The sequence below is a fragment of the Antennarius striatus genome, chromosome 16 (genome assembly GCF_040054535.1).
Source record: "Antennarius striatus isolate MH-2024 chromosome 16, ASM4005453v1, whole genome shotgun sequence".
NCBI lineage: Eukaryota > Metazoa > Chordata > Actinopteri > Lophiiformes > Antennariidae > Antennarius > Antennarius striatus.
In genome coordinates this window covers 5,327,472-5,380,860 of record NC_090791.1, presented here as the reverse complement: position 1 = coordinate 5,380,860, position 53,389 = coordinate 5,327,472, and the positions used below count along the sequence as shown (strand labels likewise).

Sequence of the window (53,389 nt, the reverse complement as noted above, 5' to 3'; positions counted from 1 at the left end):
AAATCGTCACTCTTCCTGATTTTGATCAGAGGTTTCTGAACAGTGAGTTGATTTTAATATAGATGCGCCCACACGGGCGTCAAATCACAGCGATGTTATGGCACCTCACAGATTCTTCTTCTCCCATTAAAGTAACACATTTATTTGGAATTACAGGTATGTGTTTAAACACTGATGGTTGTCTGTTTAGGTCATGCTCCACTGAGGAGTGTGTTTTGTGTATTTTATGAGTGTGTGTGGTGAAGGTCGTGGGAAGTTACAAGAAAATAGTTTTTGATTTTATCGTTCAATGAAGTAAATATTATTTTACATCTGAAAATAGCTGCATATAAAATTAAGCAATTGATTTTCCTTGTGTTTTGCATACAACCACTGGTTTCTGACCTTTGACAGTAATAGCATATAGAATTTATGAGTAGTTCTGCTGTTCTGTTCGAGGATCAGATCCAGGAGGGATGTCATCACTCTTTGATTCCTGCCTTCACTTTGCTTCATTTGATGACATGTGATTCTGCTTCAGGCCTCATTTCCATCAAGGCGAGATAAAATGTGTGACCCGATCAGTGAGCAGGTCCATACCTGAGCGTCAGTGTGTGCATGTGCTCTAGTCTATAGAATACCAATACAACATTATGTCTGTGAACCTGCGTCTGTGTGCTGTTGTGTTGATAAGTATGGGTATTTACGTGATGGGTCACACGCTCACTGCAGGAAGTCACATGGTAGCCATACAGGATATCATGGCTTTGTTTAAAGCTAATCCAAACCAGTGTTTAAAGAACATTTCAGACCGTACCTAAAGCAATTATAAAAATCTCGTCAATCATTTGTGATCATAACAAGAGAGCAGTATGACTTCGTGTCCTGGGACGGATACAGAACCAAATTACTGGAGTGCGTGGATGACTCTGACACCCCCCCCCCCCCAGGTAGCAGAACCCAAAGCTATCAGGATTCAAGCACGTTGGTGTCTCATGGAAGTCCGAGACTCACAGAACGTAGCGCACTTCCGAATACCATCAGCCAATAGAATGAGCGTACGGTATCATGTGACTGCCTTCTGAAAATCCGCAATGAGGTGAAGTTGTAAGCGTCGATGCGTGATAGCACGAGGGCGCACTGTAAATAAGTTGACCTAGTCTTCTCAAGGTCAAGGTCATCATCTCATTTTCATCCTCTGTGCTTTTTGTTTCATCTTTCCATCTGCAACGGTTGTGAAGATACTGGGTGGACGGACGAACACACAAACACTGGCAACTGCAATACATCACCGCTTCACAGGATGTAAAAAAAAAGACACGTAATTTTAACTTTATTTTCTGTTTTTCTATACCAACAGAATCCTTGAAGGAACCATATTCAGCCCTCATGAATCCTCTTTATCATGATACATGGTTTTCTGAGTACAACAGCTAATATGAATATAAAGCCAGATGCCCCATAAGCTGTTTCACCATTATTTATTTATGTATGAATATTTTCCAACTGCACTATTATGTCCTTGGGCTTGGGGAAATGGTGTATTTGTTAAGCTTGGCCTGGCATTCTTTATTACCTGTCAAATCTCTAAAAGTAACACTTTATCATGTGGTTTTATTTCCTTTTCTCTCCACCACCCATACAATAAGTGAGGTCATGCTCAATGTGTGACAACCACAATCTGACAGAATCTGATTGCAAAGGCACTAACGTCCATGGAGACATTTTTATGATTATTACCTGCATTAAAACAACTGAAAACGGGTTTTCATTAAGAGAAAAAGAGCAAATTCCTTTAATAATAATGTGGCACTGAGACATGAGAGCATCTTCTTCTCTTAATGTCCCTCCTGTAGATGCTGCAACGCTACTCTGGCACCACAAAACTATCTAGAGCATGAGAGCAAATTGGTATCTTCATCCAGGGATTTGTCTTTTATTTCCTAACACAGTATTTTTCTCTCTTGAAAAGACTGAAACTGTTGACAGCAAGACATTTAAAATGGCTTTATTTTACATTATGATCCCTAGAGGATTCTTCTTTGTTGGTTGTATGAAGACATATACAGGAACAAAGTGCCTCCTGTGCAAAGAGATGTGCCCACTTTTGCTTCCATAGTGAATCTGTGCATCTGAAAAACCCCTCGATTTAACATAAACATGAATGCGCAGTAAGGGAAATAAATGGAGCTCCAACCGCCACTTTTCCCCATTTATGTGCTATACTGCCTTGGTGAAAGCAGCATAAAATTGATGTGAACCACATATTGTGTTTCACTGATATTGCAATCAGTCAATTTCCCAGTCACCTAATAACCTCGTGTCATGTCACTGATGAAATTTGAAAAATAAATAAATAAATAAAAAACATTTTTTCCAATCTTGCTAATTAACAACAAAAATACCCTATGCTATTCCCCAGACCCCACTTCTCACCGATGAGAATAACAATGAATCCAGCTGAATGAATTACAGATTGTCCCATATGCTGAAGAATCACGAGTACTTTAACGCAGTAAATTTTGGTGACCATTTAAAGACACTCTTGAGCAGTTTTCAGGGCCCACAGAAACCGACTAATGAGCGTACCCACGGCGCTTTAATGAGTCAGTCAAGCTTTTGCTTCACCCACAGCAGCACCCAAACCCCAAGCCCTGCTGCTGTGTGTCAAGCTCCGTCCTTCAACCCCCTCCAGGCTCTGACTGGCCTTCCACACAGTGTGTCTTCAGTGAATTCGTATTTTTAAAATGCCCCACACAATGTCGATCCTAAGAAGGAAATACACAGTTAAACTGTTTCTCAATAGATGACATGAAACAGAATTTCATAGTGGAGCTTTTTTTTTTTTTTTTTTATTCAAGGAAAATTTGAATCTCTGGTGACATGCAAAGTGTTGCCTCTTGTTCTGCAGATTTATGACCTGGAAATTACAGCTTTTATTGTCTGTTCGGTGTCGCAGTGTCCGAAAAGAGTTGATTTTGCTGTTGTTGTAAAAGAAAAAAATGAAGCCCCCCAGAGCTGGGGAACTCTGACTTGCACTTAACTGCCTCATAAAGGCAGAAATGTCAGTTGTGACTTTGAGGCGACCGATTTACGTCTGACGCTGATTATTAATCTGTAAGGAAACACACTAATGAATAAAATATCAAAGTTGAGAGTGTAAACTTGAAAACCCAGTGGTGTCTTGTGAGGATCTTAAAACTCTTATTTTCATGCATTTTTAATCTATAGTAAAATAAAGGAAAGAGGGAAAGAAAACAGCCCAAAATGAACTCCACAAAAAGTCTTTACATGTTATGCAGAGGCAATTTACAAAAATTTAGTATGGCTGAAATCCAGCAGCCTCCTCAGGCACCTCTTTTATTCTCATAGAAGTTCCAGTGATGGTAATGAATCATAGTTAAGACCATACTGCAATGTAAGCTCGCAGTTTATCAAATAGTCAGCAACTCATTGCTTTTGATCCTTGGGATCGTCATTGTAATAGATTACAGTCCACCACATTGATAGTCCTGCGACCAATCCTTCCCTGGCATTCTTCTCCCCTCCTGCATTCCAGACCTCATATTTCTTTGCAGGGAGCTCGGAGGAAAAACAACAACAAGCAAACAGACCCGAGGAGCCTTGCTTCAGAATGCGAATGCAGTGACCTTGACTCATGTTATCCTCCTGAGTGTTGAGTTTCTGTGGCTGAAGGCATGAATTTAATCATCACATTCTTTTGTCACTGAAACAGGTTCACTCTGACATTCCAGCGAAGGACAAGATATGTTTGGAGAGAGTTATCAGCTCTTACACAGAAGCAGGAGTCTTTCAGTTTCCCTCAACTGCATAGTTTATCATCCAATGATTGATCCTCATATCTGGCGCTGACATGGGGTCATTCTTCCTAATCCCGCTCAAAATACATTGTTAACACCTGAGGAGAGAGTAAGGATGGGGTGATTGATTAGTGTCGTTCATCTGGATCAGTGAGATTCAGGACATTGGCAGAGGTTGGACAGACCTGGAAATATTGATGGTGAAGTACGGAAATATTGGAGATATAACACTGGAGATCTAATAACGTCTAATTCCATCAGGAGTCTTGCTGAATGGCATTTTGAGTAGATGAAAAAAAAAGTAAATAAGGAAAGAGGTGCACTTCAGTTGTAGTTACAAAAGAATTTAGGAGTGAAGTTTCAGTTTGATTATCTGTCTCTGTTGCTTGGTGACAAACTGGTGACTTGTCCAGGTTGTACTCTGCCTCCTGACCAATGGGATTGGTTCTAGCACCACTATGACCCAAGACAGGATAAGTAATTGCAGAAAATGGAAATCGGAAAAAGAACTGCAATTCCCTTGTACACATTCACAGGATTGGATATGATAGGATAGGACAGAACAGGACAGGATTTTTGAATGCCTCTCTGACAAAGGTTTGCCCCGATGAGTGCTAGGATAAAACGTACAAAAAACATGAAGAACCATTCTTCAAAAAAAAAAAAAAAAAAGTTTAGATTTTATCAGATTTTGGCAGGTCTGAAATAGTTTCTTTGTTCAGAAGGACGCTGCAGCAGCCAGCTACCCATCATCTATCCTCTGTCGGAGAATCAAACCCAGTCATAATGCTCCACAGACAGCAAATCACAACACAGAGAGCTGCGTGATGAACATTGTGGTACTTACATTACATAACATGGCAGGTGCTACTCCTTCCCTCTGCCCTCCCTCCAGTTTCTCAGCATGAATTTTGTCCTGTGAAGTAAGCAATGGGAGATTTGGCTGCTGAGCCGGTCCATGCCACTGAAAGATTTCCCCACATGAGGCCTCTGATGCTGTTATTGTATTGGCAGCAAAAGAAAAAGTCAGTAGTGAATGTTTTACAGTGTGTTGAGTTCAACTGTGAGGACAAGTAAACATTTGTTTCTTCTGTCAGTGGTTATATCTCAGTTCTGCTAAGTGGCAGACTATGCAGTGACACAAAACTGTTGATGCCAAGCAGTTCTGGTGCAGAATGGTATGATGAACATCCCTGACTTGTTTTGTATCAGTCTGAACAAAAAAAAAAAAAAAAAAAGGGCATGTGAACCTTCAAGAAGAGACATGCAATAATCATTTGAAATATAATGCAAGAAATAAAACGTTTGCATGTTAAACTCAAACCCTTAGAAATCTAATAAAATAGCCAAAATAACACTGAATTATGAGTACAATTTTTTTTTTGTCATGGAAGTCGTGTTGAAATAAATATATCATGAAATGATGAAATAAATAAATAAATAAATACATAGAGTATATAGACACAGAGCAAGCCTATAAACAAACAAACAAACAAAAACAAACAAACAAACATAAAAGACAGACAAACACATAGATGAATAAATTTTGTCTAATTTTATATATAAAGAATTGTCAAATTGTAAAAATAATTTCAATAATATTTTTGCTGTATTTTACTCCCCAATTAAAAATACATACTGTATATTTAAGTGACACTGACTGCAGGGGATAATGTGCATATACTGTATTGCAACGGACCTCTGTGTATCATCACATGAAGTTATGCATGTACATTTTCACACTTTGCGTGACAACTAATTAGAAAGATAATAGGAAGTCTAACCCATCTGAGAGACTTCTGAGAGACCCCCACCACCCCTCCAGGTATTATCATGCCCACTGAATTCCAGATAGTCAATCCTACACCTGCTGGGCTCAGCATTAGGATATGTGAGTGCAATCTAAAAGCTCTTCCACTAACTGAGACAGAGCAACTATAGAGCGCTTTTCCTCTGAGCATATCATTTCCCATTTCAGCATATTGACCTGTTGTGTAATTAATCTTAATTTAGGGGCAGGGGATGGTGCTTTATACAAGCGTCAAAGGCTGCTCTGCTGTCAGGTTGTTCCTGCTTAATAAAGAAGAAAGTGGAGAATTGAATACAGTTGTCATCAAGGAAAACTGAAGAGGCCATAGGAATGATCTATCCTTTACGATCACGGTGAATTCAAAAGTGGAAGTAAGGTAGTTAAAGATATTCTACTTGCCTGTTGTTCTGATATCTATCCCACTCCATCAGTAATAATAATAAATTGTGTACTGTTTTCACAGTAGTTTATTGTGTCATAACTCACTTCTGCTTTCATTATATTGTGTCTCCAAACAAAAAAATGGAAGTGTAATTTAAAGATAGGTGTACGCCCACCTCTTTTCTTGACAGAGAGGCACTAGAACCAATTGTTTTCAGTATTACACATAAGCACAAAAATGATCCTGAAATGAAAGGAGCATGGCTTTAAGGAATAATTTACTGCTTCTGCAATGCATGTGTATTCCTTATAAGAAAAGCATATATTTGCATTAATTTATTGATTTATGAGACATTTAATATCTCAACTGACAGCAGGATATGTTTGAAATACAAACCCTCTTAGTAAAATGAGGTCAGTGTGGGATTCCAAGGCCAATACGGCCGTAGAAGGAAATAGGTACCTTCTCTGTGTTAACACAATAGGCGAGTATGCAAATGTAAATATAACGTAGCGTGAAATATGGTTCAGAGCTTGTGGGCTTAAGTCAAAAGGCTGTTTATGTTTAATTGGATCCATTTATTTATTTGAATCTGTTACAAGAACAAATCGTGCTGCAGGATTTACCGTCAGGTGTTTTAATGCCCTGCAGCTCAGAGAGGGCTAAAGAATGCTAATGAGGAGAGGGGCAGAAAACACAACGAAGCTGCCGAGCAGTTTTCAAAACCGTTTTCACACATTAGAAAAGACTGCAGGGACTCTTTTTTCCTTTTTATTCTGACTGCCTCACCGCTCTGTGGAATGAATGCATTTTTAATATGACAGAGATTATTAGGCTGATGCACTCAGGAGACGGCGGCTGGTTTTTCGGAGACATTTACCACAGTCCCAGGTTAAACCTGAAAATCCCCTTGACATGTTTCAAATATCAAATAGCTCAGTATTTGCTGTAATTGTGTATACAGGTAGTCCTCAATCTACAAACACAATTGGTTCCCAGAGGTTTCTAGTAAGCTTAATTGTTCGTAAATTTTTATTTATTAGATTTCAATCTATAATCGCCATTTGAGGACATTTCAATTCCATTATTATGAAAGCACAATTCCTTAAGACTTAATAAAAACAATTACAGGTCATAAAACCAACACATAATAAAATTGAACATGGGTACAGGTAGCTCTGTGTTAAGTCGTTCTGAATTATACATTTGTTTGAAAAGAACACACAGATTACAATATCCTTCGCTTATTTGCGCTTCAAAATGCACGGCTTCACTACATCACGTATTTTTAGAAGGTAGTCATGTGACACTGTACGCGCATGCTATTGGCTGACAGCATTTGTGTGTGGAAAAAGAGTGTGGAAAAGGTAATACAGATATAATGTGGTTTAATATCGCTATATCGTGGAATTTTGTTTTTCCCGGGTGGTCCTGGAATGCATTAACCACGAGTAACAAGGGATCAAAATAAAAGTTTACGTCACTTTGGTGGGAGTTAGGGCAGAAAGGGGAACTGCAATAGTTGTATATGGAGGAGCGCGGTTCTTCATACCTCCAAATGTTTGTAAGTCAAATGTTTGTATCTTGAGGAGTACCTGTATTTGCATCGATGGACCTAACCTTTCTGAAAGACAAGTAATGTGGGACATATTAACTTCTCAGTGCAGTCTATCTCTTTGTGTCCTCCCTCTCTTCTCTCCATCCTTTCGTACATCTCTCATCTGCAGTTCTTGGCTGATCTGCCACCATCTTTCAGTTTACCAGAGTTTTCCTTGCTCAGCAGCTATGGAGGAACTTATCCTGTACTCTGCTGCTGCATGCGGGACAAAAGAGCCCACCGTCTCATACAAACTTTCTCTCTTCTCGTTATGTGACAAACTCATAAAATGGCTCACCTCAGCAGAAAAATAAAGGAGCCCCAAATAAGAAAAAAGTGTTTCTTCTATCAGCATGGTTTGGTTAGGAAAACCTTTCTTTTCTTCCTGAAAAGATGGAGAGACTTTATTTCAGTTACCACCGACTGTGAGACTACTTGTCGGCTTTTATTTGTCCAAACACTGGGAACACAAAAGCCTGAGTACTCACAGATCTGATCTGAGAAGAGGTTGCACAAGGCAACGCAAACAAGATGGCACCTCTCGTCTAATCAGCGACTTGATTGTTATTGATCTCCTCCCTTCTCTGCAAACACAAGTTTGAGAGTGTGGTTATAATTTCACAGTGAGAGAGTTTCTATCCTCCAACCGTCCTGGATCAGCAGAAGCTATTTGATAGCTTTCTGCGGGCAGCAGTTTACCCTCTGATTGATTTGTCTGTATAATATAAGCAGGAAGAAATACAAGTTTACACAGCTTTGGATTCATTAAAGTGATGCACATCATCATACCCGATATTGGATGGAGGACAGCAGCCAGTTTGGATGAAGTTGTGGTGTAAATTAGAAGCTTTTTTTTTTTTTTCAATTGTCAGTCTGGCAGGAGTTAGCTGCATTAGGAAAGTTTTACAGCTCATTGACACTTGATGCATCAGCTTCTATTGTTTGAAATATGTCTTTGTTAAAGTTATTTTCCTGCAAGGTGATGCATGAGCCAGAGTGCAGCAATGTTTTTCAAATCTGACATCTTCCGGGTGTGTGCAATGTAATGAAATCCCATATTTTTTTTTACAGAGTAGTTGGATGACGCGTTGAGATGTGATCCATATTGTTGTAAAAAAGGAAATGACAGAATATCTATCACTTATTTCCAATCGTAGGAGTTTTTGTAAGGCAAGAACTTTTGAAGCAAAATGATGAAAAGAAAGTCTTCCCTCGTATATAAAGCTGTTTGCCTCGGTATCTTGATTCATGTTTGTTTTCAGTTTCCTGCTGACAGGATACACTCCGGTGTCGCCGAGGGCAGTGGCCCATCCGCCTTTGCTTCTGCGTCCCTTGAACAAACAGCGTGTCACTTGGACAGGTTATTTACCAGAGTACTGCTGGTCTTTAACGCTACACTGGAGCGAGACGTCCGAGGAAGAAAGGGTGTTTACTCATCTTCTTCACTCCTAAGGAGAGACGTAAGGCCTGTCAGGGATCTGAGCGAATACTAATATCATTGCACAAATAAAACACTTCCTGCTCATGTTTCAGCTTTTAATTATAGATGAGGTTTTATTTTTGTCCCTGTCACAGCCACACAGGTTTGTGCAATAATTGGTGTAACTCTGCAGCAAAGCTAAATATGGTGCTTTTTCTGACTGCCACAGAGTGAGTCAGCCCCATCGGTTCCATTAAGGCCTCTTTAGAGTAGATGATGAAACACTAGAGGCAACGTGGCCCTTGATTAGTTTATAGCTGGATTCCAAATGCCACAGTTCATGATATTGTGTTAATTATTACTTTTTATTATAGTTTCTAATTAATTGATATCATGTATGTTTAGTATGACAATTATATCTGCAAGAATGTTATTTGTTATTTTACAGGTATTTTAAATTTTCGTTTACTTGAGGAGTAGCCTTTTATATAGAATACCATAGAATTGAATAGATAAAATAGTAAATAATTATGATGGTAGAATACCACCTGATCAATCATTTTAAAAAATGCATCCATTGCTAACTCACAACAGTGTGCCATATTTGACTCTAAGGTGAAGATCATCTCCACTCTACTCTGAAGACTAAATATTTCAGGGTCCATTTGTTGTATAGTAATTTGAAAAGACTGAATGAATGGGATGATGCTAACTGGGGAATTGAAAATCTTGCTTGAATCCAAAGCCAGAAGTGCTTCAGTGTTGGCCACTTTTCTGCAACATTAAGCTCAATCATGACCATTAGCTTCTGGAAATCACAGATTTAAACAATGACTAATGAATTTTGATAGTGGATGCAATAGTTGTAATATGTATCATCATTAGTAGCAACGGCTTTTTTTACTCAACGGATGGAAAAAGATGCTTACTGGACTTTTTTACGGAGAGTTATTTCCCATTAGATTCCTGTGACTCATTTTACTTACACGAGTGATGGATACAAAGAAGATGTGAGAAGTAGACAGTGTAAAGATGAAAAGATAATTTTATTATGGTTGCAACTTACAACCCTTTAAGTCCTGCGTGGATATGATTGCCTAGAGGTTAAGTACAGGAAAGTGGCCACATTCAAAACTCTGTTAATGCTTTTCCTCCCTGTGTAGGAAAAGGCAACAGTATCCTCTCAGCAGGATGCCAGTAATGTTGGTGAGAAAAAAGTGATTGGAGAAAAAAAAAAATCATCATACACACTGCAAATCACACCACTAGTGCAATCAGACGTGCGAAGGCAGTGCAAATGAGCAGCTTTTGTGTTGCTGATTTGCTGTGATAGAGCTGCTAAACGAATGCTACAGCAGAGCCGTTTGATTGTTCCTACTGGCTACTTGGTGCGATGCATAAATATTCATTTGTCCTCAAATAATCATTGTTTTCACTTGCATTAATGTAAATTTTTTATTATAAATGAAAAACTGGTTGACTCTTTCTCCCTGTTTCAAAAATCAAGTATATTCTTCCTGTTTAAAAATGTCAGAATTAATTTTCTGCCACTCTAATAAAAAACAAATACTTTTGATGACAAATAGTTTTGATATAATTTCCAGATATTGTGCTAATATGGACATATTAGAGTTTGTGCTGTTTTTAAGAGTAATATTTATGAATAGATCAAAGATTTTTTTTCCCTAGAAGCAAAACCTCAATAATGTTCAATCTGATCATTTCATATCTGAACAGGTGATGAGGAGGGTGAATAAGTTGTGCGAGTTCACGCAAGTTCTGATAGACAGAGCTGATTGTTGGTGGTATCTCCCAAAAATCTGACCTGAGTCTACTAAAACACCACAAATAGAAGTTGCCCAAACTGGAATTGGAAAAAAAAATCTGATTCCATGTGGTTTATATTGTTCACACTGCCATGAAACAGTCACTCATTGTCATCTAGTAAGTAAACTCTTCTCTCATTGTCCACTTCAGTTTGCATTTCCCTTTGTCTTGCACCATTTCCCAGTTCTACATCTTGTCAAGTCAGAGTTTGTCTTATTTTCATTGTTGGTCAGTGTTCTTCATGGTCACACTTTCTTTTCCTACAAAGACTGATGTTTTTGCTACATATTGTTATTTTATTTATTAATTTATTGATGTATTTATTTTTTGTTATTTGACTGTTGGATATTTTCCTCTGTGACAGATTTTTCTTTGGACTTTAATAAAAGTTTGTTTAGTTGGATTTTGTTTTCTGAATGTTGCTTTTGGGTTCAGATCCTATTTCAGTTTTGACATTTGCGACAAAAATAATCTAACATATGCAAAATTTTTCTTGCAATGTGATCCCTGCAAGGGAAACCACAAGTAGGTTGAAACATTTGATATACTGAATATTTGCTTTTTGATTTTAAAAGTATATTTGACAGTGATGTAGTTATGAAGCAACTTACAGTCACGTAGGTGTGTTTTCTAATGTATTTTGTTTCAAATAGTTGTGTATTGTTGAGTATCTGTCATGGCCAGGAACATTCCTGGCATCTTTTTAACAATTTCCACCTTGGGCTCCGTAAAGATTGCTACAAAATGAAATGAAAATAAGACATTTGAGATTGATTACCCCTCAACCACCATAAAATTGCCTCTCTGTTCTTCGGCTCCCTTTATTCTGTAAAGAAAATTTCCATTTCCTTATGGACTCTATTTGTGCAGTCAGTGTTAGAGCACTTTCCTTTTTTAAGTTCTGTTTTCACGGCATTCAAGCTGAACGTTTACGCTGCCACTTGTTGATGCAACTGCAATCAGTGCACACATATGAAATCAATGGGCATTTAAATCTCAGTCACATTATTTTTATCTTGACCATGATTTGGAATATTTCACCATAGCTGCACAGCGTAGCAAATCTGTTAGCAGATTACTATGTAAAATTCATTCTTTTTGTACTACGGGTGAAAGGATGCTTCAAATGCTGCCTCGTCTCGAAGGACAAGGCCATTGATGTTGCCTTCTTCAAAGTTTGTGAGTGTTCGCTGAATGAATATGTCAGCATTTCAGTTTGTAACAGATTATAGTGCTGAGTTTAAAGTTTAACACACACTGTGTTGTATATGACTGAGTAAGGAGGTCAGCTCAAGGTCATAAAATTGTGAAAACTAATTTTTTTAACAAGGTTAAGTAGTATAGTATAGTCAGTCAGTCATCTTCAGATTACCACTGCTATATCCGCCGCAGCGGGTCACGGGGAGCCGGAGCCTATCTCGGCGGCATAGGGCGTGAGGCGGGGGACACTCCGGGCATGACGTGGGTTCTCTGGAGAACCCGGAGAGAACCCACACAGACACGAGGAGAGCATGCAAACTCTGCACAGAGCGGACTCGAACCTGGGTCCGCCGTGTTGTGAGGTGGCAGCGCTAACCACTGCGCCACCGTGCCGTCCAATTGTATATTGAAAATGTAAAATGATTTTTAATTAGATTACAATGGGTGCTAAGCTTTTGTCTTAACACTCTGTCAAAGTATTGAATTGAAACTCCTATCTTCTTCAATGTTGCTGCTCTCTCTGAATGCTCATCAGACCCTCTGTGCAAAAAAAATGCATGACCTTTACTTGATGAACCATGTGGGGCACAGTTCTGACACATCATTTTGTCTCAGGAGTCTTTGGTAAAGATGCTCAACTCTTCGGAACAACAATTCAAGACAGAGTTCTAGGATTTTTGAAATACCACGATCCATTTTCAGCCAGGACGGACTCTACTTACTGGACCCCATGAATCAGACAAGATGGCCACGTCAACCCCCAGTTTTTTTTTTCTTGAATGTATCTTAGATAGGTAAAAAAATTTTAAAAAAATTATTTCATGATTTATTCCAGTGTCTAATGTATTTTGTCAGTACTTTTTATGTATTTTGTCAAAGCACCATTAACTCCACCTTAATATTTCTTATTTTCTTAGATGATGATGATGATGATGATGATGATGATGATGATGATGATGATGATGATGATGATGATGATGATGATGATCTTTCTGTGCTGGTACTTGAATGATGATCTTTCTGTGCTGGTACTTGAATGATGATCTTTCTGTGCTGGTACTTAAACTGATATTGGACATATTTTTGGTATAAACTTTTAAAATGAACAATAAAACTTCAGAAACTCGTCACAAAAACAGGCATTATGGAAGACAACACCAAACAAGTGCCACACAATGTATCCAAAAGACTCAGCTGCCCTGATGACTTCATTTTTTACTGAAGTATCCAGCAACAGAGGAAAGCCACAGGGACAAAAAGGTGTTTAAAACAATTATTTTAACCTCTTTGACACATGTTGAAGACAGACTAAGACATAAACAAGAACCGCCAACCTAAAATCATACCGCACATTTTTAAGGTGAGGCTGCAAGACCTTAGATGCTTAGAATGATTTTGAAAACAGACGACAGTAATAACAAATATGAGACCTGTACTTCATGACCTGAAATAAGCGAGAAAAACCCAGCACAGTCCTTGAAATTTTGAAGTGCTATCAAAACATTCTTCTGTTCTGATTCTGGCTGCCAGTTGCTGCACTTAAGTAATTTATTTTGCGTGAGAGAAAAACACATTCAGAAAACTTCAGCTTTAACTCCTGGAAGAGGCATGGAAGCGTTGGCATGCCTAAAAGAAAAAAAAAACGTATTTGAAAGGTGACTGATGATCTCGGTCTGGTGCTAGTGCTTTGACACAAAAAACAGAGAAAAATCAGTAACAAACAGAATAGAACATTCTTGACATGTCAGCGGTAATCACTCAAAACTGAAAAGCCACACAACTGCTGATGATTTAGGATATTTTATTTCTCAAGTTAAAAAAAATTCCTATGACTTTCTTGCCCTTTGTGTATAGCGTAAAGTTTTGCTAAATCGGATTGAACACCAGTGACAGAAGAGGAGGACTCTAGTCACATAAGCAAAATTCTTTTGCAAATTATGTGCTCGAGGAATTTATAACTTTAGATATTATTATATGATTTGAAGTTTAATGTGTGCAGACCTGACAATATACAAGAATGCTGCAGGTTGGCATGTGGCAGCTCATATGGAGAAGTCTCGTCGACAAATAAAATTTGATTATTAATATCATTATTATTTTCATTGGTTGACATTAGCTATAGAATAAAGTTTAAACTATGTTAAAGTTGGGTTTGAATACATTCACTTCATTGCAAAGAAGGCAAAGGTAATCAGTGTGTCTGTATCTGTTGATTTCAGCTTGCTGTACACTTATGACATACATATTTACATGAATAATGGCATTCTTGTCTTGACTGTCTTAAGAACAAATCCTTTACTGCTTGTGTAGTTGAAGTTGATAAGTAAGTTGATAAGTAACAAGTTTCTATTGTGATCTACTTTTCTACTGAAGTTTGTAAAAATGATGGCAGCCATTTCTGTTGTTTTGATTTTCAATTTGATTTTCATTGATGCAAGCTGGTTAGCTAGTGTAACACAAAAGGTTAATGTACTTCGACAAGAACACTTTTCTCTTTAAATTGTGATATTTATGCGCAACAAAAACTCTGTATGGATATGTTGGGAACATGCTGCTGAAATGCCCTAGAAACATCTGAAATTTTCAAATGTGTTCAGTCTGAATTGTTTGACGCATCTACACAGAAGTAAACTGGGTGTGGCATAAAAAATAAAAAAAAAGAATTCCACATATTTTATGTCTTCTAATTAAGAATGCTAAAAAAGAAAAAAGATGCTTGAGCCCTGAACAAAAAAGCTATGTGGACATAACTGCTGTCTCCCACCTCTGCTTAATGGATTGTTAAACAACTCTGATGCTGCAGCACACAAAGGCTGACAGATCCATTGGAGCTCACTGTAAGTCCCAGTTATGTCAGCAAACGTTAATAATCCTCTCATGCTTTGAACCCATGTAGTGCAACTTGTCATGCATTTCATTCTTTTGTTGTCTTCTTATAGCTTCAGAGTGTTTTTGCCAACCACAAGCCATTAAGCTGTGCCCATTGTACAGACTAAATTGCTGCAGTTTCACAAGTGGAGAAGCGTTCAGTGTTCTGTAAACGTTCCGTGAGTAATTTTCTCCAATTAAAAAAAACGAGATGTCAGGCTGGAGCATTGTTTTAGAGGTGCATTAATATGCCATTTTCAGCTGCTGTCTCTCCTCACTGATGTAAATGATGTGGTGTGAGGGTTTCATCATCCAAACCATACCACAGAAATGTGTTTATATGTAATTATATCTCCTGGGAGCATTAGCTTTCACTGCTGTTTGTATGGAAATATGTCATATATTTTTAAACATAGAACACACTGTTCATGTTTTATTATAGATTCAAGAAAACTAATGTGCCATTTACAATCTTTATGCTCAGAAAGATTGGTAAAACATTTTTCTTGTGGTCTGCAAATAAAACACATATTACCTTAAATATATTGGTTCCATGAATACACTGGTTGGATTTGGAGCAACTAGTGCAATGATGTGCCTCAACGCATGACAGTTCCCTCAGATCCGACAGCAATCAGCAAAAGCAATGGCTCATTTACAAATTTATGTATAGAAAAGGATAAGTCCGTATCAAAAGCTGTGACAGTGAATTGTCAAAGGATTCCATTAGTGCAGTGTGATGATAGTGGTTTCAAAGTGGTGGAGTATAGTTTGCTGGACAAACAAAAATTCAGTCAATATAAAATTATTTTTGCTTTATGAATACAAATATGTTTAATCAAATTCAATAAAGGGAGGAATAAAACAATCATAATCCTATATTCTTCATCTAAACAATTAGACAGCCAATCAGTAACAGAGGGGTAATCAGAGTAGAGAGTGGAGTAAGCAGCAGACGTGTTAAAATATTTAATATGCAGGGTGAAGGCTGTGAGGGAAGACAAGTAGAGACAAGTGAGGGAGTCGGACTGATAGCAATGGAATGAGTACATTTTCTCTGAAAGCATGAAACTAATGACACAATGGAAATGCTTTGATAAGTCGCATTACACTAAACCAGAGTGAGTGTGATTGCAAAGAGCTTCGCTACAATCTATGCTAATTTCCCTCAGAGAATCCATCCTGGGCAGACAGAAGCAATCTCTGTGTTTTTTTCCCCTGATTATCGGCTCCTGTTCTCCAAAGTAAGGCCATTAGTCCCACAATTACAGAGAGTTATATGCAAGAATGATGCACCATTTTTCCAAAATGCATACACATTAAGGATCAATGAGGCATTATATTAACGGAGCACAGCCTCCGTCCATGTTTACGACACGGATGGCTTTTTACTCACCCTGAAAACAATCATGACAGCTTTATGGTTCCATTTCATTAGAGATGCCTTCATAAATCTCGACCTTATATTAATAATTACATCTGAACAAGCAATGCAAACATGCAACATCAATCAAAAAGCTGAACAGAAGCATTAGTCTGGATGCAAGATAGTTCATGTCCCTGCAAACCTTTTTAAAAAAAAAATTATTAGAGAGAGGTGCACTGGGTAGCAACTAGCCCTTATGGATTTTTTATGTTCTCCCTGTGTCCAGAATTCCTCCTGTAGTCCCAAAATTTGCTGTATGAATGAAGTAGTGACTCAAAGTATTTGTGAATGTGATCATGAATGTTTGTGATAAATTGGGGACCAGACAATCAGCTGGGATAAGCTCCAGCTATCCCCGAGTCCATGCAAAGGATAAGTACCTGAGAATAACAACAACAGAATTAGAACAACAATTACTGTCTAAAATCTGTCTACTCAGCCAGAAAACAGGAAAAAGCATCTTTACCTGAGTGATTGCTTCTGATGGTGTTCAAATCACCTGCGTACATTCTTTGCTCTCGCCCATTTATAGTTAAGTGAAGTCTCACTGTGTCGTTCAGACCGAAGCACTGTTCATTTTCACCACCTGCTGGGATTTTTAAAGTTTCAGGATCTGCGTGCTGACTGATGAGGTACTCTCAGCTGAAGCTGGTGGGGTCGTCATCAATGACAAAAAAGTGGTGGAAGTCTGAGTAAGCAGTGGTCATTTGGCAGAGCTCCTTATTATGTTGCACTTCCCTGAACATGCCAGCGGGCATATTTCCTCTGTTGAATGAGAACTTAATTATCTAAGTTACAGAGTCAGACTGGCTGCATTTATCAGTTGTCCTGGAGAGGGTGTCTGTTATCGCCACGTGTCCCTTCTTTCCTCTGGGGGTCCCTTGGGTGCAATCCTGTACTCTGAATTGAGTGTCTCCTTGATCCCAAATTAAAATGTAGACAGAGTGCACTGCTCTACCAACACTGAACCTTTGGGTTATATCAAAAATGTTTGAAACATAAATGAGTGTATATATATATATATATATATATATATATATATATATATATATATATATATATATATATATATATATATATATATATATATATATATATATATACACATACATACATACATACATACATACATACATATATATATATATATATATATATACACACACATACATACATACATACATACATACATATATATATATATATATATATATATATATATATATATATATATATATATTTATTTATTTATTTTATTTATTAATTTTTTACGGCTGCCTAAACTTAGCTTAGCACAGTTTTCAGGGGAAGAAACAGAAAACACTATCATTTTCTTTAAAATAAATAGTTCTTCACTGGAACTAGTAGATTTCTAGAATCTCCACTGGTTAAAATTTAAAAAAAAAAAAAAAGAGTCGACTGGCTGGAGACCTGTTCTTCATGAGACTTTCTGAAGGCAAGGCAAAGAGCACACTTCAACAGACATTACATGGAGGGAGAAGAAAGATTTAAATCGGTTGCTGGGATATTTCACTGTTACTATTCGAGATGAATTACTACATTTTGAGTTAACTTAAAAGTTTGTGCTTCAAGTGTTGGATTCTTAAACCAAGTTAACTGTTTGGTTGGTATTTTTTGATAACTTTGAATGAAATTGAAATTTATGAATCCTTTTTTTTTTGGCATAAACCATGTTGCTATAATTTAGCTTTGTCATAGACAGCTCCAGCCTGGTGCTTTTTTGATTTACCTAGATTAACTAGTAGCTTTGCTTACAAGAATTTCCATTTAGCTTGCCCAGCATTGTTTGCGCATGTAAACTATGGTTGTTTTATACCATTTTCCTCAAGAATGCTGTACTTTCTGAGTGGAAAACTAATGAAATCATTAGTTTGAGATAAATGCATCACCTCTGTCAAATGAAGCATGAAGCAGCTTGTAGCGACGTTGAAACATGCTGTGGAAATACAACATGCATATAAGCTTTTTGTGGTGCGGCTTTAATTTAAGAGTTTTAAGTATGACATGTTCCTGGAGGAACCTTTGGGACTAATTCAAAAGATTCAATGAGATTCTTTCCTGGGGTCGGGAGGGGCGTGTGTGTGTGTTTGTGTGTGTGTGTGTGTGTGTGTGTGTGTGTCTCACTCTAAACTGGTGAAAAATCCTCATTATCCTGCATAGCTTTGGCTCATTATGATAACTTGATATTCATACTTCAGCACGTTATCACAAATGGAAGAAATCCTCTTTTGGAAACTGTGAGAAACAAGCTGAGTATCTCCTTTCATTATGTTTGGACACTCTCTGTGATATCTCTTAAACAAAAACCGCTTGTATAATTTGTTTTGGAATACAATAATTTTTATGCACAGGGTTTTCCTTATCCTTGTCAAAGACAGTTCACACATGCTTTTCAGGGGACGTGGCCTTGAATATAAACAACAATGATTGGTTTCTTTAATGATTTTTATATAGGCACATTTGGCAGCATGGTGGGTCAGTGGGTAGTGCTGTTGTCTCACATCAAGAAGGTTCCGAGTCCAATTCCTTTCTGTCTTTTGAGCTGGTGTCTCATCCGGGTGCACCCCAACTCCCAGCTGTAGTCAGCTGAGATTGGCTCCAGCAGTCCTGTGAGCCGCAAGGTGGATAAGTGGCTACAAAAAGATGGATGGATGGGTGTTTGAACTTTGGCAATGTATACGTTGTTTTTTTTAAATGTCATTCTCCTATTCTTTTGCTATAATAAAGGTTATGATCCATCTACTTCAACATTAAATGAACTTTCCGAAAGCAAGGGCATTTATGTCCTTGAAGATTTACTATTTTGTAATTGCATTTGAGCATTTGTTCATGTTTTTCTGATGTACTTGCATTTGGTGTTTTTGAAGCAGCATGAAGTTATGGTAGCTGCAGGACACAGCGCTTTTGCAACGGTGATATTTTTTGTGTTGTCTGTACAATTCAGAGATCACAGAAACAAGCTTGTTAAATATATTTCACGTTTGGAATTTCAACAGGTTTCCAAGGCAGGAGTGTACATTGTCGGAGTTTAAAGGAGCCAAATACATATTTCAATGCTCGCTCATTATTTATCTATATTTAACAAGGACAGGAAAAATAGACTTCACAGTAATTGACTTTATTGTGTACTGTGATGAGAGGAAGAGGTGTGTTTCACCTCTCAGTCTTTCAAAGTTCATGACATTTACAACAGCATCTTTGGTATTTACTCTGAAGGTTAGAATGGTCAATCAGGTTTTAGTTACCAGCATACTTAACACATAAAGCCGAGTCCTTGCATTACACATATAAATGGGCACTGTGCTTTCATTGACATGGTTGCAGACGTGACATGGCAGGTGAACATGTGGTAAACCCTGCAAGGAAAGACTGAAATTAAAGAAGCACATTCAACAAACAGATGTGCAGAACTTTGAAAGACGCTGTTTTCTTTTCTGATGTTATGAGGCGTGAACATTTCTGAAAAGTTCACCTAAAATTTAAAACAGAAAGTCACACTGGATGCTACCATATGTAGCATCATGACACATTGTGAATATATTGAGTTTCTATGATGACTTGTTTTTTTGTAAAGATCTTTAAACAAGTATTATCACGTTGTCACATTATTATATGTGTCTAGATAAGGCTGCCAACTCATAACCCTGCAGCTGGGGATTTAATGGAGGAAGTGTAACACTGATAAAATGAATTTTCTATCACCCAGATATTGTGTCTTCATCAGAACACCAGTTTAATGTGGTTGTTTCAGCCTTGGTTCTTTTCACCCACAATTGTCCCTTGCTATAACATGGTTCACCTGTTGCATCCTTGCAGTTTTGCAGATTTTTTAATAAATTTGCATTTATAGGATTTAAATAAGAGAGAAACGTGTGAAAATGTCGATACTCGTCTGAGGAAAGTGTATAAAGTGTGTAGTTAGGGGTTTTCCAGCCTTAAAACATCATAAAAATGGTCAAAAATAAAGCTGACTATTTTGAGTGTACACAATTGAAAAGCCTCTTGAATGTTTAAGGTACATCATCTAGATTGTTTGTACCATTTTTTTTAGCTTAATAGTGGTAGCCTAAACTATACTAGTAGATTTGTTATAGCAGCACCAATGAACAGAAACACTACATGAAGCATGGCTCATATAGTTATCAGATTTTCCACTGTGTGCTCAATTATGGGCTTAGTCATGTTAAGATGTCCTTCTACAGTATTAACATTTTGGCCCAAAGAGAAAACAAAACAACCCCCCCCCAACATTCCCTGATTTGAAGTTTGATTCAAATAAATATTTGCTATAAATATTTGCCATTAGCAACAAATTATAAAGTATCATCCCGTAATGACAGAAGAGTTGAAGGGACTGATATAAAATGACTGTTGCCTTCACAGACTTAGGGTAAATGATAAACCAAGATACAGCATGACAGACTTGCAGTGTTGGAAGGTCATTTTGTAGTCAGTTCACAATAAAAGATAAAAATAAATCCCTTGTCATGTAGGATATATCACCTGGGGCCTACCTCTGAAATAATTGCAGAGGTCGTCTGTGCTTTTAATCCTGTGCTTGTCTGACATCTGTAATCTGTGCAGTAAGAAGTCCATCATAGTCCACAGAACTCAGACATACCCAGCATAAATCTACATATGATTACTGTGGGCTTTCGTTGAATTGTTATTACTTTATGTATGGATTCATTGATTTTCTTCTCTTTTCTTGCTCTCTTGGGTAATATTCTGCAGAATTTAGTAAAATTGCTAATGACAGTTACGACTGGCTTCAGGGTGCAAGTTCAATAATAATCTAGCTGGGTAGCATGCAGGCCATTCAGAGAGAGTGTGAACAAATTCATCAGAGACGGAATCTTGGTGTTTAATAAGATCAATGAAATGCATGGTGGCATTTGGCAAAGTTTAAATTAATATTAGAGGAATAAGTGGAATGTCTAGCATATATGTATAACTTTAGTCCTGTAGGTAAGAAGGATTTATATGTCAAGTTTGTATTTTGATTACTTTAAAATTAATCATCTGGTTTTCTATTAAGTGCTAGTTGTTTTAAAAAAACTGGCATCAGGTTCCACTTGAATGTTTGCACTGATAAAAATTTGTGTGCTGCACTTGCAAATATTAGCCACAAAAACGTCACAAATGTAGAAAATGCAGTACATATAATCACAGAGTGTTACTAATAGTAAAGATAATTCTCACTTTTACTCATGGCTGGGAAAGATAAACAGAAAATTAATAAAATAACTCAGACTGAGAATTTGGAATTTTATTTCAATAATCAAAAAATACGACACAAAAAAGCTGACTTGGATCCAAACTTTTAATCTGAGTTATAGCTTTTGTCTTAATATAGCTGTGTTTTCTTCAGTTGCATTACATTGATTAAGCAAATCATTTTTACTTGTGAACTTGTTTCAACAAAGAGATAAAATTCTTTACAGAAGAACCAACAGCCTAATTTTATTGTTAATTTGATATTATCGTCCAAATTAATGTTGTGAAATCTTCTTGATACTTTAAAATGATAGGCATAAACAATTTATCGACAGGGAAGCAGCAATTCCTGGTACTGGTTGACCAATAATGAATTTATATGTCTTATAAATAAACTTTTTTGTCGTGTTCTTTTAAAGAAATGGCACTTATATGAATGACCCAAACCCCATGTGAAACTATTTCATTTTAAATATATTTGAAATATTTTTATATATTTTTCTAAACGCATACATCAGTCAGTTTAAATAGGTCAAAATTTGTCATTTCAACATTTTGCAGACAACACCTTTCTTTACATTTATCTCCAGAGGCAGCCATCATTGTTTCTCTGTGCCACTCTCAATCCCACTTGAAGTCTTGACCTACAGTTTCGTAGAACTTAATATTAAATGGCCTATAAAACTCCTGCAGTTGTTCTATAACCTCCTCTTCAATTTGTACATGAGTCCTGCCCTTGGATTTGCCAAGGCAGCGGGGTTGGCTGCTGCTCTCTGGTTTCTTCAGACAGGGGAAGCCTTTGGTTCGGTTAAAGTAGAAGTGCTTGTCTGTAATTATACGCTTCAGTCCTAAAAAGTCCTGAACCCGGCCCATTTCCCCCGCTGGATCTGTGATTAGCCGCTCCCCACTCACAAAGTGCATTTGTGAGGGGCGAAAGTATTGCAGCCAGTTCTCCAGGTGTAGAATGTACATCCCGATCCGAATGGCATTCCAGGAGGAGTCGACAAGACCCAGGCTTTTGTTCTTAAAGGCCAGCTCTTCAAAGGTGGGAATGTCAGGCTTCTTGGAAAGAGTCTGTGTGTAGTCAGAGATCGCTCTCGTGACTGGGTTACGCACCACAACAATGAGTTTGGTCTCATGAGACATGCTGGCGATGCGTCTGGGGGCCTCTCTGGTGACAAAATAGCTGGGAGTCTTCTCCAGTGTGATCTGGCTGTCTAGTGTCCGTGGCATTAGTCCCCTGGGGGAACACAGAAAAGAGTAAAACACGCAGATGATGAGCAAAAGTTATTCTCCTGTTTTGAAATGTTTAAAAATGCCTGTTTTGGTTTTTCTGTTTGTCCATGAACACATTGGTTTTATATTTACAACGCACAGTGTGACATTTAGGGTCCAGATAAATATGAGAAAACAATAAAGACAAAAACAATTCAAAATGTTGGCTAGGTGTAAAACCTGTCAATAGATTGGAATTATTCAAGAAATGGATTTTATAAAGTAAAATAACAAATGTACATGGTAAGTATTAAAAGTAATGACGGTGCAGCGGATTAGCTCTGTCTCAATTACCTCCAGGTATGTTATGTTTATGTTTACCAGCATCTGTTAGCACGATTACTGAAAATTCTATTGGTTTTAGGTTAAATGTTATAGCCCAAAGATCCAGATTAGTGTGCAAGAAACCTTCAATATGAGTCTCGTACTCACTGCAGATTTGGAGTGAGCTCAATTCTAGATTTTTTTTTTTTGGAAAAGGATGGTGAACCACAGGTAGACTGAAGTGTGATCAGTCATTTCATTATGAAGTGAGCTTCTCAGGGGACATTTCATCGGAACAATGAAATGCCTTGGGGTGCTCTCCCTTCTTGCTTACTTATCTGTGTTTGCCTCTTATAAACTGCTGGGAAGTTTTCATCTACTTAATGAAAAAATATTTTTATTCAATTATATTTTTTAGATTAGCAAAGCCATGAATAGCCATAGCTGTATGAATGGATTTCTTCGAAGAAACAACATTCAGTAGCAATTATAGAAAATATTTAAAGTTAATAGCTCAGAACTGTCCATTAAATTTATGTTATCAGTAATTAATTTACACTGCTGGCAAAAAAGGAAGGAAAAGAACTTGTTACCTAACACAAAGTTATCACGGTATTTGGAAAGGTACATGGAAAGTTTTACGATGTTAAAAAAAAAAGCAAACTGCAGATGTACAGCATTATTTCAAACTTCCTGCCAACACAATGTCAAATAATGGCAGACAACACCAAAATAAACACAGTCTTAATGTAGTGGCTGGATAATCGTTGGTGCAAGGGCAGCTTGCACAATAAAATCATGCATCAAAATTATCATCACCATCCTGCCAAAATAATGGCTCTGTAAACTACGAGCAAATGTTTCTATGCGTTTCTCATATTTGTCATGTTAATTTTCCTTCTCTGTGTAATACATTATTCTGCTTCAGCCTTTTGGTTCAATAAAAGCAGATTAACGAGCGTTGGATGTTGGCTATTCAGACAACAAATGCCTGGCCAAATTCAGAGATCATCCATACCGGCACCCAGCTGAATAAGAATATGACTATGATGTAGCATCTACACAGTAACATTGGTAAATGAATGAATAATACAATATTTTACTATCTACTACTTTTTACTTATACAGTATATATGTATTTCCTGGATTGATATATCTCACTAAATGTGAAAAACTTTCTACATTTCAGGTAGGTTGCCACACACAGATGATTGAACACTACACTGGACCTTGATTAAAACCTAACCTTTCTCAGTGCTTTCTCTATCAAGGTAAAAGAAGCCATGGGTTACCTCTGAAGTATAAATATTGATCCTTTTAGCTTTATTCATGAATGCCAAGTTGTTGGCTTGGGTGCCTCGGGGCCACTAGGCATCTATTAATCTTTTATGAGAACAGCACCTTTTCAGGCAAAAGGCTTGCTTCACACTAAAAAAAACTTGCAGCCATTTTCCAGGTGAAGCATAATCTGAACAAATCTTGGGTTGTGTACTGAGGAAACTCTGTTCCTTATCAGCTTGTGAGTTCCACACATTTTTACTACCCTCATAAGTGAACAATGCGTAGATGAGACGATCCCATGCGAGATAGGTTAATACTGCAGAAACAATGTGAACTCATAAAGAGGACTAAAAATACTATATTTAAATTAACAATATGTTGACAATATGTTCATAAATACACAGTTGCATGTGCTAATTGGATTAAGGTGTCCATAAATGATTAATTATTTTAAATCGAGTGATGATTTGCTGTCAGTGTTTTATGCTCATGTTGGTTATTTTTTAGATGCAGAAAATAAAAATATGTTAATCCTGAGTGAGTTCATCTCAGCAATGGTGTAGGCAACACTGGTATATACTCTATAGCCAGCAGCAATAATGCCCAGATTGATAATAAAACTTAAAATATAGATTAAAAAAAATCTATAACTGACATTCTTGGACTGCTTGAGCATGTTTCTGTCCAGTTTCTCTCTGTCCTACTTTTGCTTTGAATGTTACAGCCTTTTTGTTACAGCCTTTTTGTGAGATGTTCACTGTGTGAACATCTCACAATGACACGTGAGTACACACACACACACACGCACACACACATACACACACACACACACACTCACACGCATACGCACACACACACGCAAGCACACGCGCACACACCTTGATAAACTGACATTTGGAGAATACATCCATACCACGATGTCTTGGTCAAAATAAATGGGACATGGATATAAAACGACTACACTGCCATCGCCGTTGTCCTAAGTTAGGCATAAAATATGTATAATTCTGAATTAAAAAAAATATCAATCTGCTTAACACTGACTAAATTGAACATGTTATTGTATTACAATAAGATGCCATGCTGAGGGGCGACCTTGTTGGTGTTACCTATTCACAATATATAATCAGTTAGTAATCAAAACACAATCTAAGCTGACAAACTCTGTTAAATCAAATGAGCTATTAGTTTTAAAGCTAATAGAGACACAGCGAAGCCACACACTACAAAGGAAATCAATCCTACTCTGCCCAACCTCCATGATGGGACACGTCTTGTCCGTGACAGCCTGACCACAGTTTGAGTGAATTCTTGAGGAAAAAGCTGCATACAGCTAGTTAAAAGATATTTCTCATTTCTCAAGCTGCCTTGCAATAAAATCTATTGTGTCAGCTTTTCTGTAATAGAAAAATAAGTGGTGTATTGAACCAAAAAAAAAAAAAAACTGCCCACAAAAGCATTTTCCAGATTGTCAAATGGAATTTGAGATTCATTGTTTAAGAGATTTTGAAATGATCAATGATAATATCAATAACTTTAAAAGTATAGCAGAAGCTGAGTGATTGGGGCTGTGGATCTTTTCCCTGACATCTAATATTCAATTAGGTGGCCTGTCTCCCTACACGGCAGCTGCTGGGAACATGTGCCATGAAGCAGGCTCTGGTTGCCAGGTTGTGGTGACAGGTGGTTTAAAATTATGTCTATTTTTTTTTTCACACATGATCAGTCATGTCAGTCATCTTCAGATTACCACCGCTATATCCGCCGCAGCGGGTCACGGGTACCCGGAGCCTATCTCGGCGGCAGAGGGCGTGAGGTGGGGGACAATCCGGGCACGACGCCAGTGCACCACGGAGCCACACACAAAGACACACAACCATGCACACACACACTCACTCCTACTGGCAATTTGGAACGGCCAATCAACCTTTAACCCATAACCGACGGTTGTCAAAGCTTGCACTATATAACATTCTTGCACCATAGATCACTTTGGCCAATTAGCAAGGTTACCAACAAGTCTACATATATTAAAAAAAAAAAAAGTGATGAAAGAGAAAAAGTGTTGACATACTTAGAATCTGAAATTCTTATATGCAGATATGATAATTACCCCCCCCCCCCAAGAAAAACATACTCTACAAAACACTGACACACTGACAGGGAGTTGAAATTGAAATGAGAAAACACAACATGAAAGAAATGACACAAAGACATCACTAAGAGGCTATCATTAAAATTCAAAAGATGTCATAAGACAATGAAAGAAATGTTAAATATATCTATATTTGAACTTTCAATGGAATATTAAATTCAGAAGCTATGCAACTGTTTCAACTACGCATGTTTGAATATCCATGCGAATATTAAAAAGTTTTTGCAACCAAAATTCATTAGCATATACTACCCAAGTGATACACTATGGCCAGCATGTTGTTTGTAGGATGGTTAAAAAAATCAAACACTATCTGGCTAATGAGGTGATGAACTGGTGACATATGCAAGGGTTCGCAACTCTCCACTCAAGTCAGCTGGTATGGGCTCCAGTACCCCTGAACCAAACAACAGATATCTGGTCAAATGAAACACATACACATATTTTAGCCTGCTATGCTCTGTGCATTGAAAAATCTAAAAGGCAGTCTCTCTGATCATTAAATTAAATTAAAGATTACAAACATATCAATGCAGTACACAGTAAAGAAAACACTTGGAAAACTTGCTCTGCTCAGCAAAAAAATTTAAAAAGCAAGGTAGCTCGCAGGGACCAGTAGGGGTGGACGGACACACCCTTGAATTACTATGCATTGACTTTAGAGCAGGCAATTGTTGTTCAATGCTGCAATCAGCTCTTCTGGCTTATAGTAGCAACAGAGTGATAATGTGACCAAACACACATCCATTTCACCCCAATAACCCGTTTCCTGTGTGGAAAAATTGACAACTCCATTAGTCAGAAATGAGTAAAGATACTTGCATTAGAGCTGTGGGTAACAGACCAGAGGGGAAACCTGTGGAACAGACTGAGTGTGGAGGTTCAACTCAGTCCAAACGTCAACCAGTTTAAGGGGTCATACAAAAAGATTATATTTGGGAGGTATTTGAAAGAGGAAGGCCTGTTGTTGCAGCCCACTTAGAAGTTAAGACATTTTCAGTTGAAGGTCGACTCTTTGTCTTTAATGATTATGTTCCTCATTTGATCACTACATTGTTTGTTTTTTTCTCCTTCTGTTTTACTTACTTTGTTTATTTATTTATTTTATTTTAATATTTCTATGACTGCAGTTTAAATGATAGATTTACTTCTTCTAAATATTATCAGCTAGTATTTTGTAATTTTTTTTTTTTTGGAGAATAAGGGGGTAGGAGTTTAATAAGTTTTAATAAGTGAACACTACTCCTTTTCGGGTAGTGTTCACACCATTCTGGTGTATTTATTATTGTTTGTTATCGTTAATTTGTTTTTTTTGTTATTTGAAATAAATGAACTCATTTATTCATTCATTCATTCATTCATTCATTCATAACACAATCATCAGGCTTCCTCTCTTCCAAAGCCCCCACCAAGTCAATCCTAACACGTCACACAGCATCAGAAATTAGAAGATAAAATTTAGGGGCTTTTTGGAGTGCTTTTTGTAAAAGCTGTTCAAACCTTGCTCGGCAGCGATTATCAGCAGTTAAAAAATCAACATGATTGCAACTCCACTGGAATTGCTTCGGGTTATAATCATTAATGTTTCTGAAACCCTAGCACTTTATCAGTATGCAAAAATAAAATTTAAATGCACTTAAGGTGAACATCTCACAGTGACACGTGAATACATGCACGCACGCACGCACACACACACACACACACACACACACACACACACACACACACACACACACACACACACACACACACACACACAGAGGCACACACAGCTTGATTAACTGACATTTGAGTGAAGTGCTGTGATTGATTACCACATTCTCTGTCAGTCAACACTAAATTCTTGGGTGTAATTCACAGACTTTTCTCCATTTCTTTGTGAAACTTAAAGTCTAGTTGAATTACACGCTTGGCTGTGACATTTTAATCACTTTGTGAAAGTGAACTCAGGTGTGGAAGATCTGTGCTTTGCTGCCAAAGAGACCTGTTCAAACAGAACAACATGTTTAAAAGCTCATTTGCTTTGGATGCTTTAGGTTTTGCATTTGATGCTGTCAGTACACAACCTCTGAGGACAATTTCTGTAAATTTAATATTTTTTGGTATGACAGAATTTATGTATACTTTTACTACAAATATATGATTATTACATGTTTTTAAGACATTATTTTTATGTACAGGTACTTGTACATAAAACATTGAGTGACGTAAACTTTAACAATGATTTGATCAGCAAGGATTTGATAAAATGTTTTATGTTGACTTTGTCACGTAGTCTGTAAGAGAGAAGAATAAAAAATCCATTTGAAACAGTTATGTTCAGGCGTATGAGATTAACAACTGAGTTTGGTCGTCATTGCTGATCATTAATGAGCTGCAATGTTCTGAGACTCGGTCTGCAAGTTGCAGTTACCCTGGAAGAATCTAATGGTTATTTCGCTGCAAATGTATCTCGCTGGATGCAGGAGGTTCACACTTATCTCCCTCCGGATGCTGCTTTATCATCACGGTAGAATAGGCTGCAAACATAGTAGATGTCTTTATTTCAAAAGGACCAAGAACTCCCCCTTAAATCCAGATAAACAATTTTCTTGCAAGGTGCTGCTCCACTGGGAGCACATGCATTACATTATGGTTTTTACAAAAACCCAACAGATTCCCCAAGAAATAAAATTGTGTTTACAACATTTATACATAAAGAAATTCATCAGCAATTTCTAGCCAAGAATATAAAAAAAATATTATTGATTATATCTATGAATTTTACATTCACTCCAAATGATCTGCTGCTATATGGGTTTAATCCTTCATCTGCGGTAATAAACAAATCATTTAACATGAACACATCTCTAAAATTTGCTGCATGACCGACAAAGACAAAGCAGTGTGTTTTTTACAGTGATCTGGCTGTGTGACATTACTAGTAACCTTTGCAGTACTTTTGTCAGTAGCTGCACCAACAGTGAAGAAATAGAACAATGACTGTGTAGTTTGTCTTTGAAATCATTCAATCACTTTTCAATAAAAGCTAGCAGACAAAGCTGAACATGCATAGGTCTACCTCCTGTCTCACATTAGGCTGCAGACGCCCAACCAAAGTAAAAAATATTTATTGCAAATGAAAAGGCTGCATCACGTCTGTTATGTGTAGGATTTCCAAGAAGAGAAATACCTGTTCAGTTCCAGACGAGTGTGTCTAGTCTAACTATTCAAATACCAAATGTAACTCAGGCTCATCAGGGATGCAGACCATCAGAACAAGTAAAGGTCAGCTTTGAAACGTCTCAGGAACAATCAATGAACTCAGAATTTATTACTGTCCTGTAGTTTGAATCTACAACAGAATATTGCCTGTTGTCGGTCATTACTATCTTGTAGTCAACAGTTAAGTTAGTTAAGTCAACAGCTGGTGTGCTAACAGAACAATGTCACACAAGAAAGCTGTAATGTAAGACACTTACAATTGTAGACGTCAAATGTGACTCACCATCCACCCTATCACTAGCTAATCAGGACATATCGGAGCAACAGAACGCCACTAAGAAAATAATCTAATTAGGATTTCAGTGAAACAATGATCTGTTTGGAATTTAACTTTAAAAAACATTGATGTCAAAACTTCAATGTGAAACGTCCCTGCAGGGGCAGAGATATTCACAGAGCGGCTTTTACCTCCTGGTGGACAACGAATAATTGTTCTTACATAGACCATTAATGACCGCTACCCCCGGGCTGACCACAGAGAAGCCTGGATCAAAAAGAGCATCACATGTTGTGTTTGTTCAGTCCCTTATCATTTAACAAAACAGTAAATAAGAAGCCTTCTGTTTTGAAACGGTTACTAGTATATGCAAAGTCATGCCGGCCACATTCACACTGAGAGCTTTTATTTTGGAAGATGCACGATGTTTTTCAGAAGTTTAATGCCTTCATCTTATAAAAATAATAAAATCCAGAATATTTATAATTAGAGCTTGAAGTTCACATCATTATCAGTTCAAACTGACTTTTAACTACACTGAGACACGCAACAGGTTTAGTAACAATAGGAAACTGAGAAGTGATACTGAACAAATGAAAATAAAGTAAGACAATAAAAGTGGCACCGAAGTTTGTTTGTTTTTTCTGTCTAAACTTCGAAAACTTTGTTTTTTCAACATGAATTAAGATGTTTTACCAGTGCAGGATGGGAATAATTAAATTAAGATTTTTGCTTGTATTTCATGGATGATGCATATTCCAGATTTGTTGACCCAAAATTTCTTAATTTATAGGGGTCATAAAAAAAAATTGCTACTGTAAAGTAACAAATGGAGATCAAACACTCTTTCACTAAAGTCAAATAATAGGAGAAACTTTTTGAGATTCTGTTTGGTTTAAAAATTTTCAAAGGTTAGCAATTTAGATCTGAAATGTCCTACGATTTAATTCTAGTGGTCCATACATCAAATGTGAGCTAAACTTTCACAGAAATACAATATATGAAGGTTTTCAGGTGACAAAGTTTGTTTCCCTTCTTTCACAAACTGGCTTACTTAAATTGTCTCTTGCACAAACCATTTGTCCCAAAATGTCCTGAAAAGCCAATACCAGACACAGACGAGCTTCCCCACTGTCAAAACCCATTAACAGTTTGTATTGCTCAGGTAGACCGTGCACGTCTGAATGCTGCGTGAGTCTCATAATGTCTTCCTAAAAATGTCTTCCTCCTCTTTCTTGATATGACAGCAGAGATCCAGTCTCCATCGGTAAGAGGTTACCCCATTATTAAAGTATCACTCACGTAGATTACAGCCGCAGTGACATTTGATCATTAATCACCAGCAACAGAGGCTGGCTGCCTCGAAAAAGTCTATTAAGAGTTAACAAAGAGCAGTCCATGCGAAGCAACGATCCAGTGGCCAATTCAGAGAGATGAGGAACAGAGGTGAATAGCAATTTGGTGCTCTTGGAAACAGGCATCTATTTTTTTTAATTAAATTTAATTTAATTTTTCTAATTTAATTAGAGAACAGTTGGTTGGAAATAGCACATGGACTAAGGTTGACCGTATTGCAGTGAAGGGTCTTCTTTAGATCGGGTATCAATCCCATTATGGAATCAAAACAGGGCCAATACCTTCCTGCAATAATGGAAAAAAAATACCATAATGTATTTGACCTCAAACCAAAACCTATTTAATCGCTGTCATTTCAGCCCCAGCCTCTTGTTTTCTTTGAGATAATAATTATTCATGGTTTGGTCTGCAGATGAAAATGACTGACACTTGCACTCCTTCAACAATAACACATTGAAATGAGCTGAGGAACGAGCTGTCACATTAACATGTGGTATGAGAAAGTGTCCAGGGACACTGAAATGAAGACGCTCAGGCTGGAAAGCCTCTGCAATCCCTCTGAACTACACACTGTCATATGAGGCTTACGGCTTATGGTTTCTATTCTGCTTTATATTATGGTGCATTTGCAGCACCTGAGGTGCTGATTTCACCTGATGGATGCTTTGAGGTGGCTGAAAAAATGTTTTCTAGTCGCATAAATGCAACATGACGTGTCCTTCACAATAACAATGTGAGTGTCTTGAATGAATTCCTGCCCCCTCACACTTCCTTCCTATTAATCACCAGTTTCTAAAATTGTCGTTAACACTGAAATTCTTAGAAGTTCTTTCTGCATTTACAGAATAGCCTGTGGCAAAGTGACAGTCAAGGGTACTTAAAAATGGAGAGCAGATACCTTTCTCTTCGCTTAGATGTTGGGAAAATAGAAGGACATAGAAAAGGGGAGACAAAGAAGGAAACCTCAGACAGGATTTGATCATTGTTCAAAAGGGAGGGTGGTGGAGGTGGGGCAGTTAAGAAGTTGACTATATGTAAGTCAGAGAGGAGGACTGGTGGCTGTTTTGATCGCGTTATTTTAATTTCACTATTTAATTTTATACTGTTACATTTTTAATTTTATACTGCTTATATTTTTTATTTTATACTGTTTATACTTTAATTTTATACTGTTTATAGTTTTAGTTATAGTTTAGTATATAAGTCCTGTTAGTGCTGCATGTGTCTGTTAGTGTAGTGTATGTGTTGTGGTATGTCCTGTGATGTCACTGTTTCTTTTTCTCCTGGTGTTTATCCAGTATTTGTTCGTTATGTAATGCCTGAGCAGTGGATATCTATCTATCTATCTATCTATCTATCTATCTATCTATCTATCTATCTATCTATCTATCTATCTATCTATCTATCTATCTATCTATCTATCTATCTATCTATCTATCTATCTATCTATCTATCTATCTATCTATCTATCTATCTATCTATCTAATATGCTAGCTAAAATGTGACATTTACTTAACACAGCCATTTTATGGAGATACAGTATGTTTTGATAGGAATGAGTTTCAAAACTTGCTAAAAAACTAATTCCTAAACATTAGATTACTTTTTGTTTTTTTTTGCCTTATGATCGTCTAGCGCCGAAGCATTGCAATGCAATCGACATAATTTTTCAAGTTAGTCTGGGTGCTCAAATTCCCACCTTGCAAGTTTTACAAGCTAAAATTTGTCAGAATTTAAAAGTTACAATTTGGAAGTGTGGAAAGTTGAGTTGTTGACACAACTTTAGGAAATGTTTAGAGATCAACAATATTTGCAACTAATCTAGAGTGTAATGGGAATTTTTTTGCATCACATTTTATGGCAATGTACCCCACATAATTTACATTTCTGTCAAACCACAAATATTAAGCCTGAGGATAATTGAGAGAACTTTTTACAGCTACACATGGTCTGAATGAAAATTTGATGCAAGTCATCTAATATTTGATATTCTGTTTGGACAAAACTGTAGGTTGGATTAGATAGAGAGATAGATACTATCTGTCATTTGACTTTTTAAAAAAAAATAATGCGTGCATAATTATAAGTTCCCAACTTATTCTATGCAAGGGGAAAGAGCACCATCTCTCTGCATGTCAAATCAGTCTCACTGGAGAAATGACTCCAAAAGAGTCATTTTGTAACTAATGTTAACCGCTGAATGTTTCTGAGCTGCACTAAAATGAAGACAACTCATCAATAATGCAAAGTTGGGCCTTATCATCCCTTACTGTATAAAATGAAGTTTTTTTTTAAATTTTAAATGAGAACCATCTAACTTTCTGTCCTCATCAACCTTTCTGATGATGCTGTTCCAGAGCTCTCTGTCTCCCAGAGCCAATTAATGTGGACCCGGAGAATATATGTAGCTGCAGCCTCTCATACAATTTCAGAGCCTCTCAAGGAATCTGCTGGAAGTGCTGAATACTCCTGTGAAATCAATAGAGCTGCGATGCCCTTTAAGTCTTGACGGTGTATGGCAATGTGTTTTTGTCTAATCTTTATGATTCTATGGAGGATGGGAAAGTGGTTGGAGGAGTGCAAGGGAATCGGTGGTGGTAAAGCATCAGTTTTATCAGGTGCTGTATGGTCACAAGAAAACTCTCATATGAAATAAATGAGGTTGCGTGTGTGTTCTCCTCAGGAGGCACGATAATGAACACTATAACAGTCTTCTTCGTGGACCAAATGGTCTGTCACATGCTCAGTGTAACAAGATAGAGTGTGCGGAAGCGACACTCTAATTTCAATGTCACACGTTGCAAGGTCCAGCATGTGCAGCGCATATTATCTACCGAGAATGAGCAGAAGATGAAAAGTTGAAATGATTGTTACTTTTATTTTACAGGATGACCGTTGTTCTCTTGGGATAACACCAGAACCGTGAAAGGACCGCGAGATGTCCCTTGAAGAAGCTTGTACTGTAGCTGAATCTTCTGTTGAGATGGTTTTATCCCACATGCTGATCTAAAACTTTATTTTATAGTAACGTATTATCTGCTGTAAAGTTGAGCTGCTTCATTATTGCTGGCATCCTGCAAGAAAGGTAACCTCATTGTAAAGGTGGAATGAAGTCTTAAGTTTTACAGAGAAATTATTAAAATGGCCAGGGTTCATCCTCTGGGGACCATAAATATAGGAATGGACCAACATTGACTTCCAGAGGCCACAAACTCATTAAATTACTAAAGTTACTGTAGTTCAAATGGTAATGTCTGTTTTCACTGTTATATCAATAGAATTATTATTATGATGAATGCTTCTATATAAAGTACATTACATTTTCTTTTCCCTTCTTTCAATGATTTATGGACAATATAAAGGAAGGTTTTTACATTAAATTTCTATTCAGTTCCATCAGTACCCGCATTTAATTTTTCATTACTCCATCTGAGAAGATTTTGTGTTGTGTCTCTCAATCGACCAACCAACCAACCAACCAACCAATCGACCAACCAACCAACCAACCAACCAACCGACCAACCAACCAACCAACCAACCGACCAACCAACCAACCAACCAACCAACCAACCAACCAACCAACCAACCAACCAACCAACCAACCACTTTAACTTTCCCAACACTTCCAAAACATAACTTGTAAATGCTGTTAAAATTTATTTTAAAATAGCCTGAATTGAATTAAATAGACTGAATTAACAAGGGCGGCACGGTGGCGCAGTGGTTAGCTGCTGCCTCACAACATGGCGGACCCGGGTTCGAGTCCCGCTCTGTGCGGAGTTCGCATGCTCTCCCCGTGTCTGCGTGGGTTCTCTCCGGGTTCTCCGGCTTCCTCCCACCTCCAAAAGCATGCACTTCAGGTTGATTGGCCGGTCCCAAATTGACCATAGGAGTGAGTGTGTGTGTGAATGATTGTTTGTTTCTATGTGGCTACGCGGTACACTGGCGTCGTGCCCGGAGTGTCCCCCGCCTCACACCCTGAGACTGCCAGGATAGGCACTGGCTACCCCGCGACCTGCGTTAGCGGATTAAGCGGGTTGGAAGATGAATGAATGAATGAATGAATTAACATTTGACCCTGGAGTTGGTTTGAATTCTATTGGATGACATTTAAATTTACACATGTACCGTATTTAAAAGATGATTGGAAAATGTGTTGGATTGACAGCGGAATAGCATTTGGCATTTGATTTCATTTAATTATTGTTTTTCTGATTGACTCACTCAAAATTAAATGAAAATAAAAAAAAAGACAAACGTATTAATTCAGAACAAATACTTTTGTTTGCACCTGGTTGATAAGCAAACTCATATTCCAGTTGATAACACTTTGCGCCCAAAGCAGAACAGCACAACTTGCTCCTGAGAAAAAAAAAGTGACAGTGAATTGAAAGGAAAGTTTGTATGACATTCTGCTAACAACTCAAACACTGTGACAGACAATTACTGAGATCCAGTCTGATGCAATTAGCATCAGTCAGTCAAGTTGAAAAACACTTGCTTCAGCCTGAATTACACCAGTCTTCGTGTCCGTGGAATTGTCAAATTATTTGCGTAGTCTATGGACTATTGGCTTGTGACAAGAATGCAGTGTTCCATTTATGTGATTTCCGACAAGTGAACCACATGAACATAGGACCTCGTTTGACCTTATTTGATATTTGTTTGAATGTTGAGTTTGCCATTCCTAACTTGAGAATGTTTCCAATAATATTGCCCCTGTTGGAGTTTTGAGTTGTCACGATTTCTGATGTGTCATGAATGCACCATTTCTCACAGCGTTACTCAACTCAAATGATGCTAATTTGAGTGTTAAGTGTGTTTGTGTCTGTGTTGCTTTATTCATTGTGATGTCAATTTGACTCATGTCTGATTAAGATCTCTGAGGTTCAACGGCTTCTTCGTTGCAATTAAAGGCACCTTGAAGGCATGTCATTTATCAGGTAGGTGTTTGCTTTTAAACTTTTTTTTTTTTACCTTTCATTGATGTGTTTTTGTGTGTTTACTGATTACTTTGCAAATTAAAATGATTAATTCTCTTTTCAGGAGTGTAGCCTTTATGATAACTCTTCTGTACAATCAGTGGATGTGTCATTTCATAGTGACATTACCTTTGACGCATTTTCATTTTATGTATGAATACCTGAAAAGAATTAAACCGGTTCTGATCTTTATTACTTTCTGCAGTTTTTTATTCACAGCATCGTTGGGACAAAAGATTAATTTATCAAAAGACAAATCCTCAAGGATGAAAAGCATGAAATAGAAGTTGGTAAAGCGAAACTCCTCCACAAAGCTGGAGATAGTGTATTTTGTGTTGTTATTTGAGTAATAGAGCTTAAACAATTTACCCTGAACATAAAAAAATAATTAGAGCATACTAATTCAGCCATTAACATTTATGGCAAAGACAAAAATTGAAGCCGTTTAAAGCTGATCTTAAGCAAAAAGAAAAAAAATATGCAAAGGCCTAAAGGAGATGTGAGCAAACTACCAGCAGAGACATGACGGGCAGATATTCATACATGATAATTCATTCCTGCAGTACAGCCTGAGAACAGACTTCATTGCTTGTTCCATTTTCTTGGACACACTGCTCCATCATTTCCTGCCAAGCCAGTACTACTTTGGAAATGTGACCAGAAAGCTGCAGGAAGCTCTTGCAATAAGACACGACCTAACAGACACCGTCTAACCTTTTAGGGAAACATTTGTGTAATTGGGTGAATCATTTTCAATCACTGCATGCTTATTTATGCCTATTTCTTCAGTTGAGATGAACCATGGAATCTATGCTTACTAAGTATTAGGTTAGCATGTAATCCCAGTCATCTAAACAGAAGATTTAAAGTAAAATAAAAGACAGATGTGGGTGGTTGGGTGGGTGGGAGTTCATGGCTCACTGTGCCTTGTGAGAGCTCTTGTGCTTTTATCAGCTACAGCAGGATCATTTGTGCGTTTGGTGTGACTGGTTTAAAGCCAGCTGGTAGCATGAGGGATGTGTGTGTCTTGTGCGCTGGTGGCTGTTATTGCTAGAGTCACTGATCTTATATCCATCTGAAGGAGCTGTCAGTTCAGCACCAACAAGCAGTGAACATCTGCAGTGCTGGGGGGTAACAACACACTAATAAGGAGTACATAAAAACTGTGATATGAGTGATGTGCTGCATGTAGCTCTATGTGGATCATTACGAGTTTTGTGGTTGCCCTGCCAACATACATGATGCCTTGGTGTGGCCATGGTGCAGCCAGCATATACTCTTTACAGAGATATTATAATTTAGATAGAGAAATTCCTCATAGTATAATCCATGCACTCAGGCTTGATAGGAAATTAATATTTTAACACACAACAGGCTCCATCTGGACCTCAACAGAGCAGATCTGGCTACGCTGTCTGATAAAGAGGCATCTGTGCATGAATACAACACATTAAAAAATCTTTAAAAAAAATGTTAAATTGATCACTGTGATTTATAGATTAAGAACTCAATCCTGTGCCATTTCTCTCTCACCTGTACCAGTCAAGCCCTCTGTCATAGTTTCTGTCGAAAAAGTGCGGCTCCGTTCCCAAAGCGCGCACATCTGGATGTATCCGGATGAACTCCAGCACCGCCCTGGTGCCTCCTTTCTTTACACCCACTATTAACGCATTAGGCAGCTTCTTGTTTCCATATTTTTGCGCAACGCTCGTATTTTTCAACTTGACATCAGACCAGTGACTCCCAGACGAGGCAGGGTCTTTACTTTGCCCGCGGGGATCGTCCGATCCTCGCTGGACAGCAGACTCATCCAGCGCGGACCTGACTTCCAAAGAAGCGCAAATGTCCAATTTCCCAAGAAGTTTCTTCCCTCCTGTGTTCTTGCTCGGCGGGCATTTTTTCCCCTCGTAGCCCTGGTTTGTCATGACTGTGCTGCGACCAAAAAGGACATTATAGCACAAATAGGTGCAGGACAGTGACACCGTGAACATGAAGGCGAATCTGGCGCTGAATCTGCTCGTAGATGAGAGGAACCTATGTGCCATGTCTCCATGGGTTCAAAGCGCTGCATGGTTTTCCATCAGGGTCCTCCTCCTTTTTGGGTCTGCGGTCGGGATCTGGTTGTAATGTAGGTTTTAAAGTCAGACAAAGAGGCATATGAGGATAGGGGTGGCTTCTCCTAGGCATCTACTGCGCATAAGTCGCGTTATTTCTTTTCATAGGCTGCTGAACTGTGCGAGAAAACTTGGGAGCGGAATGTGCTTAGCGCAGCTTCGGAGGGACAAAAATGGGCCAGTCCTCCTTTAAATAAGTTTCTCTTAAGTAGCTCGAAGTAAGTCTGGCATTAAAAATGCCTTTAAACGAATCCCCGAGGAGTTAAAGCCCACCTTTATCCTCCCTCCTCTCCCTGTACGTGTCGTGTGAGAAGGAAAATAGAAAAGTCCAACGCGTCTCCAAAACTCTCACCACCACGATTGTTCTGCTCCGAGGGGGATTTTGACGCTCAGTCCACCTTTTCCCTTTCATACTGATGTTGTGAAGATATATACACTCAGGCTACTGGCTATAAATATTTAATTGGCTCTCTGACGTCACGCACACAATCATAATTCTATATGCATCTTTTAAAGGAACACCCTGAATATTTAAAGTGACATCATATTTAGAGATATATTTGCAACACTTGACTTCCTGAGTGTCAGTAATTTATGCGGAGCGTGTTCTCAGGTTGTGTTTCTTGACTTCAAAGTGTCAAAGTTGCAGTTTCACCATCTTATTATGTTCAATCAATCGATATCATGTCTAATTTCAAAGGAATCCACCAATCAGCAAGGTTTTTTAACGCAGCAGCAGGTTTGTAAATCAATTGTCTGCTGTGCTTCAACATGTTTTTTCTTCTTCTCTTTTTTTATTCTTTTTTTTTTTTTACCTTGAAACAGAATGTTTCATCAAGGCTGAGCTTCCTGTACGTGTTCAGTATTTTCTTTATTCACGCCTGACCTGGGAATTAACAGCCTCTAAAAGTCAAGATCACTCCTAATTCGCTGCGTTGCTATGATGCAAGATGGATGCAGGAATGCAAAGTGCTTTTTCAATGTCACAGTAAAAGTTTCTTTCATTATGGAGGAGTGTAGTGCGCATCTACATGAAAAGCATCTTCATGTTTTCACGTTCTTTGTTTTTCTCATTCTGATGTTCACTCAACGGGTTTAAAAAATTCGCAGCTGTATATTTTATCTCGTTTTCTTGGGTATTTACTTTCAAATGAATATAATATTAGTATTTTATTCATGCTTCCTTTTAATAATCATTATACGTATATCTGTAATAAAATCAAATGGACCAAAAAACTTATGTACCATTAATTTCTGTATTAAATCCACATTTCAGTGATTATAAATCCATGTGTCCCTCATCAGCAGTAATCCTCCTCCTCATGGACTGGTGAAACTAAGACTGATTCATCAGAACTGTCTGGTACCCAGTAATCCCTCTCCTGACCTGAGCTCCAGATCCTCTGAAGGTTTTCTCGTTTTTGTTGCCGCCTTTGTTTTTATTTGTTGAACATTAATCCTTGTTCTCCCACAACTCTTTGAGGTGGTGCCAATCTCCCTCTGGGAGACCACAGTAAACATTTTCTATTCTTTTTGAGCACCAAGGGTGAGTATGCTGTTTCTTCTAGAGTTGTTTAGTTTACAGCATATAGAATTTAATTAAATTTGCACTTCTGCTTTCCCCTCTTTTACCTGCCCAAGGCCTCGCACAAAGAAAAAAGGTGATGTTATTCTTTTTGGCTGGGCTCCCTTCTGTAGGAAGTTGTCTGAGTTTGCAGAAGCAGAGGAGTATTTTTTTTCAGCTGTTTGAATAACTGCTTCCCAGATTTGTTGTCTTTATTATCCAAAACTCTTTTGATAACATTACGTCATAGAAGTTCTGTGTAATCTGTGTTATATTTTTGGGTTCTTCTTTTTGTTCCGCTCTTGTCATCATTCATAGCACGATTTCATCTTCATTTGATATTTTTTTGCTCTTATAGAGGTATTCTAAGTATGGGATTCATGTTTTGTCCCTGAGACCTTCGACTCTCTCCAACACTATTTTGGAAAGCTGAGATTGTGAGCTCAAATGACATCATGTTCCAATTATACAGCAACCATGAGGGTTTTGAACTGCTTTGATTCCTTGTTGATGGCCCCTTGATAGATATCTTAGTATATTAAACTCTCTTTTAAATGCATGGTAGAGGGCCATGTCTTTTTATTAGGACTGCTTTTGCCCTAGCAGATCATTTTAAATCACCTCAAGCTCCAGGCCAGAGCTGATTTCATCCTGGTACAGCCCTTACATGAATAGAAGAATAAAACTGGTCTGGATCTGATGTTTGGCCCAAATGATCTGGTGAAGTGAAGCCTTCACTGATTAAGTTACATACCTGGTTGATTATATTTGTAGTTTCCGAGCGAGATCACTAAAGCAATAAGTGAGATGTCTCGGGAGTAGCAGGAAGGAGCTGCAAAACAACAGTAAATTCTCGTTTCTTGGGTTCTTCTGTTGTCTTATTGCAAAGTAAATCGACTGAATATTTCAAGGGAAACATTGACATTCAAGGAAGGGAACAGGTGTAGAGACTCTCTTTACGGCCATCAAAACCTGATTTCATAATCGGTTGGGATTTATAAACACCTGTAGTCTGAGCTCGGTGTTTGTCTTCCTTTCTGTGTACGCAAAGCACAACAAATACATGGGGAGAGGTTTGCAGATGGTGCCTGGATTCTTTGTCATGATTCATGGCCTAAATGTTTATGCTGATCATCATCTTGTTTTTCAGAGCTCATGAAGTAAGTGACTGGCAGATAATGCTATTTCCTGTCTGAGATGATGTTGTTGGTTGGTCAACAGCCAGATCCACAGTCTGAGACTTGTCTACAGTGAACAGAATCTCATTGAAGGCGTTGATTTTTTTTATACCCAGGAATAGTTTTAACCATTCGCATCAAACTGATGTTCTAGGGCAATAATGTGATGTACTAGTAGACGAGGCTGTGTAACCACAGAAATATCTCCTTCACTATGTTTTATCAGTACATCCTTACTCAGCGCCCCTGAAAAGTCCATTTGGCATTACAAGTGTAATAAAGAGAAAGAGGCTTTTTTGTGAGCAACATTAGAAGTGTCTGGTGTCTGTTATTATGCTCCTTCCTGCTCATTAACCTTGGTTTTTTTGCAAACTTTTAAAAGGATATAAAGTGTTTTATGTATCAATTTGGATCAAGTGAAGCTTTTTAGGAGAGTATCTAGAAGTGCTTTGTGGGTATTGTCAAATTATACATGTGGAATATCTGAAATCCACTGCTTCTTTAAACAGTTCAGGAAACAATCATGTGGTAGGTTTTTGCTAGCAGACTAAATCTTTTGTACTTTCATCCATCGAGCCCTCTGAACTGGCATATTAAACAGTGCTGGAAAGGCAAGTCTGATTTCGACTTGGATGAAAATAATTATCTTTTCACTTTATTCTCCAGTTTGAGAACAATATCAGTAATATAAAATGTATTTTTTGGCTATCAGTTACGAAAGATACAATCAGCATGAGCCCATCGAGGTTAAAATAACTGTGACTTATAACAAATAATGGGAAATGGAAACATTTATATAACAAGCAACAGCCTGAAACAACAGAAACTGCATCACACCTCAGTGTTTCACACCTTATTTGTGATGCTTGTCACTCACATACAATCGCTGAGCGATTGTGTTTGAGTAACTCTCACCTTGCAGACAGTGAAATAAATACATGTGTATTTTGATCCGGAACTCAACGACACTTGTTTCATTTTAGAATGTGTGACAGTCGTGGCGTCAGCGGGGCTTTGCTCTATTCCCACATAGAGCAAAGGAGATGCAAGGAGATGAGCCAAGTAAGAATGAGGACAACTGATGACAACTTGACTCATCACTTGAAACAGAGGGGTAGTGGGTAAATCATGTCATCAGCAGGTCAGTTACATCCCGGTCAAAATAATTATCATGGGGCATTTATAGACTGGCAAACAAATACAAATCAGGTCTCTCACTCCCGCAGAAGTCTAGCATCAGATTTCTTTCCTGCTGGATATCAAATTAGATGCATGCTTTAGTCAACTACCCCTCGAAAGCAGGAAAATTTTTCTATCAATTAGTAATTGTGACAAATTTGACCTAATTTGCAGGACTTAATAAAGGAATAGGCAAAGATAACAAACTGCATGCAGAACATACATGTTTACGCAAATAGCATGGCCAAAAACATGTCATATTCCTATAAATCTTTTTGCATTTTTGTGTGCTTACATGCATGGGACTGCATGTAACATTTATTCTCTTCTTTTACCAGTAACCATCTTTCATTAATGGGGCCGCTGTTCACAAAGCATTCTGGGATTTTCCACCACAATCTTCTATCCCTCCGTTTTGAGTCTGCATCTGAAAACATTCTGTTTGAAGGGCTGTCTGGAGGGCTACATGACCACCACCCCTCCATCCTCAAACAGAAGGGACACACCTTATATGAGGTATGAGGGCACAGGCAAGGGCTAAGGGGAGAGTTGGGACTTGGCTTTAGTTTCATTTTTGCCCCTGTTGGCTCTTTGTCCTTCTGCATTCATGGGTGAGCGGTTCACATTGGGGTGATTTCCACAAGTCTCCTAGGCTTCAGGGGTAATAAAATTAATTCGTAGTTTGTGGTTAAAGATCCATAAATTGGCAATAAATTCTGATAAGTGTCTTGTTTCTTTTGCAGTAACCTCACATACGAACACTACCCCAACACTAAAGCTGTCACTCCTCTCTCCATTCACATATGAATTACCCCAAAAAACTCTCTCAACTGCCAAAAATGTGCTTGCATGGACAACAAGAAGAGAAGTCCTGTCCAGAAAACTTCCTGGAGCTCTTACTTGTACTTAAAATGGATAATACAGCACTTATCTTTCACATCCTTTCCTTTCGCTCAGTTAAAGATGAGCTCCTTTCCTGAGGAAAATGTTCCAGGACAGCAGACTGAAAATATGGATTGTCTTTGTCATAAAAGTGCTTATTAAGAGCAAAATCACACACATGCACCTTCCAGCTACACAATCAGACTGCCAAAGAGAAGAGTGAGGATTTTCATGCTACTTAAAGGTCACCCTCAGGTTTTAATGGTACAAAACACTGAAACTCAGTATTAAACCTTAAAAGTACTGCCTTATTCTTGTGATTTGGAAGAAATCTGACAACGCTGTGGAAATGTAAACAATTCCAATGAGCAACAGAGCAGAATAAAATAAAAGCTCTTTGATGTGTCCTGAAATTGCAGTACGCTTCTGAAATATGTGATGCTACTCATGCGGCAAGTTTTGCCGAAGTTCTGACATTTAAAGGGGCCCATCCTGCTTTTCTTGCAGCGCCTTCTGTATTTTTGTCCATGTGTTTGACCTTTCTGAAGAGACACTTTTTAATCTTGTCTCAATTAATAAAGCTCACAAATGCAACATACCAAATACCTCTCAGAGTTTTTACACATTGTTCTATTATTTTTTTGCTGCGCTCCATCTGGAGCACAAAATTCCACTGGAGCACATTGTCCCTGAGGATTTCATAATCTTTCCCTTAAGTTGATATAAACCACTGAGAATAAGCGACTTTGCCAGGCTTCAGCACAGCAGTGCACCAGAGCACCCTGCAGTAATGAAACACCTTCCCCTTCTTTTCGCCATCATCCTGTAATGCCGAGGATATGAGGAGATCTCCCGTTTCATTTAGTTTCTAGGTTTGCAGAGATTATAGGATCACAGTATCAGTACGGTATCAGGACTTGACAGCATTTAAGTTATTCCACCCACCACTGTGTGGAAAAGCTGACATTATAGAGCTGAATTATGTACTGCACACCGCAGACTGGAGTTTTGGATATATATACTTAAAAAAGATCCAGCGCAAGGACAGTCGCTATTGTTTTCCTTTGAAAAAAAGTTTGATGATGTGTTTCAGAATTGGTGATACAGTAAAATGTGTCATCTTTATTGTGGTACAAATAAACACCCACTCAGTGTTTCTTGTCTGGTGGCAAATCACGTCCTGAGTCAACATGATGGAGCTTTCACAATCCTTCCCCAACCTGAAAAAAGATATCTTTCTTATATAAACCAAAATTGCTCCACAGGGCAAGCTTATCTCTCTTGAATCTAAAGTTATCTGATGGGTGAAAAATACAAGATGAAAATCTTGATAATGTTCCCCACATGTCACATTAATTAAAAGAAAGACACATAAAGTCACACAAGACTCATTGAGGTTAGGAACGAAATCTCCAAGGAGCACTTTGATTGGGTCGCTGGGAAACTGATAGCTCAAGGGAGAACAGTGGGGAACAAGAGATATAAAGGGAGCTAAAGTAATGTTTTGTTGCTCTGAGACTATGCTCATGTTTTCTTTTAGAAAAGACAAAGTATGGATTTTTATTCCCCTCCACTGAATCCATATCACGGTATTAAATTGTTGCAGAAAAACCCGTTTCATCGGTGAGATAACAACAGGTTCTTTTTTTCTGGCTTTTCTTTCTGTCATCAGTCACTCCTAAATATTCAAAGTAATTTAACAGGATGCGAGCACCAACAGCAGAGATCAGTAAAGTAAAACGGTTGTTGCACCAATAAACTTCTTTTAATGCAACTGTACTACAGACTACAGAAATATAAGAATCTATTCAGTGTCAAATAGATATTCATTTACTGCATGTTAACACATTTATTTATAATTACTGTAGAACTAATTAGCAGTTTTTTCCCCCCAGTCTGTCTTCAAACACTACCGGCATTCCCATATTTTATGTGATGTTGTGTAATGTGAAACTGAAATGGTTCATGTTGAACCTTTCCTAATGCATTTTCTTTGTAAAAGATACAAGAAAAAAAACCCAACCATCTTCTTTCTGCACCAAATATGAATCCTCAGCATATGAGTTGATGAAACTAACTGGGATCATCTAAATTTTTCGAACAGAGTTAGTGTGGAAATAGCGAAAGAGGTTATTTGGTGATACAATGAGCAACTTTGAAAGATGCTCACCTGATTTATTTAATAGAGACGGCTGAAGCCTTGTAAGCAAATAAGGCTTGGAATAGATTTTGGCACGGAACGAAGGCTGCGGTCTTTTCCCTTCCATCACCTCTATTGGAAAAAACATTAAGAGAGGAATCTCTTAATGGTGAGTATGAACAGGAAGAATGAGCAGGAGAAGTATTCTGATGAGCGTTTGGAAACTTTGTTTTAAAGCAGAGCAGACACGTGTGAATTCCACCTTTAATAAAGTCACAATTCTGACTTTAATCTCAGAACTGACTTGTTTTCCTTAATTATTTGTTTATTTATATTCTTATGCAATCCAAATGCTAATCAAATCTGTATTGACCCAATAGGCAGCGCACCGTGCTGTTACATTAATTTCAGGGACTCACCTGTGTTTCAAATCCCTGCCCATTGATCCAAACCACTAAACTGTTTCAGATGGTGAATGAACCACTTAACTAGTTCAAACATCATCAGTCACGTGGTTTTCCCATGTTTGGAGCAGGCTTTAGCAGCAGTGATTCAGAAAAAAAAACCCTGCCGAGTGTGGGGTGTGGTTTGGAGCGCTGTGTCAAAGAGAACATCACTACAAACCCTATGAATGAATGAATGAATGAAAGAAAGAATGAATGAAAGAATGCTTTACCCTGATTAAAAGTTATCCATTGCTATCCAAAGCTGGTCCTTTCTACAACAGCTGGTGTGCAAAAGGAGATAATTGCAAGAATACTTTGTGTCATAATAACATATGCTAACACATTGTGCTCAGTTGTATAACAATGACTATTTTTGTCACCGTCATGAGTTTTTGCCATGAAGAAAAAGCTTTGAATCCTGCAACTTTTATGGATGGGTGTTATAACAACTATTACTACAGATTTTATTCTCCTCCTTTCTGTCACTTTCTCATTCATTTCTTCCTCTTGTACTGCAATTTCTGCTGATCCACTGAGAAAAGACAACAAGTTCAAAAGCCACGCGCAGAAGAAAAGGCCGTTGAACAGCAGGTTACCTCTCTCCTCACATACCCCGGTGTCAGCTAATTGCTGCTGACATTTTGGCGATGTTGTTGTTTCAATCAAAACTATTCTGACGCATTGCTTCCTTTTGTTTCTTCACTAAGAGGGCCCATTGTTGGGAAATGTCATCCTCCCTGGGCTTCCCGATATTCGACAAAATAGTCTAATTATCACACAGTGTGCTTTGAGAGTACTCAGCAGTTTCCAGAGGACAACAAATATTTCTGGTCTCCTTGCATGGGGAGTAAAAGTCAACACCCACAGAGCTGCTGTCACTACGTTAAAAGGACTCTAAACTTCAAATTATTCATCCATTCATTTTCTTGAACACGAGATGAGAATTATCTCATCTTCAGCCTGGGTTCACAGGGTCATACTGGAGACTATCCCAGCTGACATAGTAACAGTTTTGCAGCATACTGTACATGGAAATTAGTATATAAACAAAGGAAAATTAAATAAATCCAAATCAGCATAGTGTCCTTTTTCAGAAGACCATCACAAAAAAAAAAAAAAAGCAAAGCCAACATCCACACACCTGTACAGAGGATGAAGAGAAGGAGAATACCCCAGCCACAGCTAACTCCTGCAGTGAAGAAAGCTTTGACGTTCATCAAACTGCTGGGAGTCTCTACTACTCTACTAGCGTGTTCGGTAGTTGTATAGAGCTGGCACAGTTTAGTGAAATGGCAAGAGGGCTTAAGAGAGGCTACAGCCCACGGTGTACTGTATGTGCACCATGTTAATGTCACGTTTTACACAGCATTCACAGTAGGCTAAATCCTGTCGACACGTTTCCTTGGTCAGCCTTTATCCATAAGTAAATTAGGCTGTCTTAAGTTTTGTATTTAAAATGAATGCTAAACTGGTCGAAATTTAGTCTCATAGACCTACTATAGGGCTCATCATCCTAATTCTAAAAAAAGAATTAGGTCTGTTGATTGTCTTTCAAAGGTTGGTCAGTGGAATAAAACATATTAGCCATCAATGCATCTGTCCATCCTTCCATTCATCCATCCATCCATCCATCCATCCATCCATCGATGGGAGATTACAGTCATCGTGTCTTCAGGAACATGGATGGATGGATGAAATTTAATAATCAAAATAAAAATACTCTGGGCCACAACAAATGCCGTTCCTTTCATGTTCATACTTGGATTCAGATCCTGCTTAAAATCTAGATTTTAGAGACTGAAATTATATTTTGGAGGAATGCAGCGTTTGATGTATGAGTTATGGAGAGATCTAGACACATGACACTACTGCCAGCATATAGCTGATATAATGCAGATTCAGTCATTCAAAAGTTATGAACTACTGCAGGAGTCAGGAGTGGGCTTCCAGGTCCAGGTATTACGTGATGTTACTTCACTTGGCCTAAAGCAGATCTGTTGTCCTGTTAGTTTCTGAAAGTGAGTATTATGTTTTAATATTTAATGTTTTGAGACAGAAAACTGTGTATATGCTTGGGAGCTTAAGACAGAAAAGGCTGTTATTTCTTCAACTTTTCCATATACTGTAGATGCATGCAAGCAGAGTTTACTGTGGAGAGAAACATATTTCCTTATAAGTGTGTAATTTATGTTTTTTAAATCATGATACTTTCTTACAGGATTTTGACATAATCTAGACGCTTGTTTCCAAATCTTAATCTTTTAGTGACAACATTGTCAACAGAGATTTAAGTTGGAACATTGAGATTTTGGATAAATTATTATTTTTAGACTTACCATCTTTTCATGTTTTTGCTTATTGTATTTATTTGTCATTGTTTTGTTCTATAAATCCTTGTCCATGTGTAATTAAAATATTCTAACACCTCTGTCACTGACTAATTTCTATCCGATTAGTTTTAACGTACAATAACAACTCTCCAATGATACGGTTGACATCGGTGACGGATATAAGCATTGCATTATTTGCTTTGAGCACTTTGTTTCATACTATGTCTTCATGAAAACAAACCAAATCACAGATGGATTTTGTGTGTTTTGTTTGTGTTTCACTGTCGTAGACAAAAGGGTAGCTTCGACATGAGATTGATCATCATGTGCAGAAGGTTACATCCCTGATTGTATTGCCTAAATACATCAGAGGTCGATTAATGGCTGTGAAGTGATTTTGATGTCTTTTAGTGGCTCCCAGATTTGTTTTCTCTGAATGCATCCTCGCAGATTCTTCACTATGGATGGACAGTGCCTTGTGAAAAGTACACAAACAGGGAACACCTCATTCATTCTTCTAATATAAAGCCCAGCATTCCTAAATCCAAATGAAATGAGCGTTGTCCCTTGGTGGTTGCCTTCCTCACAGCACAGAATCTGTGCGACTTCATTCTCAAACAGAATTTTTCATTCAATCTAACCCTAAAGTGCCATTGTCAAAGTCCAGAACCAATGTCGTGACAAAGAAGGCAAATTTTGGTACAGCAAATCTATTTTCTGTCAATGCCACCTGTTGTATTCCACTTTTTTTTTTCTTTGAATTTTTGGCCTTAAAGAGATAATTAACAATTATCTTGCAGCATAATAAGAATTGATATGTTAATATTTAATATCTTCTTCCAGCAAAATTGAAATAGAAATGTTTAATTTCTTCACAGGCTGATTTTACCACATGCACACAATGTCACATGAAGCGGTTATAGAGTCTCCACTATTTTCAATCATTCAGTCTCCCGAACAAAATAGACACAACACAGAGAATAGATTAAGTGTTGCTTATTGGATAAATTATGAATTGATAATAAATCTCCACACCAAAGAAAATATATGAAATGTTGCAGGTCATGAAGGTAATTTCTGAGGAACAAAACCAAAGTTGGTATTGTTGTTCTAGTTTTTCAGTACCGTTGTAAAACACATGTACCCCAAGGGCAAAACAAAAAATCCTCCAGTAATGCACTTAAAACATCTGTTATCCATCTTTTAAAGAATAACATGAAATGTTTATTTCTCTATGTTGTGTTTTGAGTTACATTTAAAGAAATACATTTTTAATGTTATATTTATCTGTCTTAATGTGAGCCTTTTAGATTTGTTTCTATTTGATGGTTGTGATGGTTGTGACTGATGAAAAGTGGCTTGTCGCTTCCCTTCCATTACTCAATAATCCAGAACCATCTTGATTTTGGGTTGTTCTTTTACCTGCTTTAGTACAATGAAAATTGTCTATCACGATGGTGTCGTTTCTCAAACTGTCCTCTTTTCCATATGTTTGTCCATATCACAGTCAATTCAAATACACACTTGCCCTATTTATATGTTTTTATTCCTACTTCAAGTGCAAGATAGATTTTTCACACTTTCTGCTCCTTTAACCTAGATTTTGCACACTGCAGTAATAATTTATGATGCCACCACTCGTTTTAATTCAACATGTTCTCATATTCTGGACATGGTAGTTTTAAAATTCACAGTTCAGCCCTAACTTACTGATATTTTTGTAGAAGTTATGGAATAGAGACCTACAGATTTGCAAAATATTTGATCCTTAATGAGGATATTTAACCAGGCAGTGATATTTTTGTGTTCTTTGGAGGTCCTCCTGTGTGACAATGGACAGTAGTGAGTCATCTCTGGTGCAGATACAGTCTGGAGTTCCACATGGTTCAGTTTGTGGGCCCTGACTAGTTTGCATTCAAATGCTACCAACTTTGTAACATTATCTTAACATACGGAGGATCAGTGGCCATTTCTAAACCAAAGTGACATCAGGCTTTCATTTGAACCATGAATATCAAATCGGTAAGGCACCCTTCAAATTAACAGCACAACTTCATGATGTCACGGTTCAGCGTGGCAGTGCTGCTGTGTGGCAGGGAGAGGCCAAGCTGGTGGGTGGAGCCACGGCTCCACACCTGAAGCTCATCCACACCTGAAGCTCATCCACACCTGAAGCTCATCCACACCTGAGACTCATCCACACCTGAGACTCATCCACACCTGAGACTCATCCACACCGTTCTGATCGTTCACACCTGAGACTCATCCACACCGTTCTGATGGTTCACACCTGAACCCCGTTGGTGTTATTGTGATGAGGCTTGTTAAGCCAGGTTTTTGTCACAGCCTGGTGCTGGTTCATTTTAGTCTGTCCTAATTTTGTGATTTGTTTGGTCTGGAGAATTTTTTGTGTTTGTCATTAAATCATGGATGTAAGATTCACTTTTGGTGTCCTGCATTTGGGTCCATATTCCGCCTCCAGTGACACATGACAACGTCACTTTTACAGAGGCCAAACTAAACAATCAGAGATTATCAAATGTTACCGATGTCATTAGCATCTTAATTCTATTGTTCAATCACATTTTTCAAATTACAAAAATGTTTTAATGGCAACCTAAGTTTTGATTTGATACCGGTTTGATTTCTGTTAACCCACTGCCCTCCTCACTGGGTAACCCTGTTTGTTTATGTAAATTGAGGCCTGCTGGTTGGCGTTGCATTTACATGCATCCATCAATCACGGACACAATCACTGGAGTGATGCAGTGTGTCAGTCAGGGCAGCTGTCACTGAGAATCTAATGTGCTTCTGGATGTCTACTTATTTGTTTTAACTGAGTTACTTTGGGTTTTGAGGCGGGACTGGGTCAAGGATACAGGTTCAACCCTGGATTATACAAACTCACATTACGGTTGACTACTCATAGGCATAGGTGAATCCATAGGTGACTCATGTACTTTCTGTGATTTGAGGAATTGTCTTAAATCATTACGCAAGTCCTCTTTTTGTTCTGCATATATTTGTGATGAGTGTCAATCATCGGCCTTGCCCCCAAAATTACATTTCCATTATTTCCTTTCATGTTGTTTGTTTGTTAATAACTTAAAGTTTCCAATGACATGCATTTTATCACAGGAGGCAGAAGATGGACCCAAGTGCAGGACACCGAAAGCGAATCTTACATCCCTGATTTATTCAAAAACAGAATTCTTCAGACAAGCAAGAAACACAGCAGACTTCCAGGAACCAAACGAGAGAAAAACGAACCAGCACCGGCTGTGACAAAACCCCCCTGGCTTAAAAGGCCTCCAGACAATAACACCCAACAATGTTCAGGTGTGCAGGATCAGAACGGGGGTGTGGATGAGCTTCAGGTGTGGAGCCGCGGCTCCCCCCACCAGCTTGGCCTCTCCCTGCCACACCGAACCGTGACACATTTAGTGTTTTATTCACTTTTCCACCATGAACTTAAAGTCATAACTGTCACAGCAGGCAGGGTTTGGATCTAAATGCAGAACACTTGTGGCGAAGTTTTCAGTCATGATTTAATCAATAACACAAAACTTCAGGAAAAGTCAGAAAGTCCAACAAACTAGACATCCAGGGCACAAAAGGGCACAAAGAACAATCTGGCACAGAACAAAAAGAGAAGCAGGCTTATAAAGTCTCAGGCTAATCAGCCCGATCAAGTCCAGGAGGTGAGATGAGGTGTGGAGATGAGACTCCGCCCAAACGTTTGTCCTCTCTTCCTGCCACACCCCAGCACAGCAGAGCAGCAACACCAAACCGTGACGCATAGAAGTTATAGAAATATGATCTTCTACTGCTTCGCATGACAAAATATCATTAAATTCAAATGGATCTACCATGGCTGAAAGCCTTGTTCTCTTATAAATCATTTTTAAAAACAATCTCACATATCAGAAGATTTTGCTGTATGTGTGATTTAGCTAGTCTGTTTTATAAAACTGTTGAAAAGTGTCAAATAAATATAGTTTTCTAATTCACATTTCACAATAAGCTAGTAAAATGAGGTCACCTTTTTACCTGAAGCTAAAAAGAGGTAGTCTAATATTAAGAGATATTTCCTTAATAGGAAATAATAAGCAGAATGTGTTTAAAATACTTAGAACATATAAGCATACATCGACGCTCTGACCTACTGGTCAGCTTCCACAGAGTGCTAGATATTTCTTATGTTATGACCGAGGTGACTGAAGTAGAACACCTACGGTATCTACGGTATTCAGAGATTCATTTTTAAAGATACCTCGCACTGACTTTCTTCCAGCACACTCTTCCCTGAGGCTGTGTTTTGATTTTCCTGAGTGGCCCCACACTTTCAGCACCAGAGCATGCATCGCTGCCCTCACAGAGCATCCCACCATGAAACAAACACAAACTCAAGACCCGAGCACCCAGCATCTATGTAGGAGGAGGAGGAGGTTTTTGAAAAGGGTGTCTATATGTCAGCAAATATATGACATGTCCACCATCATTCATTCTCAGATGATGCTGAGGTTAAAAGTAAAGTACAAACTGCTTAATAAACAGGTGGTAAACATGAAAATACAGCGTCATAATTTAATTCCACTGAAATCTAAAGTATCAGAATTTTCTTCCAGCTCGTTTTTTAATACTCCCAGAAACACCAGTGGATTAACATAGATCCCACATGGATACACAGATCACTAAACCGTATCTATAATTGAAGCATGAGGGAGAATTTTTAGAGCACTCTGAATTTCTGGCTGCATCCATAATTTATATTTAAATCTTTCTTGGTCCCCACTACATATTCTGGTCTCATTTACAGTCATCTGTTCAGACTCCAGGCCTTTATCCTCCTGGAATCTGGTGTCAATTAATGTTCTTATCGAGATTTAGGAACAGATTGGGAAGAATGGTGCCTGGCAAAACATGCAGGAAAAGCAGCTTGCATGACTCCTCAGTCTAACCAATAGAGGAGTCATTGAATCATATAGCTGATTTTTTTTCTTCTTTTTTCGCGACTTGAAATCACGTTATAATGCCTTGCTGAGTCCTGTATGTTCTATCAGGGCTTGGTTAGATGCAGTGTAACCTACTCTAGCGGACATGATCAGCATGGAGATTTACAATGTGTGTGTTAATGTTTGATGTAAAACAAAGTGATTGTTTCAAATACTGATGGAGGTGTTCAGTTTTCTGC

At 38.0% G+C, this 53,389-nt stretch overlaps 1 protein-coding gene across 1 annotated transcript; it reads right to left on the bottom strand.

The window, feature by feature from the left end:
- Nucleotides 1-22,189: 22,189 nt before the first annotated feature.
- On the bottom strand, nucleotides 22,190-38,407 carry hs3st2 (heparan sulfate (glucosamine) 3-O-sulfotransferase 2). Its single transcript, XM_068337282.1, has 2 exons — nucleotides 37,896-38,407; nucleotides 22,190-22,808 (listed from the first exon to the last, which is right to left on the bottom strand). The coding sequence occupies exons 1-2, from the start codon at nucleotides 38,405-38,407 to the stop codon at nucleotides 22,190-22,192; spliced, it is 1,131 nt and encodes a 376-aa protein (XP_068193383.1).
- Nucleotides 38,408-53,389: the final 14,982 nt, after the last annotated feature.

What these genes read in the sequence shown, in the direction of transcription:
- hs3st2 (XM_068337282.1), bottom strand. Translation starts at nt 38,407, where the DNA reads ATGGCACATAGGTTCCTCTCATCTACGAGCAGATTCAGCGCCAGATTC. An exon ending in AGAGGGCTTGACTGGTACAG is followed by an intron (nt 22,809 to 37,895) that starts GTGAGAGAGAAA and finishes GTGTTCCCCCAG; the next exon opens with GGGACTAATGCCACGGACAC.